Source organism: Haliotis asinina, chromosome 4 (assembly GCF_037392515.1).
Source record: "Haliotis asinina isolate JCU_RB_2024 chromosome 4, JCU_Hal_asi_v2, whole genome shotgun sequence".
In the NCBI taxonomy this organism is placed as follows: Eukaryota; Metazoa; Mollusca; class Gastropoda; order Lepetellida; family Haliotidae; genus Haliotis; species Haliotis asinina.
In genome coordinates, this window is record NC_090283.1 from 77,692,303 (window position 1) to 77,764,391 (window position 72,089).

The 72,089-nt window shown below is 41.2% G+C and overlaps 2 protein-coding genes across 2 annotated transcripts; one reads left to right on the forward strand and one right to left on the reverse strand.

Moving 5' to 3' along the window:
* Window positions 1-3,879: 3,879 nt before the first annotated feature.
* On the forward strand, window positions 3,880-6,304 carry LOC137281158 (serine-enriched protein-like). Its single transcript, XM_067812284.1, has 4 exons — window positions 3,880-4,022; window positions 4,488-4,690; window positions 4,799-4,916; window positions 6,262-6,304. The coding sequence occupies exons 1-4, from the start codon at window positions 3,880-3,882 to the stop codon at window positions 6,302-6,304; spliced, it is 507 nt and encodes a 168-aa protein (XP_067668385.1).
* Window positions 6,305-35,753: 29,449 nt separating this feature from the next.
* On the reverse strand, window positions 35,754-50,032 carry LOC137282749 (uncharacterized). The gene is made up of 10 exons (XM_067814536.1): window positions 49,966-50,032; window positions 44,092-44,312; window positions 42,211-42,377; window positions 41,606-41,856; window positions 40,734-40,971; window positions 40,281-40,458; window positions 38,652-38,933; window positions 37,530-37,715; window positions 36,840-36,987; window positions 35,754-36,028 (listed from the first exon to the last, which is right to left on the reverse strand). Exons 1-10 carry the CDS (start codon window positions 50,030-50,032, stop codon window positions 35,754-35,756), a joined length of 2,013 nt encoding a protein of 670 aa, XP_067670637.1.
* Between the last annotated feature and the right edge of the window lie 22,057 nt (window positions 50,033-72,089).

A 72,089-nucleotide genomic window follows, 5' to 3' on the forward strand; every position in this document is an offset into this window, starting at 1 on the left:
GGACACGGATTAAAAGTGTTATCAGCTATAAATAAATGGTTTAAATGGTTTATTTTGCTAAATTGGATACTATTATCGATTAATCCTCATGAATAAATGTTAAACGTCAAAGCACGAAATGGCTTGTGTAATGTAATGTAATCTTGTCCCAGTCAACGTTTCGTCTAGTAATTCGTACATATTGAGAAAAGTTACAATATATTCGCGTAAAACAACCCAGTTTCACCAAGCGCAGTAGATCTTGTGAATGTTTATCAAACGGCATTAAAATGTACAATCTAAAAAACCCATTTACTCTGTTTTGCAATGTCGTAAGTGAAGCTCAGCAAGTTTCACACTCAGCGTCCAAAAGGCAAATCCAGAGTGTGGGTTGGTTTCGTCAAAGACGATATGAGGTCGCACAGGTACAGTGTAGATGTGACTACAACCAAATGGTACATTAATATTTGGTTGTAATCATATTTAGCTTGATGATTTAAGACGTTACATTGTTCACCGCAATCAAACTGAAGTTGAAATTTGGGCGTCAAAGATGTATGTTAATGAGTGGCAAAGGAATTAAGGATATGTATTTGTTTTGCAAGTCCGGGTGCCGATGAGAGGATGTAGTTAATATGGACCATGTGTTGTTTTAAGGTGCATTTTATGGGATGTAGTTCTATGACAGATCACTCGGCTCCTCTTGTACTATTCAAGGAACTGTTTAGTATACACGCCACGATGCGGCGGTCTAAATTGAAAAAAAAATGTATTGCACGTTTTTTGAAAGTGTGATGTTGTAAAGAATTATTCCATACAAATCATTCCAATAATCCTCCACGCTTTAACTGTAGCTTGTTCATTTATCACATAATGGCCACTGGTCAGTTAGGTGATGTATAGTGGAGTCTATTGTATGTTGTTTGTGTCACAAAAGTGAGTGTACTGACAAGCCAAGATTTAAGCGTAAGGAGGATAATTGACTTTAAGCATGCTAAAACAGTGAGCAGATCAGAAGCTGATACACCTAAACATCACACACTGTCTCAGATGACTTAGGCTGAAACTAGACTAGCTTGTACTTTGGCTGAATCCAGACTGGCTTGTTGTTGCCGTCGTCATCAGCGTCTCCATTAGAAACCAGTGGGTGTGCACACAAGATAAGGCTAAGGCTCTACAACGTTGAAACCAGTTGACTGAAGATATATATGAACAAGTAATTGTTAGATAATCAGTTGCATGTGCAACCTCTCACACATCTGAAGTATTTTCAGAAGACCATTACACGAGAGTGGTAATACACAGACAGACGTGGTGTGTGGTGTGTACGAGCGATTCACAGTAACAACAATTGTAAGTACCAAGATAGTAGTTATTGTCAGATTTCTCTTTCTTTGATCTCTTCTGCTAAGAGAAATTGTTATAACCTTCTTATATGAAAAAGGGAAAGAACATGGGCAATATTGTTTCTTTACCTCCTTGATTATGTTGGTTTTGGAAAGTATCCGAAAAATTGTCATTGTTTACAGATCCAGTTAGGATATTATACCATATTAATCAATGCGAAACCATGAAATACGCTATGATGAGATTTCACCGTGCTGTAGGTTCCACGTGTTAGTTTTAAAAGAAAAAAGTTAACTCTTGTCTCCGTTTCTTTCTCCTAATTGAGTTTGCGTGTTTTCCTTCAAATCTTACACGGAACATTTCAACCTATGGATCAGCTGGTTGTCGAGATAAGGATAACACCTACCACAGTCTAATCAGTAAAATATCGATACCATTGATTGGAAGATTTCTAGATCATTTACATTAGCTGAATCACACGGTTTTACGAGGATGGTCGATTTTGAATTATTTTCATGAAAGTGAAAATTCATATGCATCACATACCACTTTCACAAGAAGTAATTGATTTTTTTTTAAAAATTGTAACAAAACAATAATATTATGCGTTCACGTGTTCAGGATGCCTGTCCACTACATACTACAAGTGAATAGGACAAGGAAGCGCCTAGAATTCAATCTAAGTCTGATGGTGATATATGATAAAAACTAGATGTCGATGAAGGAATAAGCAAGTACTTCGAAACGTTGTTTTCCTCACAAAAACGAAGTTTACGTCTGTAACATCCTCTTATGTGTATCGCTTCTAAGTGCCATTCAAAGACCTGACAAGGTACGGTTTGGAGAGTTTGTGACCTTGTCTCTCAACAAATTCTCATTTCACTACAATTAACAAATAGCCATAATGTATTACAATATCCTGCCCTTGGATTAAAACATGATTTGATTAGTTTCAAACAATTAGGAAGAAACAGACACTGCCATGCCTGCAGCATGTACAACGTGTGCCTCACAATAACTCAAACATGTGCATGCCCTGACGTACTAAAGAAAAGCTTGTATTGTTAACGGTGGATACGGGTTACAGTTACGTTATGTATTACTATTGAATCGGATTTAGAATAGTCTCATAGTTACTCTGTAAAGCCATGTATTATAACAGCTGACTGAATAGCCGTTAACTAGTAATTAGTAGAATTAATTACTTCATTCTAATCGGTGAAATATGTCCCAAGTGATTACTATATAAATACACACCCTGAAGCAAGTTACCGCTTGTAAAAACAACATGGCGGAACCGAGACTACTCTAGGTCACGTGGTCAAGTCGGACCGAAGTATTTATAAGAAAGGTGAATATGGTACTAGCAGTCAAGCTACAAACGGACGAACCGATCGTGATATAAATTTCTCTAAAGTTCAAGTTGTATTCGGAGGTCATCAAAAGATGGACAGGAATAGTTCGTGTCTTGTTCTGGTGGATAATGATTTCCTAGACAGTGAAAGTGGAGGTGAGTTGTTACTACATATGAATTCCTGATTGAACTGATAATAACTTAAACAGTTCATACCACAGAGAAAAGATAAATTATTTAGCTTCAGATAAAGCAGAAAACAGAATTTATCCATGATGTCTACTTGAGATCATGAGTTTGTTTTGCTGATGACCCCAGACAATATTCATTTAGAAGGTAATTTATCACTTAGAAAACCAGTCCTAAAGAGTCTGTAGCTACCATTATACTAATCATATCAGATTTGCAATTTGTACCACAACTCGCCGAAAGGTCAGTTATGAAGACCTTGTATCGAGTTGTTGAGGCTGGATAATGCACAGGTCGTCAGACGGAGTTGTTCCATATTATGGAGGCGTCTTGAGTATATATCTTCTGATATCCGAATTCTGATTTACAACGTAATTGAAGTTATGTCAGCCAATGTCGCAGATAATGTTTTGTCATTTATTTCAGTCAAAACACAAAAAAACGGCTGTGAATTCAGCCTACAGGGTTTTCTTGCAGTGTTTCACGTTGCGATGTTTCGCATTGGAATGATTTTTACATGTGTCAAGTTGACACATCCCCTAATTCATCCCCTAATTAACACTGCTGTAATTTTACATTATCCAGTGGACAATGAACAGTTAACAAACAATTTTCACAATCATGGAAAGCGCTTTGTTGCCATCATATATTATATATTAAACATTAATTTTCATTGGTTATTCTTTGAAGAGCTGATGCATGCACATTTCTTTAAATGTTAATTCATTCGGTAATTAAGGTCCCTGATCAGGGCAGGAGGATTAAACTGCCAATACTATGATTAGTTTGGAGTATTTTACAACGTTCACTTTGCTGGATGTTCCCAGAGATCTTGGATATTTACGGATTTCTGCTACAATTGTGTATTTTGTTTCCACTCTCACTTGATCTCTGTACTGTGTCTGTTTCCAGGAGAATCATCGTCGGGTTATGAATCCAGTGACTCTTCCAATTTAGAGTCAAGCCCCACCCCATCTCACCGTTCAAATCTCTCAGCTCACAGCCATGTGATGATCTTCAGAAACACTGCCGGTCTTCAGGATAGCCTCGCTTTCATTCTCAGTATGCCCGAGTTGTGCGATATCACTTTCCTCGTTGGCAAAGATCAAGTTCCGGTTTATGGGGTCAAGGCCATTCTAGCAACTCGTAGCAGGTAAAGTAGAAAGCCGTTATGTAAAATATTACGTGAGCGAGTAAGCGAGCGAGTTTAGTCTTACGCCGCAATCAACAATATTCCAGCTTTATGGCGGTGGTCTGTAAATAATCGAGTCTGGACCAGGCAATCCAGTGACCAACAACATGAGCAGTGATCTGCGCAATTGGGAACCGATGACATGTGTCAACCAAGTCAGCGAGCCTGACCCCCCGATCCCGTTAGTCGCCTCATACGACAAGCATAGTCGCCTTTTATGGCAAGCATTGGTTGCTGAAGGTATATTCTACCCCGGGACCTTCACGGGTCTAAAATATTATGTACATCTAACAGACATCAAGCTCATGAGGACATGGTTTGACGGCAAAGATAAGAACTCTTCTTCATCTTCAGTTGTGATTCGTTTAATCTGTTAAATAATTAAGAAAATATACAAGTCCAATACTGTATACACAACTATTCCAGGTCTTTATATCAACTGGTCCTGTACCATCAAAGACAGTCTGAACTGGCAAAGACGACTAAGAAGAGATTCAAGAAACAGAAACCCTCTCCCAACCCAAACACACTCGTCATCCACGTCCCTGACTACGAGGCGGAGACTTTCAGAAGGTTCATCACCTTCGTCCATTCAGGCAAGGTTAAGGTCGACATCAACCATGTTGTCGGTAGGTTCTTAATAATTTGAATGTCAATGGGAAACAGAACGTCATAATTACACCATGAAGATACATCATAAAGCTGCAAGTTTAACCCACGTCCACATTGTATTTCAGGCCTTCTTTGCGCATCAGAGGAGTTTCAATTTCCTGATCTCCGCAATGCTTGCAGGGACTTCATAGACAGATGTCAAGGCCATAGTCAGAGGAAAATGTTTGGAGAAACAGCCAGACAGTATGTTAACGAAGTACCTGCTTCAAAGCTGCTAGCCAAGGTATATCTTTAACCATATTTTAATGACTCTAAACCTTGAAACATCGACATTTAGTATAAACATTATTATCAAACGTGTCAATATCAATATTTTGATTTGATTTTGTCTTTTACAGTTACCATGAAAGCTACGTCGTAACCTAAGTGTACAAGACTAAAGGCTAAGCACAGTCCGCGGTCGACGCACCGAAGTGGTGACAATGATCTGAATAGACATGCCTTAACGACAGCTCCCACAGAAGGTGTGAATGCACCCAAAGCTGGCACAGCCATCTATACGTCGTGTCCCAAGTTCAGATGAAGATAGAACATGGATGGTATACTATGCAGTTGACGTTCAAAAAGCTGCAATATCTGCAAGGTCCTCTGACCAGAACAGAGATTACAATCACCTTACTGGACCTACTCACAGGGCCAACTCATGGAGATTCCATTCATGCAATCTTATGACCTTGTATTCCTTATATTTAGAGACGTGTCACTATCACGTTGACTATATTCATACATATGATAGCGAAATAAATGGCATTCGAATTATGTTCTTTTGTGTTCTCTGTTATCCAAGTATTCTTACCGTTTACACCACTTTGATTAATATTTACACTAGGATATAAAGGTATGGGACTTGTTGACCTGCATCAACGTCAACCTACAACTAACAATGCTCTTCGCAGAGTCATGATAGTGTAACCGTGTAGAGTTACTCAGTTATGCTAGCAGTGGGGAATAGGGAGGGCATCAGCTAAGACTGATACGGGCGAGAACACACATACTCACATAAATTTCGTCACAGGAAAGAAAGTTTCAATCTAACCTTAAAACCTTAACCCCTAATGTTTCAAACCTTGACTCACTGTCAACTGTTCACATCAATTACAGCAACATAATACAGGCACAAGCCACTTGTACTCTTACCCAAAACAACTGATAAATAGCACACAGCTCTTTTATGACACATAGTCTATATGACAATTCCGACTGTACCATGAACATGAGGTCATCGCTCGTATTCACGTATATCATTTCCGAGAATGAGTGGGTGCGTTTAGTTTTATGCCGCACTATCACAGACTGAGTAATGTAATACGGCGGGAACACTAGAAACTGGCTTCACACATACCCACGTGGGGAATCCAAACCGGGTGTTCGGCGTGACATGCGAACGTACTAACCATTAGGCGGACACACCGCCCCTCCCCAGTGGTGGGACGAGTCTGAGTCCAATGCCAGTGCAAGTCAGCTGTTCACCTGGTAAATGCGGAAATCATTTACTCGCCTACCATGATACATTCTCATATGTCCACAGATGCCTCAAAATTTTCAACTTTGATCAAGCAACATTTTCTTAAAGGGTATTTGAACTTCTTAAGTTGTGAAAGAACTTCAATGTTGAAGCTGCAAGAATATTCTTCGATAATATTAAACACTGTAGAGTAGCTTGACCATGGAATATTTGTTGAACTTGTGGTTGTCGCTCTTTGATGAATTCCCAAAGAAATAAGCCCGATTAATCCGTCTTAGTTTTAAACAGAAGCTGTTGTGGTTTATTTTGCATTGAACTATTTTTCGTTTGTTTTTGTATGTGCGGAGATGAACGTTCTACTACTACTGCTGCTGCCGCTGCTGCTACTACTACTACCACTACTACTGCTGCTGCTGCTGCTGCTACTACTACTACTGCTGCTGCCGCTGCGATAAATACTACTGCTGTTACTACCAATGCTAATGCTGCTGCTGCTGCTACTACTACTACCACTACTACTGCTGCTGCTGCTGCTGCTACTACTACTACTGCTGCTGCCGCTGCGATAAATACTACTGCTGTTACTACCAATGCTAATGCTGCTGCTGCTGCTGCTACTACTACTACCACTACTACTACTGCTGCTGCTGCTGCTACTGCTACTACTACTACTGCTGCTGCTGCTGCTACTACTACTACTGCTACTGCTGCTGCTGCTACTACTACTACCACTACTACTGCTGCTGCTGCTGCTACTACTACTACTGCTGCTGCTGCTGCTACTACTACTACTGCTACTGCTGCTGCTGCTACTGCTACTACTACTGCTGCTGCTGCTGCTACTAATACTACTGCTGCTGCTGCTGCTGCTACCACTACTACTACAACTGCTGCTGCTGCTGCTACTACTACTACTACTGCTGCTGCTGCTACTGCTACTACTACTGCTGCTGCTGCTGCTACTACTACTACTGCTGCTGCCGCTGCGATAAATACTACTGCTGTTACTACCAATGCTAATGCTGCTGCTGCTGCTACTACTACCACTACTACTACTGCTGCTGTTGCTGCTACTACTACTGCTGCTGCCGCTGCGATAAATACTACTGCTGTTACTACTACTACCACTACTACTGCTGCTGCTGCTGCTGCTACTACTACTACTGCTGCTGCCGCTGCGATAAATACTACTGCTGTTACTACCAATGCTAATGCTGCTGCTGCTACTACTACTACTGCTGCTGCTGCTGCTGCTGCTACTACCACTACTGCTGCTGCTGCTGCTGCTACTACTACTACTGCTGCTGCCGCTGCGATAAATACTACTGCTGTTACTACCAATGCTATTGCTGCTGCTGCTGCTACTACTACCACTACTACTACTACTGCTGCTGCTGCTGCTACTACTACTACTACTGCTGCTGCTGCTACTACCACTACTACTACTGCTGCTGCTGCTGCTACTACTACTACTGCTGCTGCCGCTGCGATAAATACTACTGCTGTTACTACCAATGCTAATGCCGCTGCTGCTGCTACTACTACCACTACTACTACTGCTGCTGCTGCTGCTACTACAACTACTGCTGCTGCCGCTGCGATAAATACTACTGCTGTTACTGCTACTACCACTACTACTACTGCTGCTGCTGCTGCTACTACTACTACTACTGCTGCTGCTGCTACTGCTACTACTACTGCTGCTGCTGCTGCTACTACTACTACTGCTGCTGCCGCTGCGATAAATACTACTGCTGTTACTACCAATGCTAATGCTGCTGCTGCTGCTACTACTACCACTACTACTACTGCTGCTGCTGCTGCTACTACTACTACTGCTGCTGCCGCTGCGATAAATACTACTGCTGTTACTACCAATGCAAATGCTGCTGCTGCTACTACTACCACCACTACTACTACTGCTGCTGCTGCTGCTGCTACTACTACTACTGCTGCTGCCGCTGCGATAAATACTACTGCTGTTACTACCAATGCTAATGCTGCTGCTGCTACTACTACTGCTGCTGCTGCTGCTGCTGCTACTACCACTACTACTGCTGCTGCTGCTGCTACTACTACTACTGCTGCTGCCGCTGCGATAAATACTACTGCTGTTACTACCAATGCTAATGCTGCTGCTGCTACTACTACTACTACTGCTGCTGCTGCTGCTACTACCACTACTACTGCTGCTGCTGCTACTACTACTACTGCTGCTGCCGCTGCAATAAAAACTACTGCTGTTACTACCAATGCCAATGCTGCTGCTGCTACTACTACTACTACTACTGCTGCTGCTGCTACTACTACCACTACTACTGCTGCCGCTGCGATAAATACTACTGCTGTTACTACCAATGCTAATGCTGCTGCTGCTGCTACTACCACTACTACTACTGCTGCTGCTGCTGCTACTACTACTACTACTACTGCTGCTGCTGCTACTACCACTACTACTGCTACTGCTGCTGCTGCTACTACTACTACCACTACTACTGCTGCTGCTGCTGCTGCTGCTACTACTACTACTGCTGCTGCCGCTGCGATAAATACTACTGCTGTTACTACCAATGCTAATGCTGCTGCTGCTGCTGCTGCTACTACTACTACCACTACTACTACTGCTGCTGCTGCTGCTACTGCTACTACTACTACTGCTGCTGCTGCTGCTACTACTACTACTGCTACTGCTGCTGCTGCTACTGCTACTACTACTGCTGCTGCTGCTGCTACTAATACTACTGCTGCTGCTGCTGCTGCTACCACTACTACTACTACTGCTGCTGCTGCTACTACTACTACTACTACTGCTGCTGCTGCTACTGCTACTACTACTGCTGCTGCTGCTGCTACTACTACTACTGCTGCTGCCGCTGCGATAAATACTACTGCTGTTACTACCAATGCTAATGCTGCTGCTGCTGCTACTACTACCACTACTACTACTGCTGCTGTTGCTGCTACTACTACTGCTGCTGCCGCTGCGATAAATACTACTGCTGTTACTACTACTACCACTACTACTGCTGCTGCTGCTGCTGCTACTACTACTACTGCTGCTGCTGCTGCTGCTACCACTACTACTACTACTGCTGCTGCTGCTGCTACTACTACTACTACTGCTGCTGCTGCTACTGCTACTACTACTGCTGCTGCTGCTGCTACTACTACTACTGCTGCTGCCGCTGCGATAAATACTACTGCTGTTACTACCAATGCTAATGCTGCTGCTGCTGCTACTACTACCACTACTACTACTGCTGCTGTTGCTGCTACTACTACTGCTGCTGCCGCTGCGATAAATACTACTGCTGTTACTACTACTACCACTACTACTGCTGCTGCTGCTGCTACTAATACTACTGCTGCTGCTGCTGCTGCTACCACTACTACTACTACTGCTGCTGCTGCTGCTACTACTACTACTACTGCTGCTGCTGCTACTGCTACTACTACTGCTGCTGCTGCTGCTACTACTACTACTGCTGCTGCCGCTGCGATAAATACTGCTGCTGTTACTACCAATGCTAATGCTGCTGCTGCTGCTACTACTACCACTACTACTACTGCTGCTGTTGCTGCTACTACTACTGCTGCTGCCGCTGCGATAAATACTACTGCTGTTACTACTACTACCACTACTACTGCTGCTGCTGCTGCTACTACTACTACTGCTGCTGCCGCTGCGATAAATACTACTGCTGTTACTACCAATGCTAATGCTGCTGCTGCTACTACTACTACTGCTGCTGCTGCTGCTGCTGCTACTACCACTACTACTGCTGCTGCTGCTGCTACTACTACTACTGCTGCTGCCGCTGCGATAAATACTACTGCTGTTACTACCAATGCTATTGCTGCTGCTGCTGCTACTACTACCACTACTACTACTACTGCTGCTGCTGCTGCTACTACTACTACTACTGCTGCTGCTGCTACTACCACTACTACTACTGCTGCTGCTGCTGCTACTACTACTACTGCTGCTGCCGCTGCGATAAATACTACTGCTGTTACTACCAATGCTAATGCCGCTGCTGCTGCTACTACTACCACTACTACTACTGCTGCTGCTGCTGCTACTACAACTACTGCTGCTGCCGCTGCGATAAATACTACTGCTGTTACTACCAATGCTAATGCTGCTGCTGCTACTACTACTACTACTACTGCTGCTGCTGCTACTACTACCACTACTACTGCTGCCGCTGCGATAAATACTACTGCTGTTACTACCAATGCTAATGCTGCTGCTGCTGCTACTACCACTACTACTACTGCTGCTGCTGCTGCTACTACTACTACTACTACTGCTGCTGCTGCTACTACCACTACTACTGCTACTGCTGCTGCTGCTACTACTACTACTGCTGCTGCCGCTGCGATAAATACTACTGCTGTTACTACCAATGCTAATGCTGCTGCTGCTGCTGCTGCTACTACTACTACCACTACTACTACTGCTGCTGCTGCTGCTACTGCTACTACTACTACTGCTGCTGCTGCTGCTACTACTACTACTGCTACTGCTGCTGCTGCTACTACTACTACCACTACTACTGCTGCTGCTGCTGCTACTACTACTACTGCTGCTGCCGCTGCGATAAAAACTACTGCTGTTACTACCAATGCTAATGCTGCTGCTGCTGCCGCTGCTACTACTACCACTACTACTACTGCTGCTGCTGCTGCTACTGCTACTACTACTACTGCTGCTGCTGCTGCTACTACTACTACTGCTACTGCTGCTGCTGCTACTGCTACTACTACTGCTGCTGCTGCTGCTACTAATACTACTGCTGCTGCTGCTGCTGCTACCACTACTACTACTACTGCTGCTGCTGCTACTACTACTACTACTACTGCTGCTGCTGCTACTGCTACTACTACTGCTGCTGCTGCTGCTACTACTACTACTGCTGCTGCCGCTGCGATAAATACTACTGCTGTTACTACCAATGCTAATGCTGCTGCTGCTGCTACTACTACCACTACTACTACTGCTGCTGTTGCTGCTACTACTACTGCTGCTGCCGCTGCGATAAATACTACTGCTGTTACTACTACTACCACTACTACTGCTGCTGCTGCTGCTGCTACTACTACTACTGCTGCTGCCGCTGCGATAAATACTACTGCTGTTACTACCAATGCTAATGCTGCTGCTGCTACTACTACTACTGCTGCTGCTGCTGCTGCTGCTACTACCACTACTACTGCTGCTGCTGCTGCTACTACTACTACTGCTGCTGCCGCTGCGATAAATACTACTGCTGTTTCTACCAATGCTATTGCTGCTGCTGCTGCTACTACTACCACTACTACTACTACTGCTGCTGCTGCTGCTACTACTACTACTACTGCTGCTGCTACTACCACTACTACTACTGCTGCTGCTGCTGCTACTACTACTACTGCTGCTGCCGCTGCGATAAATACTACTGCTGTTACTACCAATGCTAATGCCGCTGCTGCTGCTACTACTACCACTACTACTACTGCTGCTGCTGCTGCTACTACAACTACTGCTGCTGCCGCTGCGATAAATACTACTGCTGTTACTGCTACTACCACTACTACTACTGCTGCTGCTGCTGCTACTACTACTACTACTGCTGCTGCTGCTACTGCTACTACTACTGCTGCTGCTGCTGCTACTACTACTACTGCTGCTGCCGCTGCGATAAATACTACTGCTGTTACTACCAATGCTAATGCTGCTGCTGCTGCTACTACTACCACTACTACTACTGCTGCTGCTGCTGCTACTACTACTACTGCTGCTGCCGCTGCGATAAATACTACTGCTGTTACTACCAATGCAAATGCTGCTGCTGCTACTACTACCACCACTACTACTACTGCTGCTGCTGCTGCTGCTACTACTACTACTGCTACTGCTGCTGCTGCTACTACTACTACTATAACTGCTACTACTACTACTACTGCTGCTGCTGCTACTACTACTATAACTGCTACTACTGCTACTGCTACTGCTACTGTTAATGCTACTGTCGCTGCTACTGCTACTATTACTGCAGTTGTTAACACAAGGATACTCGAAATAATATACGGGCGTACTTCTGTATAGTTCCACACATCAGTGAAAATCAACCACAAGTGAAGTTCAAAGTGACTGTAAATGAAGCGACGGAAAGAGGGAGAAGACGAGAACAACCCGACCGAAGAATTATCTCAAGTCCTATCTATCAGATCTTCTTTCACCATCGTCGTACAATACCCAGGGGGTATTTATTCATCAGTGATTACTGAACTGATTTTTGAGAGATCATGTATCAATATTATCATGTGTTAGAGATGATTGAACCTCCATGTTAATTAACATTTACGACCCGGAGGCATACGTGTCTTCATGCTGTAACCTGAAGTACAGTCTAGTGTTTGTTGTTGGAAAGTACGTGTTCTGGCTAGCTAGCTGGTATTGACCTCGGATTTGTGTCCATGTTGTTGCAATGTTCCGGGTCATTCCTGGTCAGGAATAGATGGGATAATTAATACGACGCCCAAGTCAAGTGTAACAGTTGGTGAAATTATTGTATACAATATGAAGAACGAATGTTTCTTGGTGTCTCTTTATTCCTAAATTTGCTATTGTCCAAGTATATAAGTGTAATAATATAAGAGAACGTATTCAAGCTGTATAGGGTAATGGATACATATATTCGTGAAAGAAAACCGAAAAACAGTAGGCGGCCCCAAAATAAACCCTTCAAACATAATAAGAGATAGGGGTAAAATAATGTTTGGATTATTGTTAAAAACATTGCAAAGAACAATCAACTGTTAAGGGGCATGGTGGCCGAACTAGCCAGGGGGCCAGGCGAGTGTTCCAGCGAGTTTGAGGTGTTGGGATCGAGCCCACCTGTGACCGGATGTAAAGGCATTGGAGTCTGCTTTGTGTCCAGACGCTTTCAGTGTTGTAACAATTCCTGGCGTACAGTTCACAACTCTGTGCACTCAAAATAACCCGTTGGTATATGATCAGATGGTGGCCACATGAATGCGTGCAAACACCTAGTTGTGGATACAGCAAAGTGCAGTAAACATGAACAAAGAACTGCGACTATGTGAGTCAGTCCACCCAACTGTGAATGAGTAGCTCATAAGGATGAGAAAACCACTATGACTCCATGCGATTAGTGTTCGCAAGAGTTGTACAAACCCCAGGGAGTAGAGATTGTTAATACGATGTGCCGTTGTGACTGACATCAAAGGGGGAAAATATGCCAGTGGCTTGAGCATGAGCTAGTGCGCTACATAAATATCTTAAGATGCTAACGGTAAGATAATCGTAACTCCTATACTTTGACACAGCCAGTCGTAGCGCTACTATTGCTTTGTAAAACATATTATTGCTTTGTAAAATATATTATTGCTTTGTAAAACATATTATTGTTTTGTAAAACATATTATTGCTTTGTAAAACATATTATTGTTTTGTAAAACATATTATTGCTTTGTAAAAAAATATTATTGTTTTGTAAAACATATAATTGCTTTGTAAAACAGGGAATTGATATGGCTGAAACACTGCCAATATGACGTTGAACATTAACTCAATCACTCACTGAAACAGGGAATTCATCATTGTACTAGTTGTTACCGTTGTAAGAGTTCAACAGAAACATTAAGCTATAGAACGTCAGTGGAAGTACCAGCTGCAGGTTTGATTATCTTCTGAAATTCCGTGTGGTGTTCCACATGAGGCGACGAATAGCTTACATGGATGGGTAACTGAATTTCAGTGATAATCCCACATGCAGAGGAAAAGAAATAGACAGGGATACGTTGTTAATGTCAAACAACTCGTATTTCCATTGAGTGATCAGACAAAGCTGATGTGTTCACGTGCGCAACTCGGGAATATATCAACCTTGGCAGACCGCTCAGTGAAATATACGTGTTTCTTGACAACTTTAACAAAACATTCTATTGTTATAATTCTATTTAAATGCAGAGCCTTTTGAACATTAAAAGCACATTACTTTTACCTTTTTTAAGATCAAGCCGTGTTTGTAGCTCATTCGCTTTCATGCTGTTTTTTAACATGACCATCACGTTTGCTTGTATCAAACAAGTTTCACCACCCGAACATAACCACGAAAAGAAGCCTACAATTACTACAATTAGGTTCCGTTCTAATGCTTCACAAATTAAATATGACTGAAAAAAATACAGTAAAGTACATTGTTGTAAGGTAAGTTAGGGAAAACTATTTAGGAGCATCGTGTTTTATCCTCTCATGTTTCTGGGCAAACACTGTTTGCTTCGTTTATTTGTGTCTATTTAACAGAACGGTTAGAAACAAGACTTAACCAGTCATTTAGTCTCTTGATTGAGAAGTGTCCGATCACAGAATGAAAACAAATGGACAGAATCTAAAACCTATAACATTGGAACTCCTATAACAATTACAACGAATCGTGCGCACGATCGATACATCACGCCTGGGTAATACCAGTCTTTCGAAACGGTAGATGTCTTTATACCGCTGATATTAAACTCTGTACAAGTCCGAGTTACGGCGTATTGGCAGGGCGTAAAGTCCGTGTACGCGCACCGACCTCTGACCCGATCATTTACTGACAAACACTACATCTTGGTATGTTGCCAGTGCACACGCGTTAGTAAATTAAGACACATACATAGAGAAAACCACACTCACTGTCGCCGTTTCAAGGTTTTTATTTTTTTTCAAACAAAAAAGACAGACTAACAGACTAAGTACCAGATCATATAATTGCAAATACTAATATAAACACGTAACGTCATCGACATGACAGCTAACGACATTTTTGAGAAACACATTTTTGCGTCACAGAGTGTTCGAACCATCTAAATCGGAAATGTTCATCCTTAATTATGTTTGCATATAGAAAAATATGATGTCATAAACACGAAGGCCACACACATATGAAGGTCATAAGTCTTTACATCATTTGAATAATGTCTGCATTCTAGTAACAACTTGACATCTTGCAAGATAAGTGAGTTAAATTCTCGCCCCCAATTGGAATATTTAAGCTACGTAGAGAAAGACCAGACATGGGTTTCACACATCATACGAATGTGAGGTTTGAGTCCTTATGCACATTTGTGGAAGAAAAGAAAACCTCCATGTACAGAAGACATCAACCCGTGTAGCACTAAGGAACAAGAACTAGTGATGATAATTACTAGGCCATTCTGATCAGTGAAATGAAAAGGAAGTGATTGTTGTGTCAACATATTGACTCATGCAGATCCAGGAAAGAACTGTTCTTCAGCAAACCATGCCAGTCGTTAATGGCAAAAACGGGATCGGGTGGTCAGGTTTCCTGGTGTGGCTGACATGTCATCGTATCTGAGCTGCGTTGAGCGATGTTTCGTGCTGTTGGTTACTAAATTGTCTAATGGGGATTCGATCGTTTACACACAACTAACAAATTTTAAAAATATTGCAAGAAAAAAAGTAATACAAACATCAACCAGCAACCAAGCAATTAACACAAAACCTGAAAAATGTTACCATTTGTATAACAACATAGTGCAGTAGTGACTATTCCTGCATACGTAGTTGATTTTCGTCTTCCCTTAGTCGCAATATCTGTATTCTCTCTGTCATATGGTAGTTAAACTACCATGAACAGGCCAGAAGCCTCTGACATCATGTCCCGAAACACATTCCACACGAAGCCCTGCAACTTCAGAGACAGATGCTTTGAAGGTATCATCATTCATAAGGCGAAACCCATTGCTTTACAAACAACCAAATACGAAAGGGTTCAAATTGTTTGGTAACATAGTTACTGCATATGTATTTCGTGATGTCAATTGTTAGAGGAAACAAATACACCATCTATTATGTCTGAAGTAATTTCTGAAACCAATTACTACATGATGGAATGGTACCATGTCGAATGTTAGCACAGATCCATGGGACTGTAGTAGAAGTACCACCGTTTCCTTTGTTTTATTTGTCAGGGTCTCTGATAAAAACACTGAAATATTTTCTCAAGTATTGTCTTCCCTCAACAATGAAATAAAAACAAGTATCACAGTTATTTCATTTGTTTCTAGAAAACAGATGAAATATTCACAGGAACCAAACAGGATTTTTAACGACACATTAGAAGTGTACTTGGGAAGATATATTGAATCATGCTCTAGGTTTCTCAGCTGTGAATGTTTTGAACCACAAGAATGGCAATGTGCCATGAATCCGTTAGAGCAAGTGTTACATTCTCAAATTATCAACGGTGTGATTAGCATGTCTCTACTAAACCTGAAGCACGTTGCTGTTTGTAAAACAGCAGGACGAAGCAGACTACTCCTGATCACCTGGTCCGCTAATTCGGGTTAACGAAGGATTTATAAGAAAGGCGAATGCGTAATAGAAATCAATTCAACAAACGGGCACACTGACTCTTCTCGATATCCGCATTTCCAATCACAGTGTATCTACAGGAGGGAAAGAGCTTGTTCACAATTTTGGGTGGCTCATCTGATTTCCTAGACAGTGAAACAGAAGGAGCGTGTAAATAATGCTGATTCAGCATGCAATTTTGATGATTGTGTTCACAGGCGACATTAGACAGCGGTCGGCAGACGCGTGAAATTACAAACAAGTGAAGTGCTTATTTAAGCATAGGGTGACAGTGGTGTCTGGTTTATCGCATGTATAAAGACTGGATGTAAACATGTCACATGTTTTGTTTGAGATCAAGGAATTCTGTAGAGCGATGTGACATTATATATATTCCGTTGTTTTTATTTCCTTTATTTCAGTGGACATTACTGGGGTCTAATTTTCGGCGGATGATAGATGGCTTGGCGAGTTTAGTAACTGATGTGCATTTGAACGCAGCGGCAGCAGTTGTAGATATTTAAACAAAACGTTGGACAGAAAGGTATTCTGTTTTTATTTAAATATAAACATATACATACGTACAACATACACTCATGTATACAAAATACTTCTTATTTATTTTTATACATACATACATACATACATACATACATACATACATACATACATACATTTGATAGCTGTAATTTATAGTACTCTGTCAGTCTCACAGATAGCAACTTGAGTGCATGTTGTTCGATTGCGTACTGTTTTGCCGTCTACAGAAGTGTCTCTGTCGGTTCTTTCTGGTATTTTTATTTTTGCAATATTTTTCGAGACAGATCTGAGTCTGGGATGATGTTCACACAACTGCTGGTATTCTTGTAACATGGGATGTCTTCTGGAACAAACTTTGCTTGGTAGGTACTTGCCGTTGTAGTACTTTGTATTTTTCCGAATTCCCATTCCAGCACATTATCGTGCGGTACGTCAGCCTCAGACCCACTGTCACGGTCCGTAGGCATATTTGCTTTCATGCACTAACCACAAGTAAGAGTGTCTGCTCTTGGTGGGATTTGAGTTTGACTCCGATTCAACTCGTTTAGTCACGTAATCTTGATTTCACATTATTTATCAATTATCAATTACTTTATTTACATGGGTCAGCCAAGGACACTAGAACTGGACAGTAGATTGGGCACACCAAACTAAGGTAGAAACAGCTTGGCAAATATTGCTATAGAAACTCCGTGTATTAATATTTTAATCATATTCCCTCACCATAATTCGATGTCTGTATCCAATATAGAAGCCTGCAGTGCCATTCTCGTTTCGGTTCTGCGTTATCTGCGACAATCTGTTTCTCCTAAAGTTTAAAACTGATTAAACCTTTGAAACTATGGTAACATGTTCAAATAAACACAATGGGTTTCTTCATGTTCATTTGAGACGTCTGATTCAATAATCCAACATCTGCTGGGCAAAGCTAACACCAACACACGCATTACATTTGTAAACACACAGAAATCAAAGGCCGCTGTATTTTAGCGAATTTGGTCAAATAAGTTTTGTCAATCGGAATAATTGTGATTTAATCAAAAGTGTTCGTTTGAACTCCATCTGCTCTGAAAGACTTTGCTTTTAACAGAAAAAGGCATTACATATGCTGGCAAGGTCTACTTTTCATTCCTACACTTCTGAGAGACTTAATCAAGTACATACCTTCGGCCAGAACCCCATACATTCGCCTTCTTCCACACTGGCTACCTATTTATCACACACTTATTTCTTGTCCAGTGATTTTCATGTTGTTTCCTCTCTACAGGAAAAACAAAGAATGGTATAACTGGTTGGAGTCGGTTGGCAGTTTACGCAGACTGAATACAGTTGGTTAACTATTATCTTACTGAAGTTGGACTACACTTCACAATCGAGTGATTGTGGTGTATGTAGATACAGGCATTGCTGCTATCAAAGGTGACCAAAACATTTATCAACCAAATTACATCGTTCCTGTTGTGTTAGAAAAACAAAACTGTTTGTGACCTTTGCTATAAACTATAAAACTTGAAATCAGATTGGTGCTGAACTTGCCAGTGATGTAAATAATGACAGATCCTGGTTATACTCTTGTTAGATCAGATTAGCATCACGTTTGTATTGCAACTTTTGACCATTCTGCATCTTGCGTGTGTCTGGGATGTGAGTCTGTCATCGGGTTGAAGGCTGTGGTGGGATGTGAGGCTGTGTAGGTGTGATTCTGTCTCAAGTGTGGGTCTGTGGTGGGATGTGAGTCTGTGGTGGGGCATGAGTCTGTGTAGGTGAGAGTTTGTCTTGGGGTGTGAGCCTGTGGTGGGGCTTGAGTCTGTGGTGGGATATGAGTGTATAGGTGTCATTCTGTCTGAAGTGTGTGCCTGTGGTCGGGTGTAAGTCCGTAGTGGGGTGTAGGTCTGTGGAGAGGCGTGGGTCTGTTCTGGGATGTGAGTCTGTGTAGGTGTGAGTCTGGGTGTGTCTGTGGTGGGACGTAAGTCTGTGGTGCGTGAGTTTGTGGCTGGATGTGGGTCTGTGGTGGGATGTGGGTCAGGTGTGTGATATGTTTTTGCCGGGATGTGAGCCTGTGGTGTGTGAGTCTGTCGTGAGATGTGGTAGGGTGTAATTCTGTGGTGTGCCAGTCTGTGGTGGGACGTATGTGAGTCTGAAATTCACACTTAAACAACCGAAGTCTTCGTGGGGTTAACATCTCTCTGGAATAATGTCGGGTATCCCTTTAGGGTATTTTTTCCCCATGAAAAATAATATCGGGCATTTTGGAAATTTCAAAGTGACCATATATCCACATTATTTGTACTCCCCAAACAAAACAACAAAAAAAAAACACTGTGACAGTTTTTATGGTCACTTGTTCGCCTCGGCCAGTGTATTATGGAAGTGTATGTGGAAGCGAAAGTCATTCAATAAGAAAACACACATCCTCTGCTGTAACTAGTCACTTCCAAGATGAGAGCGGCTACACAGTAGAGGAATGGATAATGTTTTCCTGTGCGGTGAAAGTGAAGGTGCGTGTCAAATAATACTGATTCAACATTCAAGGTGGACGATGGTGTTCACAGGCAGTGGTGGGTGAACGTGTAAAATTACAACCAAATGGAGGCTTTAATTCAAGAATTACTCAGGCCTTGCTATGGCAGCAGTGTTCGGCATACCATTTACACACAGCCACAGTAGGTAAACATGACACTTGGTTGAATATGTTTGTATCACAAGAACGGTCGATACAACGATAACAAGTTTCAGTTTGAAACAAAGCTGTCTCTCCATTATTTCATTAGTAATCCGCTTATGGCTCATATTGGGAGATGGATTTGAAGAGGACGCCTGTCACTAGTTTTGTTGTGTTTCCAAAGTGGTGTTTGACGTTGATGAGAGTCAATATGAGTCATTTGCAGGTTCCAAACTTATCAAGGGGCTTTGATCTCTGTGGACATGACGATAGATTGGCAGGTGATTTATTTTTTAATCTTACTTTAATATATTTGTTGCCAGGTGAATCATCATCTGATTATTAATCCACTCATGAAAATCCGGGCTAGAGGTGATCTTCAGCCTCAGATGATTGTCATAAGAGGCGAAATAGAGTATCAGAAACAGAGATCTGTACGCTCGGATTGAAGGTAATTTTAAGGTTGGTTGTTCTCAATAATTTATGTATTTTATGGACCTGAAGGGTTTCAGTAAGTGGATATGATTAGTCATGTTTCAGCCACATATCGTCCCCTTGTCTTATAATTTTTCGAAGTATATTTTCCAAGTTCCATAACGGAACTGCATGAAAAACTGACAACGACTATCCTTGCTTACTAAAACTCCATTGCAGAATCTCTACTTACGGTCAATATAACTTTCGTGCCGGACTCCAACATCGGGACAAACATACGAGCCAATGCATGTTAATGACGATAAGTACAATAGATTATAATTACAATATAATCAGTAAAACAAACTCACACCCTGAAGCAAGTACTGTTTTTTCAAAACATGTATAGAACAGAGGCTAAACCAGGCCACATAGTTCTTTAGTCCCGACACTCTTGATTTATAAGAGGACTGTGCGTATTGAACCAACATTCGTACAACAAATAGACAAATTGATTTACCTCCCATTTCAGCTTGTTAAGCAAGCGCGGGATCGGTGCTCGCTACAACGCTTGGCTGTATAATGATTTCCCGGAGACTGAAATTGGAGGTGAGTGGATCTTGATGGAGCTTTAAATGCAATGTCGATGCTAGTGGGACAGGACGTCTAACACTGTAAAAGAGGTTTGATGCACGACACATATTTCAGTTACTCTGAAAATGCAGACTCTGTTAGCAGAGATGAATTGTTTCGAATTAAACTAGTTTAGTTGAATTGTACAATTCACAAGGAGTTCAAACGGAGAAGGATAATTGGATAACAGGAATATTTGACGGTCTGATGTAGCGTCAAAAAGCATCTATTGAAAGCAGAAAGGCAATACAATGTTCGGTGACAGTTCACATTCGTCCATTCAAATTAACATTATCTAACTTCCGACTGGGTCTCCGCCAGTTCCGTGCATTTGGGCTTGATGAGAACTATCGTGTTGTATTGATTGACGCGAAAATGCATTACGTCACGAGAAAGATATGCATAAACATATCTGTTATTCCAAGATATTATCCTTTTACAGGTTGTCTGCAGAACTCTCTTTCTCAGCAAGATAACATGAATACCATATCAATGTGAGTGAAAACATATCAGATGTAACGATCTAACCTTTGACACAAACTTAACATTTGGGATGATACTGTCTCATTATAGACAATCCTGATCTATTTCCGGCAAGGGCTGTGTGTTTTTTGACGAAGTGAATTCTCTGTGATTATATAAGTAAGTTGAACTATAATTTTGGCCCTGCATATTTATGTTTGTGCAGGCAGGGTCTAAATGTGAATGTAAGCAGTTGTTCATGCAAGGTTATTAATTAATGTTACTTTGATGTAGTCAAGTTGTACGCATTTCATCACTGATGAAGTCACGACAATCACAGTGAGGTGAGTTAGTTGAATGTGAAGAGAGTTGAAAGTTCACCATGGTGAGAATGGTTGAGTCGACGATAATTTCCTATTCGGAACTGTTGGGTCGTCAAATGAGCTTAATCACATCCGATTTCCGATTAATTTGGATACTTGGGGATGAGTTCAAGAAAATGGTGTCAATCAAATAAGACTCCATATTTGTACACATTACATCATTGGCAAGTCTCACGCCCTAACGTGGATCTTGTTTACACAATCATGCTCGCTAACTGGTGCAGTACCGCTCGTGATGATTATGTAACACTATGCTCGCACGACGATGACGTAGGACCGACAGATACCACGAAGAATTGTCATCGTTTCTGTGGAGCCTACCTGTGAGGACAGAAGTATAGAGGGAGAACCACATCTTGGAGTCACCTTCCACAACAACAGATCACGCCTGTATCATCATCCGTCACGGTGAGAGTTAGTCATTGGGTGTTCATCTTGTATGGACATACCATTGTCACAGCTTGCATTAAGTCTATTCGTTGTAATCGACAATTGCAACTCTCCGATGCTTGACTGACTTGTGGAGAAACATTCACGTTCTTGTTACCTAAATGTATAACAGGTGGGTTCAGAACTGCTGTTGTCAGTAACATCACAGCGCATAAGCTCCGCAGAGAAAGGGATACCGCTGATGTACATCATAGCAATGACAACAATAGTCACCGGTATTATTATGCCACATCACGGGCAATGTTCAGTAAATGTGGTGTCTCAGACAAATGACCATGAGAAAGCATTTTCTCTTTATCATCTACTCCAGTTTAGCGGTCAGTGACTTTTAGATTCTCCCAATGTGAATTCTAAAAGAACTCAGGGGAATTGCTTCACTGTATGCACTCTCAGTAAAGAAAATTAATTCAAATCTGACGGTGCCCTTTTGTTCTTTCAGCTTCAAAGAGCTTTCACAAACGTTTCAAAAGTCCTTTCTCGTTAACCACTTGGTATTTTTCTGTCAACGTGAACTAACGGGTAAAATATGGAATACATCTATATATTTGATGAATCGGTGATAAAAACATTATGCGTGCTGCAATTCATTATGCGGACTGGAAAAATATGATCACGTGCATGTTCAGGCGATTGGTTGTTTACTCTTGCATGTGACAAGTGCCCAGGATCTGCAATATCACGTTCTAAAATACCTGATATTGTACCCTTTGACAGTAATTCATTAATTCCTGCTTATGAAATATTCGGGATCGTCAATCGACAGTCAGTAGATATTTCATTTGAAAATGCATGAAACCTTTATCTTACAATCGCATAAGGAGAATTCTGTCTTCACGCTCATTTTAGACACCGACGCAGAGACTCAGCTATATGCGAGTCCGCTTTAAAGTACATGCTTATCTAACTCTAATCATTATATAATCAAACTCCCGCACTACACCACAGTTACCAAACTATTAACATTCAGATTGACTGAATACTTCTTTGGCTTCATAAAACAGCCCTTAATATATCAAAATGCAAATATAGTTAATAATCGTCGACACCACTTTCATTCGACTTTGCATTTTGAACATTTCATGTCAATTATGTGGGTGATCCAGGTAGGCTGCAATCAGAAATAGATCTCAGTGTTACATATCAGCTATGAATGCAAAGGTCTGTTTCTTTATGTTCTGACACTGCTTTAATGGACACCCACATGCTTCTGGTTCAAAGCACGGTCAGACCACGGCTATATCAAACACTTTCCTTGACATTTTACACAGAACATAATACGTTTCACATTCTGAAATAACTAGAACGATCTTGCTTACCCAGTGGAATGTGACTTTCACCACCAGTTTTGATCTATATATTATAACAGGAGTTGACTTTTTGCCATTATAGTTCCATTACCTGCAAATGTTCAGCGTTTTCCACTCCAATTAGATCCGTGACGGCCCCGGGGTAGACTAGGCATTCAGCAACCCATGCTTGCCATAAAAAGCGACTGTGCTTGTCGTGAGAGGCGACTAACGGGATCGAGTGGTCAGGGTCGTTGACTTGGTCGACACATGTAATCGGTTCCCAATTGCGCATCGATGCTCATGTTGTTGATCATTGGATTGTCTGGTCCATACTCAATCATTTACTGACCGGAATAGCTGGAATACTGCTGAGTGCGGCGTAAAACTAAACTCACTCACTCATTCACTCACCGCTCCAATTATGTTTGTGTTTGTTATTTTCTGCTCTACCCAGGACGATCCTTGTTTTATCGGTTATATTATTAATGTCAGAAGTATAACTTTTTCTGCATTTGCTCATTCGTGAAAAACGCAGTAGCCTGAAACACAAGTTGTAACATGCACATGACATCATGGTAAACAAAGGTATTCTTACGTTTGACGAAAAAAATAATAAATAATAATTAATGGAGTCCTTGCCACAAGCAATGGTTTATTTAGCGAGGGACCTTCGATGGGAGCGTGGTATGATGATTTGGTTGTCATCTAGACACACTGTCACCTTTAGCCTATATATACAGACTTGTTAATTAACTACATCCTCGACAGGAAAAGGAACACGTTCTCAATTGCTGATTTGGAACTGGCAAAGATGTTGTGTCTAAAAGCTACTGTTTGCTCACTCTAGTGGATTAATGACGAATCATCGTAACAAATATATGATTGGTGAGATTATTTCAATACCATCCAGTTTTGTATCCGTTGAATGCCATGCATATTACAATTTACTTTAATCCGGTAATCACAATTTACTGCATAATATACCACCTCTGTTTCTAGTTACTCTGTGAATAACTGTAAATTTGTTGCATGTCCATAATTTGGAATGTGACAAAATTTGGGTCGGATTTGTTTGCTAGCATTGCATACACTTGCCATCAGGGGAAGGAATGGTGTAAATCTAGCTAGGGTCCACGCAGGTAGCAAGGTAGCTTGTAAGTGGCTGTATCCTCAAAGAGGGTTGAAGTACTGTAAAACTATTGTCCTCCTGAGAGGGCACGAAAGTCCACAAACATTCAAAGTAAATTCAAACTTCCCACGTTTTTAATAGTAGAATAAGTGCTGACGGCTGAGGGAATGATGTAAATCCAGCTGGGGTCCATGCAGGTAGCAAAAGTACTATAGGTCCCCATGGTCCCTAGTACTGTGATCTACCTTCAGTTGTTGGCGATCTATAGCCAGGCTTATATTGTACTGTCCAAACAGTGCTATTAGTTGTAAGTTCCACGCCAGTTTTAATTCCAACGGTGATGTTCTGGTGGTGTTACTGCCCTTCGTGTATAGTTTGTTTTTGTTTAATGTATTTTTAAATATACATATATGTCTTTTTTATGTCAAGAATGTACTCGTCACGATATGACTGCTATATTGTCGATGCGACGGTAAATATTAACGTATTCACTCACTCAAAGAAGAGCAATGGAGTAATATGGATGTTTCTGAAGTACTGGTGTGTCTGTTCCTGATCTTTCATTTTCATACTACTAGTCTAAAACCTGATGTTTAACGTTACGCAGACAAACACAGTGATAAATATGGATTTCTTTGCAGCGATCATGTAGTAGAGTGTGGTCATAGAATGTAGTACGAAACTTTGGTGGAGGACACCAACCATCCAAACTACTGAAGTCCACATTCATACTGGAGTTAAACGTCCCATGACTAAAGCAGAACATGTTTGAAAGAACGAAAGAGATAAATTCAATAAATGTACTATCACAATAACAGTAGAATCAGAAAAGGTTCGAAATATTGGAACCCTGAAAACCCCTAACCATATTAGTTAATGAAATGGGAAAAAAATATATTTTCGATATAAAAACAAAACGATATAGACAACCTAGACATGTAATTGGGAAAAAAGAAAGAAACTGCAACAAGAAGAAATGGGATTTAAAATCAAAATATTGCAGAAGTTACGTCTCATAACCAATAGAGTATATACACACAAAGACAAACTAAATTTTATAAGCACATGTATGCAAAACGAAGAAAATGAGAGAAGGACTGATTGCTCAAAACCTTCCTTACGAAGTTGAGAGACAGCGTCTACAGTAAGTAAATTTGAGAATCATACAACCTATCATTTATCATGGATAAATATTGGAACATATTTAATCAAATCTCTTTCACTGGCATGTAAGAAAGGTGATTTATCAGCGCTAAAGAAATGGTGTCTCATGTCAAGGTTTCCCAAACTGATCGAAGAACAGGAATGTCTGAAAAATTGTGACTTTTTTTCTGTTTTCGGAAGTTCCTCTCTTAAAATAGCTTGACGGATCAGTCAAAGTCCGTAGGACACTCATCAATAAAACCTGTTGTCTCTTTACTTGTATCGTGTCTTTCGAGATGGATTGATGTGGTTTCATAATCATTAGGAATTCAATTTTATGTTTCCAAAATGTCGGTCCGAAAAGACGATCATATGTGGTTGCAGGTTAAAGAATTGCTTTAAAAGAGGACAGTACTAAAAGTTATATTTTTTGCTATGGCAGAGAACTAGATTTTCAGAGAACACGTGATTACATGTATTGGCATGCATGACTCAGGGATGTCCTGTTGCAACACTGATGCTAACATAAACCAGATATTATTTGTCGACTTTGGAGGTAGCATAAGGCCAGCGCTAAAGTACTTGCTTATTGTTTGCTCAATGTATTATTGACGATTTTAGACTTGTCTGTGTTATATTTTGCTGGGTCAGAGGGGGCTCCTATAAATCTTTCACGGCAATTTATCAACTGTAAAACAACTGGGTAATTGTATCTCTCACAATTTCACGATGGAAAAAATACAGTCACTGACTATGATATCCTTACATTAAAAATCAATTGTTTGAACACTGTTAATGGCGTGTATCAATTAAGAAATAAAAACATTTTTCATTTTGATTCCGGTTCTTCTTTTAGACGTTCTTTAAGTAAAGAAAAATACTTTAGAAATATTACAATATTTTACAATTTGTACTGAATGTCACCTTAGTTAGAATCGGATTCGAGATTCGGTATTGGGGGTTCGAATCCCGAATCTGAAAACAACACATATTCAGATTCGGGATTCGAATCCCCAAATATACTTTTTTTTCAGATTCGGGATTCGAATCCCCAATACCGAATCCCGAATCCGCACGCACGCACGCAGACAGGCAGACCGACAGGCAGGCAGACAGGCAGGCAGGTAGGTACACACGTGTGTATGTACGCACAAAAAGGCAAAATTATTACAGGTATTCAGTGATAAATACAAACAGATTGCCGCTTTCTCCAACGTATTACAGTGTTTACTTCAAGGAGATTGTAGCAGTTACAGTATGACATCCTTACATATATATTTTGACGTCATAGTAGAGACAAAGTTCTAGAGTGACGTGTTCAAAGCTTACAATGGTTTAACATTGGTTTGAACTTATCTATGAAGAAATGTTCTTTTGAAATTCGATTTACTTTGTCTGAATTTTGAACTTGATATTAAATTCACAGCATTTTCTTATTTATCATTTCATTTGGCACAGACATCTAGATACTCAATCTGAGGGATACATCGGGTTTCCGGACACTTTGTTTGGTGTTTATGAACACGAACCTGGGCTCTCAAATTTTCTGTTTGACCGATATACTGTTCATTGCAGCCTGTGCATGTTATGAAAAAAATAGAAGAAGAAAGAAACGCATGATGCAATTGCAATGTCGTGTAGCAATGAATTAAAACGCGATTCGTCTTACAAAAGGGTGCGCTCCCTTTGTGAGCCCTATGGTGTTTATGTCTTGAAACATCACTAACGGCATGATTTTCAATTCCGGCGTGTAGTGTCACAGAATACACAATTCACATGTAATGCACGTGAAAGCAGGGGATCAGATTGTCTCACTGATGGGTGTAAAAGGTTGACTGCTGTCTGTCGATTATACCCTGTATTGATGCCACGTCTAAGTGAAGCCAACAGTCATATCGCCATTGGCCTCCTCGAAGCAGTCCAGTCTCAACGTGCAGTTGCCTCACGCATGAATGTTCACCAAAGCACCATTTCACGGATCTGGGAGAGATATCGCCGGTAGATTCCGTTAGCAGATGCCCCTGGTAGTGGGCGACCTAAGGCGACCACTGTGGCACAGGATCGCTACATCCGGGTACATCACCTGCGTCATCGAACAGGTATGGTGACGTTCCGACCTTCAACCTAACGAATTGGCGTATCGGTGCAGTCACGATTACTGTTGGAACGACGCGCTGAAAGAATTCGGGTGTACAGACGCTTTCGTTCCCCAGGAGGACAGATACGTTCGGGACTGTGTTATGATGTGGGGGGAAATCACCTTCACGTTTGCTGATGATCCATAGCAACCTGACAGCTCAAAGGTACTGTGACGAAATCCTACGCCAACACCTTCCGATCACTGATCGCCAGAGAGAGTTGTTTCAATAGGACAATGCCCGATCCCACACAGCACGTCACACTAAAGACTTCCTACAGACCCACAACATCAACGTGCTTCCCTGCCCCTCAAGATCACCAGACTTAATCCCGATCGAACAACTGTGGGATGCCCTGAACAGGGTGCGACGCCGTAGCCCTCAGCCCCACACACGTCAACAACACGGACAGGCGCTACAGAGTAAACTGCGATTGGGCAACACGATATTCAGATATTTGCACGCACGCACGCACGCACGCACGCACACTCACACACACGGGCTACATGTTATCGTTCAGTAACCAGATTGCAGGTTTGGAATGCTCTTGGGGTAATTTTCCTTACACTTGTCATAATTAATATCGTGCAAGCTCAGATGGGCATTTCTGACATTCACATAAGCTCTAATATTGATGCCAAAATGCATACATTTATGAATTAATTTTGTGATGACAATATGTTTCAGCATTGTCATTTTTGGTCATGCAATCAAGTAATCTGCCTCATGTAGAAATGATTTTGAAAAAGTCCCTGGAGCATAACTCTCTGGGAGCAGACAACAGTCTCGAAAGAAGATTAGATGAGAACCTGCGTGAAAAATATGCTGTTTTCGTGATCAGAAGGTTCATTAATTAAATATATCCTCCTAGAAAATGACAGAATGTCGAATTCCATGGCATCTAAGTTCACAAATTGTTTTACCAATTGATTTCCAAAGCCTCTGCTGGTTTGATTTTAATAACCACGGATGTTCCATCATGTTAGACCATTATCACTACTATTACTTCTCATATGGTGTGTCAGGTAGCGACCTTGCATAGTGGTTGAAGCGTTTGCATGTCACGGTTAAGATGCCGGTTCGACTCCCCACATGGATACAACATACGACGAACATTTCCTGTGTTCCCCGCCGTCATATTTCCAGAGTATTACTAAAAGCGGCGTAAAAGCAACGGGATCACCCTTACTTCCTAATATGTTGCTTTGTGTCATTGCTTCGAGAAAGATTGTTACCTTGCCCAATTGTCTCAAATCGATGATTATGTGTTTGGTCAATCTATCTCATGAAAATATTAAACAAAATATGATCTGAAACAGGACAAAGGAAAAGAGCCTTTCCTCCTTCCTAATAAGCACTGTATTGTGAAAACTCAACGCTTCGACCATGTTTGTGCAAAGCGTATTTACGATCGCGACTTACGCTTTGACATTTACCTAACGCCATTTCTATTTACCTCTACGTTTCTCGGGATTAGAATTAAAACGAAACCCACAGGCCATTGATCAACTTCAACCTGTGCCTTCTGAAAAGAAATGTGTCAGCTAACGGACCAAAAGTTCTTCTTATAGAATTTACCGACTACAATTATGTGATGAGATTCTGAATGTGCCCAGTTTGAGCTTAAACTTTTCTGCGTTGACATTACACGTTCCCGTACCAGTTGACACAGGCCAGAATGGTTTAATCAGGGTGACTCGTAAATGTATGCCATGAGGGTTCAGCTGAGGAAATCAGAAGGAGTTAAATTAACCCAGACATACCAATATCACAAATCTTCTTAAAGATTATATTCTTCATTTGGATAGGTCTGTGATCAAAACATCTATTTATTTCCATCGACTCACGCGAACACGTTCTGCAGTTGGAAATTCCTTCGGGGCACGGCGCACAGTTTACTGTTGATAAAAGGAGTTATTGACCCGGAGATGGACAGTTAATTTGCTATAGATATCACCGTTTGCTATAGTGTTATTAAGATTGGATTGGCGTTCTTCTGACAGCAGGACAGAAAGATGGGGCTGGTGCTATACATTTCGAGTTAATTTCATCTGATATGTTCTGTGGGTAGCCAGAGAGAGGATGTGAATGAAATGGGTGCTGGACGAGTCAGTCTGGATGTTATGGAGCGGGTGGATGTGTTGTGCTGGGTGGTTGTTGTGCACAATGTTGATAGGGCTGGTTGGGTGACAGCTTTGATATAGTTGTGAAGGAAGGTGGATATGTTTGGGCAAAGCTGATCTGTTGGGACAGAGTGGATGCTTGGTAATGCCGGATGGATGCGTGATGGGGTCGGGTGGACATACTTGGGCTGACTGGATGTGTGATAGGATCGGGTGGATATACTGGGGCTGAGCAGATGTCTGATAGGGCCGGGTGGATATACTGGGACCGAGTGGATGCATATGCGTGCTAGGACTGGGTGGATATACTGGGACAGAGTGGATGCGTGATACGGCCGGTGGATATAGTATGGCTGAATGGATTCCTGACAGGGCCGGGTGGATATAATGTGACAGACTGGATGTGTGATAGGATCCGGTCCAAATACTGGCGCTGAGTGGATGTCTGATAGAACCGGGTTGATATACTGTGACTGACTGGATATGTGACAGGACCGGGTGGATATACTGGGGCTGACTGGATATGTGATAGGACCGGGTGGATATACTGTGACTGACTGGATATGTGACAGGACCGGGTGGATATACTGGGGCTGACTGGATATGTGACAGGACCGGGTGGATATACTGGGGCTGAGTGGATATGTGACAGGGCCGGGTGGATATAATGGGGCTGACTGGATATGTGACAGGACCGGGTGGATATACTGGGGCTGACTGGATATGTGACAGGACCGGGTGGATATGCTGTGACTGACTGGATATGTGACAGGACCGGGTGGATATACTGGGGCTGAGTGGATATGTGACAGGACCGGGTGGATATACTGGAGCTGAGTGGATGTCTGATAGAACCGGGTGGATATACTGTGACTGACTGGATATGTGACAGGACCGGGTGGATATACTGGGGCTGACTGGATATGTGATAGGACCGGGTGGATATACTGTGACTGACTGGATATGTGACAGGACCGGGTGGATATACTGGGGCTGAGTGGATGTGTGATCGGATCGAATGGATATACTGGCGCTGTGGTAGGACCGGGTACATATACCAGGACTGAGTGGAATGGTGATAGGGCCGGGTTGATATACTGGCGCTGAGTAGATCCGTGACATGCAGAGCGGTTATGTGACAAGGCAGAGTGGGTATGGTAGAGCAGACCGGACATGGTGGGGCAGGAGGAATGTGTGATAGGGCCGGGTGGATATGGTAGAGGAGGGTGGATATGCTGGTGCAAGGTGATTATGGTGGGCTTGATGGATATGTGACAGGACTAGATGGAAAGGTTGGACAGGGAGTATGTTTGACACTGACAGGTGGATGTGATGGGAGAAGGTGGATTTAATGTTCACGGTAGATGTGGTGTGCAGGGTAGATGCGCTGTGCTGGGTGGATGTGGTGTACAAGATGAATGTGTGGTAGGGCTGGATGGATAGGATTAGATGTTACTGAAGATAGTATGGATACAGTTCGGAAGAGGGGTGTGCCACATAGAAGAGTAGAGCTAATGATACTCAAAATAGAGGTGAATTCTACATAAAATTCATACATCACCCAAACACATCTTTGCCGATTAACAGTTGAAGCTGAAACATGCATTAGGTTTTGTGGCTCGAAGGCAACCAGCTTTGGTCCAAATAAGCCTGTGTTTACTAAGCAATAAATGAATACCCAGTGGTATTGTTTTAAATGGTAACCCTCTAGCGACTAGCAGGCAACTTGGGGATGTATACTCCCCAAGGAGCTTATAATGACATTTGGTATCAGTTTATTGTAGCGCCATGGGTATACACTGTGGTTCTAGCACATTATAAATATACTTGTTATGACCAATATTAGTGTACCGGTTCACACTTGCCCGTTGAGGAATAATATCAACTGAAATATCATAGAATGTTTCGTTGTTGACGAATCCTTTTTGACTAACAGACGTCATGAATGTTCGAACTAAAGATACTGTGTACCCAGGTGTAATCAGCGGATTATTCCGTCCTGCTGAGGTACGAGTAAGTGCAACCAAACTGTGGATTGAACTGGCAACCCGAATCACAAAGTCTGTCTTGATAAAAGCAGTAAATGATGCGAACGCATTCCAACCCAGCATGTAGTCACGAGGTCCCTTCTCGACAGCTAAACTGCCATATGTACTCCCATATATCGCACTGTGATGGTTGCTCTCGTCATGCCGTGTCTGTTGATTTCCGTTGTTTGAAAACGGCCATTCCTATAAAAATGCATGGTCGTGTTTGTTAATTAATTAAAGATCTCTGTTTAGTAGCTACATTCACATCCAATTCCCTGATATTTTATATCTGTAAAACGAACGTTTATTAAACCACGAACATTTTGTCAAGCAAAAATACCATCTATTAACAAGAGAAACACTGAATTGATTATCAGGATAGATTTCGACTCTGCGGTGGTTTCAGTATTTGTAAATCAGATTTGTCACAGATTTAGATCACTTATATTGATATTGGATGGAGCTAGAGGGAGGATGAGACAACATGACACGCATGTGATGAGACAAAAACGGTTATATCTAGAGCTTGGAAACTCTGCACGTATACTGACTTCCGTCAAACATCGTATACGTTGCAGGGGACGGTCGCTTTTCTTGGTACAAGGCTGCTTCTAATTGGAGGAAGTGGTTAAGACGTGAAAAAGACCTAAAGACATGGTACTTATTGGACCTGGTGATCCATGTAAGTGGGTACACGAAGGACCGGTCGATTCGGAGTCAGTATAATGTGTGCGAGTGAACTATTCATGCTTAACTTCGGCATGATATCTTAGTGAGCTAACTAACATGTGTGTCCTAATTTGGTTACCAGAGGTAGAAAAAAGCAAGAGTGGTGAGGGTTATTCTATTTAATCAGGTCCCCGGTATTGTCTGTAGGCTCTGAGTCGTCTGGCAACTGTTTGTCGAATGATGGCGTGACCCAGGGCATTTCTCGCAGATGACGTCACTGTCAAGCACCGATTTCGAAGGTACCGGTCTTCACTGGGTGTTGTCGAAATCGGTCTTCCTGTTCTTCGTCTTTCCGATGTGCCCTTAGTGCAGGTCTGTCTGTAACGTTGCATCAAGTTGGACAACCAAGAGCCTTCTTGAAACGTGGGCATGGCTGGTATCAACCCCAGGGCTCGCTCGCGTTGTTCAGCTGTCAGACGTATCATGTCTATGGTGTTTTTTACACAGTACACAGTGGATGTCTGACATGCTCTCGGTATCATTTTTAAACCCTTAGTGCACGTGCTTTTGTGACTGCAGCTACCTTACACGGTTTTGACTTTTCCCGTTTTAATTTTTTTTCTTAAAAAATAAAAACGAGAAGCTGTGCACCCAAACCATAGTCTGCATACATTATTGTTGCGTTTTTCAAATATCACAGATTTCACTTTTGAAAGTTGGAATTCTCTGTAGGGCGTGAGTTGATGTTACCACAACCATTCACCTTTAGTCAATATGTACATGTATACAATTATACTGCATCAAGATCTGCATCAATGCTGTTAAGAAGTTCTTTCTAACTGTATTTCTTTTCTAAGATGCCGTATTTAATTATTTCTAAGCCTAATTTCGATTAGTCTGTGGCAAAAAACAAACGATGGTGTCTGTGACCTAAATTAGGAATCCTCGCACAGGGCTAACTGACGCCCTGTTGTTTTGATGTGCCAAACTTTAAGACAAACTTTACTAGAAAAACAAATGATGAACAGTTTGGTGAAGGTTTATGCTCGGGTTCAGTATCTTCTCTAGATCATTTTAATTACATCTGTGATTCTCTTAAACCATACAAGGCAAAATGACCGTCTCACTTCTACTACCAACGAAAGTTTAGATCAGTACATTCAGCTGAAGTTGACTAGTCATGCGACATTCCACGGTTGCATTGTGTGACTGTAAACGTTGCAAATATTACCGTGTCTCTTTAATGTTTTAAGTCGAACTAAGAGGCATTTTATCCTTCGGAAACCATAAACGTAATGCTTCCACCGGTGATGTTAGCTGTTTGATGCAACTGCAAACCATGACACGGGATGCGACGAAGCAGTTTCCTGTGGGACGCTGTACGAGGCGATGACAACTGACATCCATCGTGACGTCGGTTACATTGTGACGTAATGCAAAAAAGTTCGATTAGGAGGGCGCAGACTGGAATGGCGAAGCGACGTCAACACATTGTGCCGTAATGCAAAAAGTGCACGTCTGATAAAGTATTGTCGGTACCTTTGATCTTTCACCGAAGCATCTTAGAATGTTCATCATTTTATCAAAGTGTGCCTTAACACCATCATTCACTCTACGTCAGTATGTGTATTTACTATTCATCCTTTTCGCAAGCTTTTCACTGACACAATTATTCATTAAAGAATTCACCAGTCATCCGTATTTGTTGGTGGTTTTTCCCGCATATGCAGAGTGATTTTACGGCCACTTCAATTAACTTTACCAAACTTAACCTTCAACTGCATCATTTTACGGTAGTCTCTTGAATGGTTCAAGAATGGAAACCGCTGTTGTATAAATGGTCATCGCCACTAACATGCATGTGCTAGTTTGGTTACCAGATTTAGAAAAACACAAGAGTGGTGAGGGATATTCTATTTAATCAGGTAGGCTAAAACATATAATGTTTCGGAAACTGGGTAGATAATTTACATGTCAACACTTTCAGTTTTAGTTTTGCTGATCCGCCAAATTCTAACAAATACAAATGTAGACATCGAATGTTATCGAAGCGCTGACCTTGATACCAGCACACCTGCATCTCGAAACCAAATAGAAGCATATTTCCGCTGTCTTAAAACTTACCAGTTTTAGGTAAAATTGCACTTTGACAGGAATGTTTGTCTTTCCCATTGGGATGGTAAACGATGAAGATGAATCCTTTCAGGAAGACGGCATGTAACTGACCATATGGTTCCAGCCTTCCTTCATTACGACTGGGAGATGAAAGTTGATTCATTTTGCACGTGCACCGCCCGTCCGTATGTGTGCCCTCCACCTTGTCGCAAGGAAGTATGGTTTTGGAATAAAGATCTGATTCTGCTCCCTCTTGAATTTAGTCTTTCCAATAAAGGACGACATTAACTGTTCAAGTACATACTGACCCTCAATGAAAACGTATGACTTACTTAGACGGGGAATGCAGTGAAAAGAAATAAAGATTTACATGCAAATTCATTTTCGGTTTATGACATGGGTAATAAGCGATGATTATGGTTTTGAAAAAATGGATATCATCAAGTGCGAATGGTAAATGTTAAACGAGGTCACCCCTTTAAACACTGTCAGTATCCTGTGTGTCCTCCAATTGCCCTGACGCAGGCGTTGAGACGATGGGGCAATGAGTCACAGTCCTGTGGTTGTAAAGACCGTGGGAATGTTCGACCATTCTTGCTGCAAGGCAAGAATTAAATCTGCGACTTTGGGAAGCGGTGGCTGGCTTCAACAAACACGTATCACCAGTTCATCCCACATATGCTCAATAGGATTGACATCTTAAGAAATAAGATTATTTTTATATCATGGAATTTAAGTGTTAATCCAGTTGTTTCCGTTAACTTCGTTGATTCCATTACACTGTGTGCATTCCTAAATTACACTGAACATTTTCATGTGTTATAATGAATAATAACTACAACATTTACATTCGTGAGAAAAGACGTGATAATGTAGACAAAGCATTGATGGTTGAATTCAAGCACTGTGAGTGAACACAAGAATAAGCCTGAAATCAGAAGGAAAGTTATGCATTGCTTCTGTACAGCATAGTGACCAACTGAGCGCTAAACTACGAACAACAATCACATCACAACGATCTGATGAATAAGACGCCAAGTAAGGCTGCAGTTATGGCGGCTGATACCAACAGCAAGAGGTCTCCGTGGTTGTGTCCAACTCCACTGACGGGGCACTTGGGTCTCTCCATACTATCCACTTCCTCCTTCCCCGTGTACTCCCAGTTCCCACATCGGGGAAAGTGTTTAGGGGGTCGGGGCATCTGACTCAGCTCCCCAACCTGCACGATGAGCCCCATCCCGATGGAAACGTGGAAGTCGATGTGGCAGTGCAGCAGCCAGAATCCTGATAATAAAGGAGCATCCGGTATATTTCGTGCGTAAGGTTTGCGCTTCCTTTCACAACGCTACAGCAAAGCTTCACAAACAAAACTTGTGAAATTACGTCCACTTCTCAGAAATATTCTTTCATTATGTTACTGGTAGAATTTAAACATGACAATTTGTCGGACAACCTGAATTGTAATGTAAGACTAGACATTCGGCCATCGACGTGGATATCCTACTTCATCAATGTATTTAATTCTTCATTCATTCTGATGATCCTGTTGTACCAGCCTCCACTCTCAAGATCTTGTGCAGACAGCCCATATCATCCATGTATAAATCTACTCATCATGTAGCACATCCCCGATATCGATCCCCGACAGTCTGAATGGCTTGTACACTGAGATCCCTCGTCATCCACATTTAATGTGATCGTGTTCCAGCACACCCTGAAATCTACATTAACTCTTGATATCTAATACAGTTACTTTCGTCATCCATATTAAATCTAAACCGCATGTACCACCACATCGGACGGTCGTGAACAATCTCCTTTGACTGAGATCGTCTTGAATGGGTTATCATGGAAACTGCTGCTCGTCAAATACATTAGGGTTGTCATAAACGGTGGTGATGACCTACCCAGATTATCATCACAAAAAGTGACGCTCGTCTAACCCACCTGTGTTATCACGCAAGATTGTGATCTTCTAACCAACATAGGTTATCATGAAAATTTATGGTCGTCTAAATTACCGGAGTAGCATGATCATTGATGATCTCCTCATCAACATGGGGTTATCATAAACGTTGATGGTCGTGTGACCTACCCGGGTTATCGGCATGAAATCTTATGATGGTGTACCCTCCATCGGCAACCGTGACAGTGTCTTTTGCGATGGGTGTTTCGAGATTCCTTTCAATCAGACCAGCTTCATCCATTCTTTTTACCTCTTCCAAAGAGGTTGATTGGTTGACCTTGAGAACACAGATCTTAATTTACTAACAGGCATCATAAATTTTAAAAGCGGTTGGTAAATGGCTTTCATAACATGAGTCTATGGTGTGGCTATGGCAAAGTTAATAGAAACTTGGATGACGTTCGTGTGTGTGTGTGTGAGAAAGAGAGAGAGAGGGGGGAGAGGTTCACTCTTTTTGTTCTGGGAAGGTAGGGGTGTCGGTCAGCAAATCTGTACATTCTAAAATTTTAAGATTAAGCTCATAATTATGGGAGGCTGGTAATGAATGTGTATATGGCATATATGAGGTGGGGATCTATTACGTATATTTTATAGTGGATCATACACATTGTACACATTTCTCCATTTCTCCCTAAATCCAAACTTTGATTTCCAGTAGGTATAAGTGAACACGATGACCATATTTCTGAAACGCTCTGTTAAGGTACAATATCCTGTATATAGGGATATGAAAACTGGGTTTATCGTCTTCTACCCATTGTTGGACCGATTAGAAATATGGAATTGATATGACCATTGACAGCTGATATAACGTCTTACCCTATCCATGGCAACAACCCGGAAATGGTGGCCATGGAGATGCATCGGGTGGTTGGCGTTGAAAGTGACGCCCTCGTCAATGAGCACCATCTCCACTGTGTCGTTCAGGTCCACTTTAATGAGATGTATGCACTCACAGTACTCGTGGCTGCAGTTCTTCGTGTTGTGAGGGCCACAGAACATGTCCTGTCAAGTAAAAATACCGGTTGTTCCAGGATCCACAGAAACATCTTAATTAGCAGTTTCCTGTTTCGTATTCCTAATATTTCATTGGTGTTGCTGCAGGAAGAATGGTTTTAAACATGGATAAATGCAGATTTCCCATTTTGATCAACTCAATGTTTGAATTCAAAGTTTAATTATTCTTGGCAAAGTGGTACAGAATCTTGAGAGGGGTACTTCATAGTCGGTTTGCATACCCTTATAATGATCTTTAGTATGGCCTATATGGCATAGACCTGGTACAGGTTTTACTATGATTGCTTTACATATAGATAGCAACTTCTTGAGTTTATTTTTACGACGTTTCGGGGCTTATCCTAGCCCCCTCATCAGGTTGAGCTGAACTGAACAGTAAGGCTTAACTGTTAACTCTGCCCATGACCTCACAATGCTTATGGCGTCACAATGCCATGACAACATGATACCAGTAGCTAACAGGAATGCTATGACAACATAATAGAATTAGTAGTGAATGGTTACAACTAACATGACTCACAGAACGAATACATCCTATTTTGTATATTTAGTAGTGTTGTTGGATTAAATTAGAAATGGCAGATCCTTATTATACCAAATTGTAATTTTAGACATGTACAAAGATTTTCTTGATAAATGTATTGCATGTATAGCATGTAAAGTAATACTATTAACAGTACAGAGAAATTATTGTTCATCTATTGGTGCCCTTGTCGGTCTCTTTACTACGACGTTTTGGTGATGCACTAGGGAGGTAAACCCCTAGATCTCTGTTGATCTCCGGTCCTAATTTTTTGGTGCATCACGTTTCGATACAAAATCTTGTAAATATGGTCATAAAGTTTGCCCTTGCCTAAATTACTGGGGAAATTCACTGGATTGATCTCTGAAAATTAGTGATGACAACCGCGTGTTAGAACTTACCTTGGGTACATCCCCAAACTGGGACAGTAGGGGTGACGGCGGTGCAATGTTGGTGATGTGATTCAACTGCGGCAAGTAGAGTTTATTCTTCTTGTTTACCGCAGCCAAGGGGTATAAATCTTCGTGGTTGAACACATAGTTGTCTAACTTGTTGAAGTCCATTGCGACGTAAAACTTTTTATCGGGCATCTGTTTCATGTGGAGTGGATCTGCCGCGGTGGTGTTCAACCACGACACGGGTGTCAAGTCAGGGGTGCCCTTCTTGTTCCATGGGTTCAATAGCTGAAACGTAGGTTAGTAGTGTCACAGTACATAATTTGACAAGCGAGGGAAAGGATTTGATACTACAAACGTTATTTGAAAGCTACGACTATTTACACAGACCCCAACTCGCGAATGCTGGTTAGGTTAACTAATGTGTGATATCCTTTTCCGTGTTGCCACTAACGGCTAATGCGACCAAAGTCAACGAGTGAGTGCACACATCTACCACGCACACCAGACAGACGCCAGGAATACGTACCGACTGTTACGGTAAACTTATGGACCGTAGATATTGTATGGCAAGAGGGGTAAAGATATGGGGTGGCAGGGGTGGGGTCACCTATTATGTTTCTTGGAGGAAGGGTATCACCAATTCTATGACCTGCAAGGGGACCACTAAGTTGATACATAAAATTTAGGGGCGGGGGGAGAGGAGGGGGAGTGTCATTCACAGGTATATTCATGTTGTTTCATGAAAATCATTAACCTCTTTCCCATATATAATGAACTGTCCTTAGGTATCGCGAATGAGCGTAGCACGAATGACAGATATAAACGAACTTGCTTTTTATTGTTTTTGAGATTGCTTTTACGACATTTTCATGAAGTAAAAGTCGTATACTCTTTGACTTGATTATACCCGACCCAACAGTGCAAAGTGAGTACAGTGACAGTAATACCGCTCTACTTCATGCCTGGGTGGTAGAAATGCATCAACTCATGATCACAGTTAGTTGACAATAATGTTAAGAATTACAGCGACGGATGAACGAAAATATGTACCAAACAGTTCTGATAATATGCACCAAACAGTTCTGAAAATATGCACCAAAACACTGCAAACTCAGGATTCAAATACCCAAATTAACTACATCATCATCTAATGATCATCTAATGTTGATTTATCCAATATAGCGCCATCAAGCGTGTACTCAGAAATCTAGTTTATCCAGCACTGACGGTCATATGATTTAGGGAAATCAGTTTACATTATTCATGGTTCAGTTGAGAAATGAGGCAAAGATGATACAGACATCCATTAACGAATCAGGGCTTCACGTAGTATTTCTGAAAACGAGATTTCACTAACACTGTACGCCTTTATACTTGCTTACTGCATACAATCCAAATATTAGACATAAACAGGAATGTTCACATATGCAGAGACGAGTACTTTCCCTTCTCCCCACGCACTCTCAATGTGTGTTGGTCCGCTAGACTCCTGTCATGCACCATGGACTTCATGTTTATCTTCCAATCTCCCCGCCCACTCTCAGCGTCTGTAGTCCGATAGACTCCTGTCATGCATGTCACCTCGAGGCCCACCTTCAAGACAAATACCATGCCTTTCACCTAAATACTTACCTTCCCTTGTCTCCTCCCACTCTCATAGTCTGTTGGTTCACTGGGCTCCGTCTCAGTGGCGTTTTCATACCTCAAGATGGCGACCTGTTTTGCTGACTTCACACTACAATCCGCCATTCCTCTAGTTCGAATCCAATAGTTACCCACGTCCTTGTCAGCGTCCAATATGAAGTCAAACCTAACAACAGAGACATTACACAATAAAAATATTTTTGACCAAGGTCAAGTGCAACATGTAGTCCTCTTGAACACAATTATTGTTACTGAAGGAAGTAAATAAGTGAGTCTGGTTTAAAGTGGTTTTGTCAGTATATCAGTTAGATAAGGAAGTGTCATATTGACGTAGCGATTATTGAGTACTGGAGTTCACAAGCAAAAGCGAAACAACTCTGCTCTGTGCGATGGGTCATTCGTACCCGATGTGGTAAACCTTCTGAAATGACGTTAGAGTACCTCTCTCCAGCGAAAATGTTGAAAGAGCTGACAACGACAGGCTCGTGTGGGACGCCGTCGGTGGCGACCATGGTCATGTCGTGTTGGTCTACAGAGACCTGGATGGGGCAGTTCAGGATGCCGTTACTGATGACTCTGAAGCGGTACTTCTGGTCCCTCCTGACTTTGAAGACGGAGTAAGGAGTGTAGATGGTCTTGTTGGTGTCTGTACTGGGAAAGGCCCGGTATGCCCCACGACCTACAGATGCATGAAGGTCAGAATGTAATTACACAGACTGGACCAACTTCGGGACAAACGGCAATTCATACCAACAATCATATGTTTTGCTAGCTCCCACGGGATCCAACCCTCCGCATGCACTGCGAGAAGACAACTTTGACAACCCAGCCAATGCCTAGAAATAGACAGCCAACTCATGCCTAACATAATTTGAAAGGCATCCTCGCCAAATATCATTAATTCACCTTGCTATGCTTACTACATCTGAAACATTTTACACCGCGTATGATTTTATGTATTTCAGAAATTAAGAAGAATTTGTTTACTGCCTAGAATGTTACATTGGTAAGTGAGTAATTTTAATTTGAATACATTAACAATTAATGGGAATGTTTACACGTTTTTAGCAACAGACAGCAGACAAAGACTCCGTTGATTTTATTCAATGTAATTCATGCAATAATTATTTATCAGTTACAATCACTTCAATACAGAACCTTATTTGAACAATTTAATTTATGTAATAAAATATATACGCTGTACGTTTCCACGTATAGTTTTCATACCTTCTCTCTATGGATATGGTAATTTTAATTCATAGTGATATTTTGAGGCACTCTTGGAGTAAAGAGGAATTGAAAGTATACATCACCATTAATGAGCATAGACGCAGGCTTGTTGTCGTATCCAGCATGGTGATGTCCAGCAAACCTGTTGATGGTCAGTTCCACGAGCCAGTCGTGTACAATCATGGTGTGCTCTGGAAGGTCATGGTCGTACAGGTGAGAGGCAGGATCACGTGACCGAGGTTCCCGGATGATCAGTGCCCCGAATAAACCGTCAGATCGATGAAGGCCAGCATGGCCGTGCCAATAGAGCGTACCTCTGTTACCCGCCTTGAACCTTCAGGAACAAGAGCAATGTGCCAAAATGGATCTTCAGATTCAGATAAAGATCAATGTTGTGAAGTGAAATTCTGCATTGCCATAGTAGGCCAAATCCCAAACGATAAAACCAAATCTCCCTTTGTCTAAGCTGTTTTTCTATTTTATGTATAGTCTATTTTTGTGATTATGGCTTGGAACAACGCCACATTAAGCGACACATATGCATTGATCATAATTGTGATACAATGACAGGAGTCAACCAAGTCAGTGAGCCTGCCAGCCTAACCCCGTAAGTCGATTCTTACGACAAGCACGGGTTACCGAGGACCAATCGGAACCCGGATCTTCACTGGTAACGTTCACTGAGCACCTGTATTGGAACTTGGAATGAGGTGTTATCGGGCACTGGGTTATCATGCTGACACCATCATGATGCTGATAGCCTTTCTGGAAGACCCCGTGCCAGTGGATGGTAGTTGCCTGCGATCCGTGGAGCTTGTTGTGCACGTTGACGACGATCATGTCGTTGTGACACACCTACATAGAAGAGAAAAGTAACTGAGTTCTAGGTGACCTTCATCTCTTCCTCCCAGCATTATAAAAAACAACTTCACCCTTCACAGAGTAATAGCTGCGGTTAACCTTCCCACTAAAATAACATACTAGCAATATATATACCATTCATGAAACCGCAATCAGTTTGGACAAACATCGAATGTTGTCCCGACTTGATTCGGCAAAGCAAATACAACACAGCCACTACCGGGAAGAAAGCTTGGTAATATCGGACAAGGCCTAGGTCTGAGTGGATTTTCTTGTTTCCCTCACAAAATAACGTGGTATAGAATTGTCCTGGCCATGCGTGCAGACATCTCTGTAGAGTGTGTAGGAGAACACGATGTTTGTAGTGCGACACTAATAATACGGAGTAGGTGATGATGCGTGGTGAGTATACGATTTAGCAAACAGCACGATGCCTGGACATGTGCGTGTCTGTCCATGCACTCTGCAATATTACAGGTACAGCCGCTTCGACATCTTGGGGTTGACATTATGCGCATCGAGCAACGTAGTTGTCAGTGTAGTCTGCATTGCTCCAGATGTGAACAAGAAGACAAAGTCATCAATATCCCCCGCAGTGGAAAAATACTCTCAGTCAAAAGTCAAACTTGTTCTCACGAAAACCCCCCAAAAAAGAAACTCCACATACTGGTGTTACCCCAAAAAGGCACATCTAACGATAATGGGGAAAATGGGAGCATGTAATCAGGTTTGAAAGCTAAAGTTTGGGTGAACTGCTCTGGACAAACCCACAGCCTAAATAATGTTTCCATGCAAACTACAAAAATAATTAATATCTGGGCATAATTCCCAAATGGCACATATAGAGATCATGGTTGATATGTGTACCAAGTTTGATAAAGCTAATATGGACAGTTTGGTCGATCCGCTCCGGACAAGATGACATCCTAATCATCAGTCATAGTCATAGCCTAAATCATTTTTCCATGAACACCACAAAAAAATAAACGTCATATCTGCATCTCAAACACCAAAAACACATCCAGGGATCATGTTTGATATGTGTACCAAGTTTGGTGAACCTAGCGTGTATAGTGCAGAAGATATGCTCCGGACAAGGTGACATCCCCAGGGTCACAGCCTAGGTCATGTTTCCATGGAAACCACAAACAATAAATTTGGTATCTTGGTCTAACCCCTGAAAGGCACATTTAGCCTTCATGCTTGATATATTTACCAAGTTTGGTTAAGTTATTACGAATAGTTTAAGAGATATGATTCGGACAAAGTATGAGAGATGCACGGACGGGTCTAATTACATATTATACTTGCACATGCATGCATATACTGCATTTTAGTTGAGTGAGTGAATTAAGATGCATGGTCACAACGGCAGTGTTTCAATATACTTCATATACTTACGAAAACATTTTTGTGCTTTAGAGTGCATTACCACCAACTACCACCATGTTTCTGAATTATCAAGATGTCTGGCTTGCAACTGAAAAGGCGTTACGTTTCCATGGCTGGATGACAATTTCTCGAACACTAATTCGTGTCACCATTCTTTGAGTAATTCAGATAAATGTTGCTGAAGTGGAACGATGGACTCTGTTCTCATCAGAAATTTCCTATGTATTTGCAAATTGTTTTTGTCGCTTCCGTTGTCTCAACAATGGAACATTCGTCACGATGGCACTCTCAGTCCAGTTCAGAAAATATGCCTTACCTGTATAGCAGGTCCTGGTAGCATCCGGTTAGCTGTGATGATGCCCCTCCCTACACCGTCAGTAGCGACGCAGTGCGGCCGGTAGCAGTCGGTGATGTTGTACGGGCAGTCGTAACAGGCCTTGGTTAAAACATAGTAGTCTTCGACTGTGAAGTTGTAGGTGCACGTCATAGGGGGCGCTCCCTCCACACACTCACGAATACAAGGGTGGCTTGCATAATCTGAAATACATGTAAAAGTGTCTGGTTATCTATCTCGTTTTCAAAATATGCCAAGATTTGGTTCTCATGAAATGGCAAAATGCAATGACTGAAAAGATATTTTTTCATTCTTTAAATAGCATCATATTCTATTGCTCTTTCTAAAGATAACAGAACTCAGCCATAATTGGAATTATTTTAAACAATATGATGTTTTCTCAAATCACCAAATTTACATTTCTTTCCCGTAACAACACTTCTAGCAATATCGCATGACATGTACAGACATGAAGATAAGCTTACATTGTATGTATATCCACATAAATGAATTTGCATGGATGTCTTTGCTCAAATAGATTTGTATGTGTACTTTCTAAAAATCGCATATAGAACTAAGTTTCCATTTTTGGATTTTTCACCAAAGAAAACATTTTATTACATTAATGATAATGAAAACAGTCATACATCTTGATATAGTATACTACCGACAGAAAATAAGGGAACCAAGAAATTGAATGTAGATGACTTTGACTGTGACAGGGTCCGTTATCGTGGCGTATCTCCCAAACACAACATCCAATGACAATGGAATTTCGCATAATGCATGCCCAGCACGCGCTACACGTGCATACAGAAGTTAACTCCTGTAAATGTACTGGAGAAGTCGCAATCACTAATGCAATAGAGATTGACACTTACTGACAGAAATGCCTCCGAGGCAGTATCTGGGTGAACCAACAAAATGGAGAATTGTGGGGATGACAGAGGTGGGGACATCATTATGTGAAGTTGCCCGGCAGATGGGTAAATCAAAAAGTGTAATTTCACGCCTGTGGGATAAGTACGGTCAAACGGGAGGGGTTGCAACGAGACCTGGGCGTGGTAGACCAAAATCAACGACACCACGGCAGGATCGTCTCTTTACGTTAATTGCTCTACGCGATTGTTTTAAATCGGCCCCTGCCATCAATAGAAAATTCCGCACACTCACTGGAAGACGCATTTCAACCTCAACCGTTAAAAACCGACTCTATCAAGCTCGTCTGAAAGCAAGACGGCCTTTTAAGGGTGTCACCCTTTCAGCTCACCATAAGCGCCAAAGATTGGCATGGGCTAGGCAGCATCAGGGACGGGCTATGAGCCACTGGCGTTACACCATGTTCTCTGATGAGTCAAGGTTTTGCCTACGATTCACAGATGGCAGAAAACGCTGTTGGCGTCGGAGCTGGGAGCGATATGCCAGAGCAGCAATTCTTGACCATGATCGATATGGAGGTGTTAGTGCCATGGTGTGGGGTTGGATTACACATGACAGACGATCAGATTTGGTCATCATTAACGGAGCCATGACTGGTCAGCGATACGTTGACCAAATATTGCGTCCTGTTGTGGCTCCATTGGCTAGAGTTATTGGTCGAAATTTTGTATTCCAAGATGATAATGCCAGACCACATCGGGCCCGAATTGTCTCCGCTTATCTCCGACAAGAAGGTATCCAGACATTGGACTGGCCCTCTAAGTCCCCAGACCTGTCCCCAATTGAACATCTCTGGGACGTTCTTGGTCGAAGGGTGTACGCCAGGGACCCAGGACCCGCCAACCTGGCCCAGCTTGGTGCAGCTCTCCAAGAGGAATGGCGGGCAATACCACGGGCAACCATCCGGAAATTGATTAACAGCATGCCATCAAGGTGCCGTGAATGTGTTGCCCAACATGGCGGACACACCAGATATTGAACTTGACGCCTAAAATTGATTTAGTGAATATTTAAAGCAGTTTCAGATTCGCTATTATTTCATTAGTTCCCTTATTTCTTGTCGGTAGTATATTTTTAACCAAACTGATGTTAATACCTTCAAAAAAATACAAAAAAATATTGTTGTTACGGGAAAGATGTGCTTGTTACAGGAAAGACAAAAATGTCGCTTAAAAATCTGCTTTTCACATTATATAAACATAAATATATTTAACCAGAAAAGTGAGTTTACACAGGTTCACACCTAAGAATATACTGACAGATATATTCTTTCCCGTAACAATTAATATTCTCTGCTGTAACAGTCTGAGGTAAAAATATCACTTATCATCTGTTTTTCACATTGTATTTTTCACATCTATCTATCTATCTATCTATCTATCTATCTATCTATCTATCTTTGAAGAGATAGTACTTTTGGAACAGGAAAGGGGAGTATCAGCCGCTACAAAAACATATTATGAATTGGTCTTATAGAACTGGTCTTCAGAGACCCATGTTTGACGTTAGATTTAGATATTTACAGACCGAATATTGCCGAAAGCGGCACAAAAACATGTGGGAAGGTAGCGCCTTATGTACGTGTTTCTCTTTTTTGTTTATATATATATATCTATCTATCTATCTATATATATATATATATATATATATATATATAGATAGATAGATAGATAGATAGATAGATAGATAGATAGATAGATAGATAGATAGATAGATAGATAGATAGATGAAGCTCTAAATTTTGTCACATTTTGTCCTTGGCTGTCTTTTGGCTTTGCTCATATATATACATTATGTCCTTGGCTGTCGTTTGGTTTTGCATATATGTATAAACGAAGCCAAAAGACAGCCAAGGACAAAATGTGACAAAATGTACAGCTTCATTTTGGATGTTTTAATCCAACAAATTGTCTGTTGAAAGTAAACGAGCGAATACTACACTCAAACCCTGGACAAATATGACACTTGATCAATCTGGTGTAAAACCGGTTTAGGTTGCACTATGTATGAAGCGGAGACAATATGATCTGGTTTCAAGAAACAATGGGATACATCACTCCTTTCGCTGTATATCTCGTCACCACTCGTTGCTTACACGTGAAAATATCAGAATGTGCCGTTTCTGCAGGAGACCAAAGTGTCATATTGTCACCTCCTTAACTCACCGTAGTACATTTTCCCAGAAATAAAAGAGTTTAGAGTCAGTTGGGGAAAAAATCAAGAGGGTTTGGTACACTCTGGCAGAGAGGTAGACGAAAACATGCTTTATGTAAGTCACCTTCACATTCATACCATACCAAGCGTGAGTGCTTGACGAATGGTTTGGCTTACTTATCAACAATCACATACCGTGCTAGTGGGATGGTCCACTGCACACCATCAAAAGCTAACCTGGTACATAACAGTCCGTGATCTGACCTCGTATCAAATATATATTGCAACATATCTGAGAGAACACAGCCTGCCTGGGGCATGGATGGTCGAGGTGTGACCTCCTATCAAATATTAATCACACAATCGGAGAAAAAAAACCAAAAAAAACAACACTACTCTCACCAAAATATCTGCGATTTCTAAGAAAACACTTTGTATCAGTCTAATATATTTGTGAACTAGCTGACCTACCTTCTTGAACAACCGTGTTTTTCTACCACCCTTCCTCTTGCTAATGGAACTGAGTTATCATGTACACCGAACAGACTGGTGTCGCATATTCTTTGGCATGTTATTCCTAATTTGCATTTTTTTCACAATTAATAGTAATCCCATTTGCCTACAATAATTAATGAATTACTACTTGCCTATCAAAACAGGGTAAGTAAAGGACAAGTTCCAACACTGATTGCGTCATATCATCAACCTGCTTGTGTCAAATATTGTTATTATAGAACATATTTTTCCAAACATTAATGTATTTATCTTGACCTAAAATATATCAGTTGGTTTACTCGCGTTACTGATCCCCATCGTTGTACTGGAAGGAGCATGTAAAAGTTACCCACAGGTATTTTGACACACACACACACACACACACACACACACACACACACACACACACTAGAACTCATGGGTTCTCAATTTATCAATGGAAATAAAGAATTTCAACCGTGTGTCCTCTACTAACAATTATACATGACCACGCGTTGATATTTTTACTTTTCTCAACAAGTGCCTCGCAACGTCGAACTACCATTAGACGTGCAGTGTCAGCAATGCCATCACATTGTGACGTCATCAGGTGTTTGACGTCAGAGTATGTCGCGTCACATATTTGACGACGTTATAGCATTATAAGTTATCATCATTGTGTTCGCGTGTTTGATTTATCATGTGTCCTAGTTAAATGTCAAACGAGAACGAAGCTTTAAATTCTGGATTGAAAGGATGAGACAGTTACAATGGCGGCCGATTGGGTCTGTAAACCTTTTTCATTAGTGAACGTACAATGCTTTTGCACATACTAATGCATTCAGCACAAAAATACAAAACAAAACAAAACAAAACAAACAAAAAACAAAAACAAAAATGAAACAAACAAAAAACAAAACAAAACAAACAAAAAAATAATCTGTCTGGTCACGCGCAACGGTTGCGGACTGAATTAAGGTATTTATACAGATTAAGCACATCTCTAGCTGAAACGGCGATTTCCTATATACGCTTGAACTTTCACGTCGCCTCGTGCACGTGCAGACGTTCCGCCTTGGCAACAGTGCACAAGCCGCGGAGGCAACACTCATTAGAGTAAGCATAGAGGTTTCTGTAGACTTGTCGATATTCTATAACAGGTAAACACATGGGCACAGATGTAGTGAATCTGGGGATTGTTTATAATACACTGATACAGAAGCGATACAGACTTGTGGCCTAGAAGTTATAACATTTCTGTCGCTGACCCCTCTCAGGGGGAAGGTCATTATCACCGCTTGAAAGTGTCATGGCGGACTCCGGGACCGGGCGAGAAAGCGAGTCGTTAGCACCAATGACACCTCGACAATACTGTGACCCAAGTGGGACTGATAGAGTGATTTTTGTATACTGTGGATAGATCTTGCCTAATGATAGCATGAGTTTCTGGTGAACTCCAAACTGATGTCGCCTCGTGTGTGCAAACAAGGGAGATAAGTGTTGACGACATGTTGCTATTCAGGACGCCCGTGGTCCAGTTTGACATAGAAAAATATACCTACGGCACGTGACCGGTCGCGGTTTTGACCAATGGGTAGCCGACATTGCTGTGCAAGTCTAGATGGTGTACAATATCTACAGTAACTATCAAAACGTTATCTCACGCAAGCAATATATCCTATGGAACACACCTTTGAACGAGGTGGCAAGACACATCTCCCTATTAACGAGATAACAGTACTCAAAAATGTGCACAGTTTCTATATCCCTCACCGTTCCTTATCTCTTCAGGGACGATGTCCATATTTGATGCTGGCAGGGAGTCTTGTTGTAGAGTATCCCTGATGCTGGTGAGACTGGCAAGTGTATATAAGACTCGTAACGATTTCTTTCGAAATTTTGTATGACTATGTATGTCAGAGATGTACACGTACCCTTCGTAGGCAGTGTTTAGGTATTCTTTATGGTGACTTTCTCTCAGCAAACACACCTTACGCAAAATCGTGTGTTAAACCGGTAGGGCTTGATTATCTTTTAAACAACACCTGTGATAATCACTGATTTTCAGGGGCCCATTGGATACGTTTTATCTCCTGTGCTTTGGGATATTTATGGGATCTGTTTTGTAGGAGAGTTTTAAGTATCATTGACGTAATAGTTCTGATACTATGTGAGAGCGATTTATCATTTTATATAAACATCAGCGTTACGCAACTCGATCCCTCTACTGGAGGAATGACTGAACATGGGGTGGTATTCTTTAGAAATTATTCAATCGTAAACACTCACCCAACAGTTCATATTCTCCTGATGACAGACACACACCTCCAAATACAAGTAATAAGAGTCCAAACATCTTGACCACAGTTGTGGTTGTGTTGATTAAAATGATTTACCCCACCTACAACTCACTTGACCAGTTCTCAAAAGGTGAACTAAATTTAGTCCGCGGGATTTATGGCGATTGTGGACAAAGGGTCAGTGAAGTGTGGAGTATGTCATACATTCCTACATGCCGCCATTGTGGACAATGGAAACTGGACATCGGGGGTATGTGCTGTGGTGGGCCATTGGTGGTGGTTATATTTAGCGCGTATTTGACTTGATACGAAGGATTTTTAACATGTGCGAGTGTAATGTTACCCATTATAGCTAAATACGTGGAATTATCAGGATACAGATCTTCTGTTAACATAATTCTGCGGCCGCTGCAAATGATATTGGACCGCTCATGATCAACCTTTAACGACGGGCCACTATCAGTTCTGTTGTCAAGTGACGTCGTAATGGGCGCGTGGGCAGCTTTGAAGCGCCGAACGCTGACAATACAAGATAACGTCGGATTGTGTTGATACGGCAGCGTCGATTCGAGAGATTGAAAGGGCGCTTCGTGCACCTACCGATACTCTTTGTGGCGAAAAATCGGGTATCAATGAAACTGGCAGCGGTTTAGATGAGGAGGGGGACCAAGCCCTGAAAATGATAATGCCCTCAAAATAGCATTAGCCTTATAATATTTCACAACCAGCTGCTTGTCATTTACTTTTTATTACATAAAATCTGGACCCGTAAAGATCGAGACGAGAACAAGCATTAAAATCAATAATTTGATTACGTAAAACCTGTCACCGAAGAACCGTAAAAACACTTGACTATTACAGATATGAACATAAAACTACCATATAAAACTAAAACATTGTAATTAAAGAGGGTAATACAATATAAAACACAGGCTATAAATCCAACATATGTCATATTTGGGATTTCACTTTCTTAGTAAAGTACAAATTCTAGTACTTTTTTCGGTTGAGTCCCATCCGGGATTCGAACCCGCACCCTCAGAGTCAGGCACCTAATCGCCAGCACACAAAGTCAGCCGCCTAGTCCGCTCAGCCACCGCGACTTCCACAAAAATGAAAGTCGGACAACTGGTAGTCTAGACTGCGTACTTTGTGTACCCCTCTGATGAGTGTAAATTGGCACGGCTCCCACCGCCGAAAGCTATGATTACACGATGCCATTTAGAAAGTGGTCAAATGCAACATATGTCATATTTGGGATTTCACTTTCTTAGTAAAGTACAAATTCTAGTACTTTTTTCGGTTGAGTCCCATCCGGGATTCGAACCCGCACCCTCAGAGTCAGGCACCTAATCGCCAGCACACAAAGTCAGCCGCCTAGTCCGCTCAGCCACCGCGACTTCCACAAAAATGAAAGTCGGACAACTGGTAGTCTAGACTGCGTACTTTGTGTACCCCTCTGATGAGTGTAAATTGGCACGGCTCCCACCGCCGAAAGCTATGATTACACGATGCCATTTAGAAAGTGGTCAAATGCAACATATGTCATATTTGGGATTTCACTTTCTTAGTAAAGTACAAATTCTAGTACTTTTTTCGGTTGAGTCGCGGTGGCTGAGCGGACTAGGCGGCTGACTTTGTGTGCTGGCGATTAGGTGAAAGTGAAATCCCAAATATAACATATGTTGCATTTGACCACTTTCTAAATGGCATCGTGTAATCATAGCTTTCGGCGGTGGGAGCCGTGCCAATTTACACTCATCAGAGGGGTACACAAAGTACGCAGTCTAGACTACCAGTTGTCCGACTTTCATTTTTGTGGAAGTCGCGGTGGCTGAGCGGACTAGGCGGCTGACTTTGTGTGCTGGCGATTAGGTGCCTGACTCTGAGGGTGCGGGTTCGAATCCCGGATGGGACTCAACCGAAAAAAGTACTAGAATTTGTACTTTACTAAGAAAGTGAAATCCCAAATATGACATATGTTGCATTTGACCACTTTCTAAATGGCATCGTGTAATCATAGCTTTCGGCGGTGGGAGCCGTGCCAATTTACACTCATCAGAGGGGTACACAAAGTACGCAGTCTAGACTACCAGTTGTCCGACTTTCATTTTTGTGGAAGTCGCGGTGGCTGAGCGGACTAGGCGGCTGACTTTGTGTGCTGGCGATTAGGTGCCTGACTCTGAGGGTGCGGGTTCGAATCCCGGATGGGACTCAACCGAAAAAAGTACTAGAATTTGTACTTTACTAAGAAAGTGAAATCCCAAATATGACATATGTTGCATTTGACCACTTTCTAAATGGCATCGTGTAATCATAGGCTATAAATCACCAACAACTGTCACCAATATGTCGTCACTAGCACCAACCGAAGACGAACCTTATATTCAGATGAAATCAAATATTTAAATAGTGCGTGCGTGCATGTATGCGTGCGTGCGTGCACGGAGACCATTGGTACAGTACATTAACTTCCCGTATAAACTACCACCGCATGTGCCCGGAATCAAACATACAGTGGAAGCTGTCTAAACCGGCACTCACTGGGACTGAAGAAATAATCCAGTTTAGACAATGTGCCGGATTAAGGAGCTAATGATATATGTACAAGCCAGGGGTTATACTTATATTATATGCTGGTGTTGACAACTTACCGGATTGGACAGATGCCGGTTGTGACAGCTTCCACTGTAGTTCACATATACAAATCCGATATCACGGAAGAAGGAAATGCTAACATCTAACATAGTCAGCAGTTGAATTACAGAGGTCGTTCCAACACATGTTAACGAATCATTTAAAATACACACTCATATACGAGTGCACAACTTCTATATATTAGAGAGACCTGCTTCTCGAAGAAGAGAGGTTTGAATCAAGTTGTGATTAAAGTTGGACTTACGCAGAAATCGAGTTGTCGACCTTGTTTGAAGTGGTAGTTGATGTTCACACGGGAGTATGGATTCATCCAGAGGGGCATGAGCTACTGGGGTTCAAAATTCCGTTTCTATTCGGTTCGTTCTGGAATAACACGAGTTGGTCACGAATGTCGTCCTAACTCAGCCACCCAATTCCAGAGAAACTGAGTGAGTTAATAGTTATCGCCATATCGGCAATACTGCAGCCATATCGTGACAAAGAACAATTTAATTTATACCGATATTAAAAGCAATAAATTGAAAAGGTAAACACCTGCGATCGAAGGACAGGAAAAATACTAGCCTATCACTAATATGAACATAAAACTAGCATTGAGAGCGAAAACATTGCAATTAAAGAGGACAATACGATATAAAACACGGGCTATAGATCGCCAGAACTGAAAGAAGATCACCATACTAAGAGTTCATGGGTACCAGAGAGACTGAAAACAGATATAGGACTAATGTAAGTTGTAGTTGTTGGTTGTGTTTAACGCTCAGTTATATAATAGTATCCCAGTTATACGAGTGATCTCATGTAAGTATAACCAATCCAAACAGTCTCAAACTCTTTCCGCAGGGACAGTCACGCCCCAATGCTTGCCCTTGCCCTGACCCAAGAGGTTATGAATACCTGGTTGACAAAAGCTACTAGGTAACATGTTTGATATTGTCATACGCCTATAAGTAGTCCTACTGCAGATCCTGCTGCAATCGTGCTGTCACACCCCAAGTGGAATTGTTGTTATGGTGGAATTGTTGTTATTGTGGAATTGTTGTTATTGTGGAATTGTTGTTATTGTTTGGAAACTATTGACGAAACATGAGTACAGAATGCCATTTAGAAATCGGTCAAGTGTAACATAATTCAGTCATATTTGGTATTACACTTTCTTAGTAAAGTACAAATTCTTGTAACATATGTCATATTTGGGATTTCACTTTTCTCAAATTCTTGTACTTTTCCACTTGCTAAATGTCATTTTGTAATCATACCTTTTGGCCGTGGGACTGGTGCCAGTTTACACTTCAAGTACACAAAGTACACAAAATCAGGGGGTACACAAAGTACGCAGTCTAGACTACTGGTAGTCCGACTTCCATTTTTGTGGAAGGCGCGGTGGCTGAGCGGGCTAGGCTGCTGACTTTGAGTGCTGGCAAATTAACTGTCTGACGCTGAGGCTGCGGGTTTGAATCCCGTATGGGACACAACAACAACAAAAAAAAGTACTAGAATTTGTACTTGTAAAAGAAAGTGTAATCCCAAATATGACATACGTAACATGTGCGTGTTTTGGGGGGATACCTCTTCAGTCGTGGATAACATACTAAGTTCAGCAAAAGAGAAATCTGGAACGACACGCGTAGCAAAACTTACAGTTCTGCAACACAAGGTCGGTGTATTTATCACAATCAGTGTCAAAGTAACTACCAACATTTACATTCTAACATAAAACATCTGCTAAACCGCACTCATATGAAAATGCAACCATATCGACAGGGCAATGAACACACACCCAACACTACAAACACTCCTAACTCCTAACATTCCATAAGCTGAACAGGACAAAAAAGACCAAAACAAATACCAATAGACAAAAAAATGGCTTTAGGGGCCCGTGGCGAAATATATATTGTATCGGAAAACGCACGTAAAATCTCCAAAATCATCAGCAGAATGGAACACACCCACATCCTGTTTACAGGATTCGGAGATATTATATTGATTTATTGTTCATAATTGTCCAGACGTAGTAATGTTATAAACAGATTCCATAATTACAGATTCACGCGTGCCTTCTAAGTTGAATGAGTGAGTAAAGACTGATAGTCCTAGACCTATGAGCCATGGCTCGTGTGTGACATACCTAATGGACAGAAGCGAGAAAACCCTTTCAACACACGTACCACATATATGCAAATAACAGAGTCGACTGTAAAGTTGTCACGAAATCGTGTGTATTTATTACATCGATGTCGGCTACCTGTTTGTCAAAACCGGTCGCGTGCTAAATTGGACTATACACGTCCCTAGCAACAACATGCCATCAACACTTATCTCCCTTCTTTGAATTGTTTGTAACACAAACGTATGATCAAAGGCTCCTGACGATGAATCGTTTCACATCTGATAATGTCAAGGAAACTGATAAGCAATAAGGGGAAAAAACATTGTAAAAGCAGTGTCAACGCAAATGATCAGAGTTTACAACTTACAAAGGAATATCTAAAAGAAAAGAGTGGGAATGAACATTTCCGGGATTTTGATCAAGCAGCTTTGAATGACAGTCTTGTCAGGTTTTCAGATGGACTGACGGATCGAATTACACATTGAACTGTCTAGAGAGTATCACCCAGGTACTCAGTCGTTATTTATAGTCTCAAAGAGGTGGTGTAACCGTTCAAACGCGTAAAGGAAATCGCCGTTTCAGCTACCCGTTTGCTTAATTTGTACAAATCATTACTAGAAAGGCTGCACGGTACAAAAGTTTGTGCTGAATGCAGTGGCGTGAACCCCAAAAATGTTCACAAGTAAAAATTAGATACGTACCAACCCATTTGGATTGTCTCATTCTTCCAGTCTATACTTAAAGCATTTAGTGAGGGTAAACGTCGACATAAATTCATTACTATGTGTCCCTGTCATATTCTCCTGTTATATGTAACTTGGACACATGAAAGTGAGTATGTCTTGGTAACCCTTGAGATACCTTACTTCAGAGGTAGCGGCTTGTGAAGTGACCAGAGCAAGTTTGTGTGCAATACGATGGTGTGGTCGCTTTGTCAGGTACAGCGTCTTGCTTTCCGGAATAAAATGTGCTCCAGGCACCCGTTCAATGAACGTTATCTCCTCTGGTTACACGTGACATTGGTATTCACACACGGAAAAGGATTGGTAATACATGACAAGCGGTAGTTGCGTACCATGTTTTTTTACAGTCATTTTACAGGCTCCCATTTACAGGTAAACTTAACAATGGAGACTTTAAGAGTTTATTGCCAATTTGTTTATGGATAATCGAGGCCGGACCCTCCAGCATCCTCACAGCCCATCTGTCTGAACACTGTGACTGTCTTTTCCAGTTTGCAATCCAGGAACATTCGATTTCAGAAACTCCTCTTTGACTGTCAAATTTTGTGATTGATAAACCTTTCTTTGCCATGCAGTACACAACCTTTCATGCAGCAGTCACACTTGACTCTTTTTCAGACAAAAAAATATTCTCTGTTGCAACAAAGACAGTTTTCATATTTGAAACACTCGCTGTCTTCTTATGATCGTTCCCATCAGCATGTCGTTTCAGCGTGTTTGTTCTGAAATCGAAATTGTTTGCTAGTGTTTAATCCACAATCTACAGTTGCCAGATTTGCTTTCAGCATCATGTGGAAACCATTTATATTGTCTCACCCAAACCTGTTGAAACAGTCTTTGTTTAACGCTATTCTTCGCACTTGAACTGTCATTTTCCGAACGCGTGGTCTCTTCACTGCCTACTTCAACTGCATGTTCGTGTCTTTCATAATGCACATCAGCTTGGATTTCGGCCTGGGTTTCTGATCCAGATGGCGTATCATAATCTAATTTTCTTAAAAAAGACCAATTTCTACGTGTTATTCGATACCGAGACGTCTGCTTCAGCCGCCTTTGTTGCCAGGTCTAAGCAAACTGCAGTTGCTTCCCTTTATTTACTAACCAATTAATTAGTGAGTGAGTGAGTTCATATTTAACGTCACATCGGCAATATTGCAGCTATATCGTGACGAGAACAATCTTGAAAAAAAAGAATTTATGTATATGGTAAAAAACCTGTCGACGAAGGACAGTAAAACAACTAGAGTATCAATATAAAAACAGGCTATATAGATCACCAACAACTGAAGGTAGATCACCATACTAGAGGCCATGGGGACTTGACTTACAGTACCTCTGCTACCTCCCATACCTTTGACATCTAAAACATCCCAAAGGATTTGGGATGTACACATCAACTGAAATACTACAATAACCTGCTTTAACAGACTTCGGAGGATTCGGCGATGAGAAGGAGAACAGATAAGTATTTGCTTGGGCCGTTTCATTGTTTCTGCGGATCGTGAATCTTTTAACATAAACCACTCCCTGATCTTTCATCTCAGAAACAATATCGAACTCTGACATATCAGCAAACAATCCATCTCTGTCTCCGATTATGCCTTTACTAGTAATCAGAGTCCTGTGGGCAGTGATAAAGACGGGAATTCCAACAAATACTTCTGTTGACATCAGGTTCGTTGCTTGCTGTTTTCTGCTGCATTCAACCAACAGAGAGCCTGAACGCAAGCGTCTAATGTTTTTTACCTCACCTGCAATGCCATGTATACCCTTGGAAATGGCGAAAGGGTTAAGTTTGAGTGGTGTCTTGTCTACAGTTTCTAGAACTAAAAAATCGCTGCCAATAGTCGATTGAGTTGGAAGGTCGTTGGTCGTCATCATCGTTGTCAAGTTGACGTTTATTGCGTTTTGGAGAGGTTTGGTATTCCATAGGTAGTATATAATTATGTTTCATCATCCGAGCTCCCCACCCACCACAGAGTATCACAAAGGACAATGCTAAACACAAGCGGGTCTCCGACTTGCAGCACCAAGGATACTCGGATGATATACTCCAGCAGAAAAACCAAAAGATTTATTCTTCCACCAGATTGGCCCATGAGCCACCGCAATTACATATAATCCATGCACACGGCTTGGCATGACCAGCCGATTGGTTGAATCGGGCCCATTCAACCACCCGTCTAGGTGAAGTCGGGGCCAAAGTGGTGTATTGAGCATTAGGAACACTGGTCCTGTTCCCATGCCCTCAACTACCAGGATCCCCCCCCCCCCCCCCACCGACACAGGGCCGCAACCAACAGCAAACGGGTTGGTGGACCAAATATTCCCCCGGGTTCATAACGGGGGTGTTGGCGAGCTCTTGGCGTTACCCAGCACCCACCACGACACGGGTGCCACCAACCTATCAAACATTACCTAACGTTAATGATTCACTTTTCGACCAATGCAATGCGATGTGGCATACCCATTAGACTAAACCACATAGACTTGTTCGACGCTCTATATACAAATATATCACATGAAATGATATAATGAAGAAGAACGTATTGGGTTTAAATTTGAACGTGGACAATGTTTGCTCGGATCTTTTATCAAGTGGAATATTGTTCCAGATAAGGGATCCTGTGAGCGGTCAGCAAACGCTTTCGTACGGGAAGAGGGTACATTTAAAAGAGACTTGTCACATAAGTGCAATGTCATCTGGTCAGCAGGTGGCCGATTATATCTGTTACTTTGTTATGAAGGGACAGAAAAATCAGTAGAAGTACCTTGTACCGTATCCGGTAGCGAGTACGCTGCAGGTAAAACTCGTGATTCATGTGCATTAAGAAACAGGCGAAATGCTTTATGCCAAATTGTTATCTATGAGTAAGTTCAGGATTTCAATATTGTTTTATCGGTAAGCTTTCGTCGATGTTTGCTTTCATGTTTTTACTTCTAAAGATACCGCTTGTCATGTGGGATAGGTGCATGCAATGTTGAAATATCAAATGGTTTGACAAGTAGGGATTCGGTCCGTTTCTGAGAGTATGAATATGTAAGGACCTCCTTTGAGTTTTTGAAAATCCACACGATACTGAGTCCGCTTGTCTCAGAAACTTTCTGTGATAGGATGGGGCGGTTGGTAAGCCCACGTCACTCTGAAGACAGGGGTTAGATTCCCCACACTGGCACATTTCAGGCGTTCCACGTCGGTCGTGATATTTAACTAAAAGGGGCTTCAAACTAAGCACTCACCTCACTTACCCATTCACTCCTTCCTTGGTAGTATTAAAGATTATGGATAATCTTTGAGACGGGGATTTGGCGGTACGTTTGGTTCAATCAGCAATATATTTCTCTTTGTACCAGTTCAAATGAAGAATGGACGTGTCCTTAAGTTTCAAGAGTCAAGCCAGTGTTTAATATTGTATGACATCGTTCTGGGTCTTATGTGGCATTATTTGATATGTCATAAATACCAATCTCTTCGATCAAACAGTTGATATGATATCGATGTTTATATACAGTGGTAATTCTATTTGAGGACTTGTCAAGGGGAATAACTACAAACTGTTCATGCAAGGCAACCAACTTTGGACGACTTTAGGTTTATTCCATATCTATTTCCCTTTTTTTTTAGTTTGTGCATTCTGACAAGAAAGATGTACTCACTCATTCATTAGTACACACAACGATTTCGCTATACGGTACATGCATTTGTTTTCAATATTTCGCTAGATCAGCAACTTGTTTTACATTTACCAAAATTTGACAAACACTTTGTATATATTTGAAACTATAAACTAAGCCATATTATGATAATGCTAAAATAATTTACTGATAGTGTACAGCCCCTGTTCTAATGATCAAACAGCAACCTTTCACGTTTTAGGAAAAATGAATTGAAAACACTACAACCGTGACAAAATCCTTTCCGTCACCCCTGTTTGATCTGTATATATTTGTCACCCACTTAAGCATGTTCGCTCTACACGTTTTGAACTACGCAGCTCCCTAGAGTGATTCAGTACGTATATTCCACAGGATAGCCCTCACTTATATCTAATATTTGTCCTGTCTCGTTATTAGGTATAGTCATTTGTATATTTGTTTTTCTTGAAAGTGACAAAAGGTACCTTCTCGGGCATCATTTTATGTTCTGTTGAAAAAAAGTTTTTTCTTCTAGGTATTGTTTTGATGTGTTTTCAGTTTGCTCGCAGCATGAATAAACACGAGTACACGTAAATTTCAATAATCCATGCTCGCTATAAAAGGCGACTTTGTCGGAAGAGGCGACTAACGGGATCGGGTGGTCAGACTCGTAGACTTGATTGACACATGTTATCGGTTCCCAGTTGCGCCGATCGATGCTCATGTTGTTGATCACTGGATTGTCTGGTCCAAACTCCATTATTTACAGACCGCCGCCATATTGCTGGAATATTGCTGAGTGCGGCGTAAAACTCAATTCTCCCATTAACTCTGACTGACCTGCCAACATGTTCCTGTTCGACTTGTTTCAACGAGTCAATGTCAAAATTTAATGTCGAGTTTAATGTCAAAATCAATACACCTGATATGAAAAGCACTGCAGGATACATTTTGAATCGGCGTGCTTGTAGAAAGGACATACGCCACGTGGCAGAAGGCCCATCTAAATACAGCAGGAATGCACCATTGGCTGGGCACTGAGTGAGGGAATGAGTTACAACTTACCGACACATCGGCAATATCTCAGCCATATCGTAACGGAAACAATTTACACAACAAACATGAAAACATTTTAAAGAATAAAACCTGTCAACGATGGACAGCAGAAATACTAGAGTATTACATGTATGGATGTAAAACTAGCATGAAAAACTAAAATATTTTAATTAAAGAGGACAATACAGCATAAAAAAACCGGGCTACTAGATTACCAACAACTGAAGGTTGGACACAGCTGGACACTGAAGAGTAGCGCAAGCTTCATGTGACTAATAATATCATCATCAGATGATAGACCAGAAAATCTCCTGAACCAATAATGTTTATAATCAACTTCTATTTTGTTATCTTGATTGAAAATAATGTTAGACGACAAATTCCGATTACATCTGAGTTCCTTCTGCTGGATATCTACACAAGATCATACACTATTAAGTGATTGTTTTACAAGATACATGAGGTGCAAAATGGGCTGTAAGTTCTGATAACCTTAAGATGTTAAACCCTGGCTGTTTTTACCAGTGAGCTGTATTGTCTAAACCAACACACTTGTAAGATTCATAAAACACTCAAACAAAATCTTTGCATCTTAACATTTACCATACACTGCAATCTTATATTTATACTACCGTCGTAAGTCCATTTCTGATAACGCAAGACACAACTTCATGACAATTCTATTACTTCCACGCACCGACTCCACCCAAGCAGAAGGTTAATCTGGAAGACTTGCAAAAGACTTGCACTTAGGTGTATATATAACAACATCATTTCAACCTCAAATACTGACACAGAATAAATGTACATGTATGTTATAAACGCCCTTGCAATCTTGATTTATGATTTGTGTCACTCATCAAAATTATGCAAAGACTTGAGCTTTGTGAAACTTAATAATACTTTCCTTTTTTCGGAAATCAGCCACATTGCAAAAGTATGATGTATGATATGTTAAAAACAGGAGCCAGATAGGAACAGAGCATTGAGGCAGGGGATATTGATGACCATGTCTTCCCGTTCTGATATTTCCGATAGGAGGGGTAATTATCATCCAAGTATCACCCAAAAGAGCGTCAACTACTGATCCGTTGTAGTCACACAAAATGAATGACGTATAAAAAATGAAAGCAACCCAACTTTATTTCGACCGGATGCACAAAGTTTTTAGAAACGCTTCCGCATTATTGTGCCAACAACTGAAGGTAGATCAGCAAGAACTTACAGTACATTTCCTTCCTGCTTGGACTCGATTTACACGATTCCTTTCGCTGATGGCATTTAGGCACATGTGTAAAAGTACACATATTGTACGAATAATTAAGAGGAAAGTTTACATTTACTTTGAATGTTTTGGGACTCACCCTATCCGTTTCCTATCCGGACAATAATTTTACCGGACAATAATGGTTTTTTTTGGTCAATGCCAGTAGGAGGAAGGAAAGGTTTAATCCTCGTCCGTAGAGGCGAAAGAAGAGAAGACGTTTTGTTGTACAGATCCTCACTGGGGTGATTAAGGACACAGTTATATGCAGGGTTCGTCTGTTTGGAATATAGTTTCTTAATTTGTTGCGTAGATTATTTGATAGAGTGTTGGTTTTGAGAAGGCTCACTAGCTTCAACGTAAATACTGTCAGCAGAAGTGCGGAAAGATACACGACCAAGTCTTAGACATTGGTGGTGGATAGAATCAAGTAGTTTCAAGTTGCTTTTACATGCTCCACCAAAAACGATGGGGTCCAAATCAGGTTTTGATCGGATGAGTAATTTGCACAAATGAAGGAGGGTAGTCCCCGCTTTGAACAGGGCACGACTTTCAGTTGATCTAAGGACTGGTTCATTTTAATAGTCAGACAGTGTTGATCCAACACGAACTTGAAATTGCCTGATAAAATCTATGATACAACCTGGAATACACGAGGGCCGTTCAATAAGTTTTTGCAAGCTGGGCATTTGAGTTTATATTTACAGTTTCAGCTCTTAGCAGGTGTTACCTGTCCTAGACTTGCTACATTGTTCGAGGAGTCTCCATAATCATGGATTCCCTCAAACATGAGCAACGCGCTGTAGACACGTTCCTTGAAAGGAAAGGATGCAAAGCTACAAAAATACATAATCGCATGTGTAATTGGATGGATGAGGATGCTCCTAGCTTTTCCACAGTTTGTCGCTGGTCTCTTCAGTTTAAGCGCGGCAGGAAGTCCACAGACGATGAACCACGGTCAGGCAGGCTCTCAGAGGTCACTCAACGGGTAGTTATCCCCGCTATGGAAAAATAATTTCAGCAGACCGGCAAGTGAAAGTGTCAGAATTGTCTTTGGAATTCCAGATATCGGTTGGGAGTGTTCAAAAGATAATTCATGATCATCTTGGAATGTCAAAAGTGTCTGCAAGATGGGTACCCACAAACCACAGCGCGCAAGATCGCCATCAAAGAACTGAAACTTGTAAGGAGCTCCTGGATCTCCATAATGCAGATGAAGCCAGAACTCTTTCTCGTCTGGTGACAGGTGACGAAACTAAACTGGAATCCATGCTGTGGAAACACCCCAGTTCCCCACCTCCACAGAAGTTTCGCACTCAACCATCAAAGCGGGCAAAGTTATGGCCACTATCTTTTGGGATGCCAAAGGCAAATTATTGATTGATTACTTGCCACACAAACCTACACTGAATGTTCAATATTATGCCAACTTAATGCTAGAACTGCGAAAATCCATGCGACAGAAACGTCGTGGAATGTTGTCACGTGGTGCTGTCACGTGGTGTTCTGCTTTTGCACGACAATGCCCCAGTTCACAAGTCTCGAGTTGCACAGGCTGCGATGCGTTAATGTGGATTCGAACAGTTAAGTCACCCAAACTACAGTCCAGACCTAGCCCCCTGCGACTACTTCCTTCCAGAAGGCGCTTCCGGGATGACGAAGATGTCAAAGCTGCCACAGAGGCGTGGTTAGTGGGGCAACCAGAAGACTTCTACAAAAGTGGTATCAAGAGCCTTAAAGAAAAATGGAGTAAGTGTATTGAGATACAGGGATGTTATATTGAATAACCAAAGTAAAAAAAAATGGTCATGTAAGTCCCTCGTATGTTTGCAAAAATCACAATAAATGTTAGTAAAAAGATTACTGGACTCTAGAGATCATACCATTCTATTATTGACCATGCTTTCAAAGGTCTTGATATTATCAGCACCTGTTGCCACATCATGAGCGTGAGCTTAGGCAGTATTCAGCTCATGTAGTGGAAATACTTCATTATAATCTTCACCTGTATCAGAATGAAAGTAAATTTTAAGTTTTTTTATTGATGATCTTTATATTCCTGTAACTTTGGAATATGGTTTGATGAAGAAGAATGTCTGGCTAACATTTCCCCCAACTTGTCTGCAATGTCAGTTTTAGTAGTAAAAAAGCTCGTGTCCATTTTTTAGGTGATGAAAACTAGAATTTTTTACCTTAGCCCTTGCTTATCTGTATCATGTTCCACACTTTCGTCATGGGTGTACGGGGACTGACCTTTGATACAAAGTTCTTCCAGGACTGACGTTTACTGTGTTTAAAAGTAGGTCACACCCTGATACAGTGTATTTAAAATTATTTAAATTGTGAACTTTAGGGTGGCGGCGAAATATTTCCACCTTCTCCCTACACTTCATAGCTTGTTTACAATCGTCAGTAAACCATGGTGTACAAATGTCTGGTTTGGCACATACCGTAGGAATAGTTTCGTCGTTCAAAACTTTGCACAGAACAAAAGAGTACGATCTGGAAAATTAACTAAAAGGTCAGGTCTTGTGGCCCAATGCACAGCTGCTTTCAGTGGAAAGTGCCTCTCCCTGGTAAAGGTCGTTGCCCCAGCAATGTACGTGAATCCAATAAAGGGCAAGTTTCAACAATGGTATATCCTCACTTGTTGTCTTCTTGCCTTTTCAATGCCATTAGTTTGCCACTCACTGACAATTTACGATGCACCATGACAATTATCAATCAAACTTGGAAGAACAGAGTGCGACATGCTATCAGTAAATACTTGATTTCAACACTGTTTGGGAATGCAATTTCACATCACACCCATATCGTGCTAAACAGCAATTTACGCAAAGTGTTCTGGTTCTACACAGGAGTATTCCTAGCATAAACGTTAGTCGAGCGAGATTACAATTAACGAAATCAGTAACCACGATAAAGACGTGTATGGCATCTTTCAATATAAATTGATAAAATGAGAGAGATTGGTTTAATATTTATCGTCACATCAGCTATATTTTGGCCATATGTTGACTAGTTCAATTAATTATTGCGATAGAGCAGTGTAATTATAAGCTATAAAACTGTTTACGACTTGCAGTAAAACTAAACGTGTATCACAGGGAGATATGTTAACCTAGAACGGTACTACAAACTTATGCTGTAATACAAGACAATACATTATACAAACGATATGACGCGATCCTTAGATCACCAGCAAGATCCACCAGAGTGGATCACCATACTAGAAACCATGGGCACAAGTGGAGAGAACGGGTATTTTGTAAAATTATTATATAAAATATTACGAAAATAGGATGCTTTGAGATTTGATGACGTGTCTAGAAGAAATACACACATTCAGTTATTTATATTTCACAAAGGCAATGAAATAGGTATTATCTTCATGATATTAATGAGGAATACAGAAACCACCAGGACAAAATACCTAAAACGCTAACAAAATTGCAGTTGTTAGAAACAGGATTCTCCATTTACATCTAGTCATTGCTTGCAATTCCGTTTTTGCCAAGCCTCTACGGGCCTTGAATGAAGTCTATAGGCCCATTATGTTAAAGTTAAACCGATACAAACTACACTACACTGCACACGTTCACACTACAAAGTCAGTGAGCGAATCCTATGGCGTAGAGAGATATACGTGTAAATGGAACTGGAAGTTACCGAACATGAAGGACCAGGAATGATTCCCAAACGTTAATATACATAAAAATAAGGGAAAGATTCCGGCTGAAAAAGACGACAGATGCTTTACTGAAGGCTACAAGTGTCCACAAATGTCTAAAGCTGTCGGCCAGGCACAATAACTACCTGCGCTGGGCCTCCGGTCCGAACATTGTAATGTTTAAACTATATATTATTACTATAAATACTATTCACTGTCGACCAAATACGTTTGGAGATTGACTGCCATCCTCAGCTAGGTCGTTACGTCAAGACGACGCGTTCCTGTGATCCCTGAAAGACGACATCGTTACCAAAACATCTTTCTATAAAACAGCATACTACATAAACTTCTTTCCCTGTACTAAAGCCATTACGATTAGTGTCAGTTTGCAGATTTTATTTTTAACTATGAAAAAAACAACAACATCCTATTGCCTCTACACCAGTCTACTGTGTACTTGGTAATACATCAAAATTACTCGTTCGGTCTCATTCTTCTGCCTGGTAACTGGAAAACCATGCACTTTGTTAATAAGCCTTGCATTTATCATAACTGATTAAAAAGCAGTACTTTCCGAGTTTTCAAAATCAGCAGATATGACACCCACGGCCATGCTGAAAGAGCAACAGCTGTAGCATGTACACGTGGAACAGTCTTTGATGACATATGTTCCCAGCGTGCCCAGTACACGCACATGACACTTTTTTCCAGTCACAACACCTCTACATCGTGCAGCACATGCAGGTGAGACCCATACACTCATAAACATCCCTGAACAAACAGCCAGATACGACCGACGCAGGTGATACTGTTCTCAATCTCCAACACCAAACTTGCTCTCTAAACTGTATACCGACATTACCTGTAATTTGATATGCCCATGGCTATCGAAATTTGCCACATTTTAATTGCATTGAGCATGTTTACACCCACACACTAGATTTGCTATCAGACTGTGAAATATGTTTCGTGATGGTTGGCTGGAGATGGTGTGAGTGCCTGTAAATACATGTATCTATATATTCAGATATGGTAGCTGCTGTAACGTACGTGTTTAACGTATATGCAGTTTAAGGTCAGTTACGCAAGCCAGAAAAATAGATGTTTGCTGTGCTGCTGTGCTGCTGTGCTGCTGTGGTGATCTAATAGTGTTTCTTAAACCTCTAAAATGATTTACTCAATGAGAACACATAAATATATTCGTAACAGATATACACTTCTAAATAATCACATGGAGTTTATAAGACCTCACTTTCAGTACGCATGCGAAGGCTGGGATGGCTGCTGAGAAGTTTAGAATGGGAAAGTCTGCAGATGGAAGTGGAAGCTGCGAGAATTATTACTGGACTTTCCAAATATTCTTCTTTTAATTCACTTCACGATGAAACACGCTAGGAAACACTATCAGAGCGTAGAAGAATACGAACATTGTCCTTGTTCTATAATATTCAAAACAACAAAAGTCCAGTCTACCTAAAAGAGAGAATTCCTCAGTGCATGGGCTCCAGGAGTCAATATAATCTAAGTGTGGGTGAGTGAGTTCACGATTTATCATCACATCGGCAATATGTCAGCCCTATCTGGAAGTGAACAATTAATTATAAAAATACATATTAATTACTAATACATTGTAAAAACCTGTCAGCGTAGGACAGTAAAACTAACTAGAATATCACAGGGAAGAATGTAAAACTAGTAATTCTACTAGCTGACTAGCTGTCAGTAATTTAGATATATCTAGCCATACATTAAATAGACACTTATTCTACGATCAAAAAAGGAAAGATTTCAATTGCGAACTGATGACATGTGTCAATCATGTCAGGGAGACTGACCACCCGATCCCGTTAGTCGCCTCTTACAAGAAGCATACCCGCCTTTTATGGCAAGCATGGCTTGCAGAAGGCCTATTCTACCCTGGGACCTTCACGGGTCAGAACAAGAATAACAAATTCTCATGAGTCGTTCTTCCCATCGAGTATAAGATTCGGGAACAATTTATGTACAGATGTTAGAGATCGTACTTCACTATCAAAGCTTAAACCAAGCATAGTAACGTTATACAACTCAGCTCCACCGTACTCTTCCCTCGGCATTAGAAAAGTGAACGCATTTAAACTAGTAGATTAAGTTACGATCTATACAGAGTAAGGTTAATCACTGATCCATCCGACGCATGTGGAAACCAGTGCGAAAATGTTCATCACTGTTTCTTCATACAGTCAACATAGAAAGGTCGTGCCTATAGCTATTCAAGATGTATATGATAGTCATTTTGTGATTACCTTATATGTTATCTTAAACGGCATTGCATATCTGACAAATCATAAAAATGAAATTACATTAAAAATTGTGCATCAATACATATGCAGATCTAAACGATTCCAGTAGTCTTTTCTCTATGCATCTTTTTGTATTATTTCCCTCTTACCCTTCAATCTTACTCTGTTTCTAATAGGCACCCGTGGCGAGCCACCTCCTCGTTGTGGGTGCTGGGTAACGCTAAGTGCTCGCCAACCCCCCGTGTGGATCCGGGGGCATATTTGGTCCACCAACCCGTTTGCCGTGGGTTGTGACCCTGTGTCGGTGGAGGAGGGGATCCTGGTGGTTGAGGGCACTTGGAACTTTAAACAGCGTTCCTTTGCTCAACACACCACTTTGGCCCTTACTTCACCTAGACGGGTGGTTGAATGGGCCCAATTCAATCAATCGGCTGGTCACGTCAAGCCCTGTGTTTAACTTTTTATGCTCTTTACTTTACTTGTGGAATAATCTCTGTTGACACAGTTTCAGATTACATATGAGATACTTACCTAGAGCATACACCCAGAAGGCGGTGGCTCATGGGTCAATCTGGTTGATCTAGATCTGCTGGAGTATAACAAACCTGTATCTCTTTGGTGTAAGTTTGCTGGATTTCCGCTTACGTATGACATCGCCCTTGTTGGCGCTCCGTGGTGGGCGGGGAGCAGGTTTGCTGAACCATATAACATTTCAATATGGGGAAACAAAATAAAAAACCCAAACGGCAACTTTCAGAATCTGATTCTGAATTAGATTCTTCTGACAATGAAATTGTCACAAAACTTCTCTATTCTGAAAGAGATACTTTTTCCTCGCTAACTTGTCATGGAAGCTAAAGGTGAATGTGCTTTAGCTTCATATTCACTATTTCTTTTAGAAAAGTGACTTAAAGGGAAGGCTGGCGAGTTAAAAAATTGCGTTCTGGAGCTCTTCTTATAGAATGTGCTCGAAAAGCCCAAGCTATAAATTTGATGACATCAACAAAGTTAGCAGATACCCTCGTAACCAGCTCGGCACACAAGACGCTTAACTTCAGTAAAGGTATCATCAGAGACCGTGATCGCAGTCTTGCTGATGAATCCATTGAGGAAATTGTGTCAGAACTCCGAAGTCAAGGTGTGATTAAGGCCACACGATTTACATACCGGAAAGATGGTCGTGTGTATCCATCCAATACATATCTCTCGACTTTTGATACCACGACTCTACCCAGTTCTATCAAAGTTGGCTGCTTTTCCATGCCTGTAGACCTCTACATCCCACGACCTACTCGTTGTTTTAAGTTTCAGAAATTCGGACATGGTCAGAATTCATGCAAAGGTAGAATCACTCGTGTCAGATGTGGTGAAATAGATCATGACGGAAATACGTGTACTCGTCCTTTAAAAAGCTCTAACTTTGATGCAAACCATATGTCCTCCTTAACTGACTGTAGTGAATTCAAATATCAGTCCCTTGTACAAAAAATGTGAGCAGAAAGTCAGTTACTTGGATGCAATGAAACATGCAAAATCAGTTACTTCTGCCATCACAGCAGAGCAATCGTATGCGTTAGTCACTAAAACCGTAAGAAGTGTCAGCACGACATCTGTAGAGAGTCAAATGGATCTTACATGGACAAATGGTGAAACACCAAAACCAGTTTCTAATCCAGAAAACACATTTACGGTTCTAAAATCAAGATGAGTATCTACCTCAATATCTGAAACCTCTGCGAAAGTCGTCAAAAAACATAAATATGAAACTTCTAAAAAGAAAAATCAAACTGATCGAATGCACTCAAAAATCCCGTGCAACAGTACAACAAGTATGGCTTGCTCGAGGATATGGATACAGAGGTATCCCCAAACCTTGTGAACATTAATGACAATGCCAGTGGTCACTTGCCCAAAAAGAAAGGAAGAGCACTGTTACCAGTTATTGCCCCTTAAAAGACTAATACAGCCTTAATACAGTGGAATTGCAGGGGCCTAAGGACCAGTTTTACTGATTTACAGCTATTAGTGCAAGAGTGTGCACCGTCAGCTTTATGTTTACAGGAGACTTATCTAAAAGAAACTGATATTTTTGACTTACGTCAATTCAATGCATATCACACTTTTTCACCACCGGGAGTGAGGGCAAATGGAGGATCTTCCATCCTTGTTAAACAGAATGTTATTCACAGCCACGTTATGCTCAAAACTAATCTCCAAGCTGTTGCACTGCGACTTACGTTGCATGTTGCTTTTACAATATGCTCTCTCTATATCCCACTGTCTTCAACTAGCTGATATGCAAGCCCTTTACAATCAACTCCCGAAACTCTGTATTATTATGGGTGATTTCAATGGCCTCAACCCACTCTGGGGTGGTGCAGCTATTAATGATAAAGGGAAAGTACTGGAGGAGTTTATTACAAACAATAATTTATGCATATATATTGATTCTGCAAACACATATTTACACCCTGGCACGGGAACTTATTCACCTCTTGATTTGTCAGTTACTGATTCTGGTCTATTGAGTGAGTTTGAATGGTCAGTCCACGACGATTTTTGTGGAAGTGACCATTTCCCTACAATCTTAAAACGGCTAAACCCATCCGATGTTCCATCTAGATAGAATTTTAGAAAAGGCCAACTGGAGTTTGTATGAAACTCTCTGCATTGACAAACATAAACCTGCATTTTCCATTAATGTTCCAGATGCTATTAAATTTTTTTTCTGATAAACTGAACGACATAGCTGATCGGTGTATCCCAAAGTCCTCAGTAATTCCGCCCATACGAAAACCACGGTTTATTGAGGAATGCAAACAGGCTCGCAAGGCACGGAAAAAGGCTGAACATTATTTCCGTCGTCATCCTATGGTCCATAACTTGAACAAATGTAAAATCTGAAACGTTAAAGCGCGGTGTACTTTTAAACAAAATAAATGTCAGTGATGGCAGAACTATGTAACTAAAATCAGTTCACGTTCGCCGATTTCTAAGGTATGGAATATGATCCAGAAAATCAAAGGTAAGGGCTGTAGATCTAGCTTTCAACATCTCAAAGACGGAGACCAATTATTAACTAATAAATCTGATATTGCTAATACACTTGGTGAAACACCGGCACAAAACTCTTCTTCCACAATTTATGTACCTCAGTTCCAAAGGTATCAACAACAACAAGAGAAGAAATCTATTAATTTCCCTTCAGATAACGGGGAAGATCATAACGAGGTATTTTCAATTCATGAGCTCTATACAGCGCTTGACCAGGCCCACGATACTGCTACGGGAGTTGATAACGTACAAACATACATTATCAACTTCTGAAGCACTTACAAGAATCCTGTTTAGAAAGCATTTTAAATATTTTTGATGATATTTGGACGTCGGGGAAATTTCCGTCATTATGGCGAGATGCTATAGTAGTCCCAATACCTAAACCTGGATCCTTCAAATATCGCCCAACTTCTCTCACTAGCTGCGTTTGCAAAACCATGGAACGCATGATAAACAATAGACTAGTTTGGTACGTAGAAACCAATAACCTCATAAGAGATATTCAGTGTGGCTTTCGTAAAAACAGAAGTACCATTGATCACTTAGTGCGTTTAGAATCTTTTGTCAAAAACGCTGTACTTAATAAACGTCATGCAGTGTCTTTTTTGATGTAGAAACAGCATATGACACTACACGGAAATACGGCATTTTAAAAGATGTACATGATTTTGGATTGCGAGGCCGATTGCCTCAATTTATATCCAACTTTTTAAATGACAGGCAATTTCAAGTCCGAGTGGGTTCTACCCTGTCTGATTATTATAATCAGGATCAGGGTATTCCACAAGGGAGTATTTTGTCTGTTACTTTATTTGGCATGAAAATCAACAGTTTATCAAAAGTTTTAAATGGTTCGATTGACGGATTACTTTTTGTGGATGATTTTAATATTTCTTGTCGTGGTAAAAATATGCATACTATTGAGAGGCAACTGCAGTTGTGTTTAAACGAAGTAAATAAATGGTGTCTTGAGAACGGTTTCAGATTTTCTAAATCGAAAACTAATTGTATACATTTCTGTAGACGATATAAACCACATAAAGACCCTGTGCAGTGCTATTAAAGTTGTAAAAGAGGCCACTTGACTTATTGAAAGTCATTTCTAATTGTAAGTGGGGAAGTAGTATATACAATGGGGGTTCTAAAACACTTTCAAGAAAAGTCTCTACAAAGCCTTATTTACTAAATAAGGCGTTGGTTGGGCCCTTAGCTCTTGCTACTATTACCCCTAGTACTTAACGTGTGTTGGAGGTAACACTGTGCCGTACAGTACGATCAATAATTCTTCTCTTACAAACCCCCTACCCGGCCCATCCCTCAAGTAGTACAAGTTAGGTTCGTCGGCTTTCATATCCACTTTATCTATGTTGTAAGTTTTGACTGACCATATAGGATCGGTGGCCCGCTTACGGTTATCACCCTCGTGTTCCCCCGGCTGGTATAGATACCTCACTAGGGCCCTATCTGGTATCTGTTTCTCCTTCCCACGCAATGGAGCGGCCGACTCTGCAACTATTGATTTTAGTTTGATAGCGTCTGCCGGTTTCTTACCGGTGAGACGGGTGACTTCATGGTTCATTGCCGACACCACCTTGGGTAACCTCGGGACCCATTCAGTCGATCGTTTTCCA

Excerpts from the sequence above, each read along its gene's own strand:
- LOC137281158 (XM_067812284.1), top strand. The coding sequence starts at position 3,880 with ATGATCTTCAGAAACACTGCCGGTCTTCAGGATAGCCTCGCTTTCATT. Across the intron at positions 4,691-4,798 it reads CGACATCAACCATGTTGTCG|GCCTTCTTTGCGCATCAGAG; the intron begins GTAGGTTCTTAA and ends ATTGTATTTCAG. Across the intron at positions 4,917-6,261 it reads TTTGGAGAAACAGCCAGACA|ATGCCTCAAAATTTTCAACT; the intron begins GTATGTTAACGA and ends ATATGTCCACAG.
- LOC137282749 (XM_067814536.1), bottom strand. The coding sequence starts at position 50,032 with ATGTTTGGACTCTTATTACTTGTATTTGGAGGTGTGTGTCTGTCATCA. Across the intron at positions 38,934-40,280 it reads GTGGGAGGAGACAAGGGAAG|CTATTGAACCCATGGAACAA; the intron begins GTAAGTATTTAG and ends CCTACGTTTCAG. Across the intron at positions 36,988-37,529 it reads GGGTTGTTGCCATGGATAGG|GTCAACCAATCAACCTCTTT; the intron begins GTAAGACGTTAT and ends TGTGTTCTCAAG.